General features: G+C 61.9%; 2 protein-coding genes across 2 annotated transcripts in view; both read right to left on the reverse strand.

The window, feature by feature from the left end:
- Positions 1 to 27,777: 27,777 nt before the first annotated feature.
- On the reverse strand, positions 27,778 to 40,884 carry YTHDF1 (YTH N6-methyladenosine RNA binding protein F1). The gene is made up of 5 exons (XM_065893037.1): positions 40,858 to 40,884; positions 40,572 to 40,596; positions 39,441 to 39,520; positions 30,882 to 32,402; positions 27,778 to 27,804 (listed from the first exon to the last, which is right to left on the reverse strand). Exons 1-5 carry the CDS (start codon positions 40,882 to 40,884, stop codon positions 27,778 to 27,780), a joined length of 1,680 nt encoding a protein of 559 aa, XP_065749109.1.
- Positions 40,885 to 56,206: 15,322 nt separating this feature from the next.
- The window catches only part of NKAIN4 (sodium/potassium transporting ATPase interacting 4), a 13,793-nt gene continuing 497 nt past the window's right edge, over positions 56,207 to 69,502 (reverse strand). The window contains 7 exon segments of the mRNA XM_065893326.1: positions 56,207 to 56,288; positions 57,422 to 57,506; positions 58,588 to 58,648; positions 62,549 to 62,743; positions 63,809 to 63,889; positions 64,850 to 64,878; positions 64,881 to 64,986. Coding sequence (XP_065749398.1) covers positions 56,207 to 56,288; positions 57,422 to 57,506; positions 58,588 to 58,648; positions 62,549 to 62,743; positions 63,809 to 63,889; positions 64,850 to 64,878; positions 64,881 to 64,986 — 639 coding nt within the window.

A 69,502-nucleotide genomic window follows, 5' to 3' on the forward strand; every position in this document is an offset into this window, starting at 1 on the left:
GCACTGCAGCTTCCTCCCAACACACCTCGTTTCCATGGTGACGCTTCTGGGTCTTCTCTGCCTCGTCCCTCAGTGTCCCAGCGTCACATGGTGAGGCCTGGCCAGGCACAGCAGGAAGAGTGTGTGAAGTGACCGCCAGCCACACCCTGAACATGTCGGCCATGTGTTCCCTCCCAGGCGCCACAACAAGCCACGCGGGTCCTGGGGTCACCGCTTCCTCCCTGGAGGCCTTTGGAGAACCGGACAGGCCGAGTGCCACGGCTGGCTCTACACAGCCTGTCTGGCCAGCTGCTGGCCTCCCTCCGTACTCTTGACCCTCCCAGGCCCCTCGTTCTCTCCTTAATCTCCAAACACCACAGAGGGTCTCCCCGGTGGAGCATACTAATCTCCATCCCCCACTTCCAGGAGAAGAGGTCTCCATGCAGACCGTCCACCCTGGTGTCCTGGGAGCGGCAGACTCTGGGACCCCCAGGGAGACGTGCATTTCACATCAGCCCCCGGCACCCCTGGCACGATGGGGTCCTCTTGATGACTCCAGCAATCCCGGGCCCTTCCTCTCTGCCTCTGCGCACACTGCTGTCTCTGGACACCCTGCCCCAGCCTCGCCGAATCTCCCGGGCTCTCCGGGACACCCGCCCACCCACACTCGCAGCTGCTGCTGAATCCAGCTGCGCCCACGACTGCGGGTCCCCAGCTTTTCAGTGGAGCCCAGCCCCCTTCTGTCCAGCCCTCCTTCCTCCCCGGGGCAAGCCCCTCAATACCAGTAACCTGGGCTGACACCGTCCCCAGCTGATGGAAAAGCCCACATCCCGTCACCCCAGGACCTGCTCAAATGCCCTCCACCTGCTGCCCTCGGCCACGGTCTGGACAAGAGCGCAGCCCCTGACGCTAGGATGGGGGTCTCAGGACACACGAGGGGGGTGGAGGGGGATTCCCAGGCCGAGCACCCAGCGGGAACTGATCTGGGCCCAACCCCGCCCCAAGAGGATCCCCACGTTAATCACACCTCCACTGAGTTCTCAGTCAGCGCAGAGGAAGTGGGCTGCATCGCTCCCCTCTGCTCCTGTCTGTACCCTGTGCACCTCCTGCCCGTGTCCCACGTCCGGAACAACTGCTACCGGCCACCCAGGCCCCGGGGAGCGGGTTTGGCTTCCTCTCCTCAGACGGGCTGAGATCAAGTCACCGTACAGCTTTCCACGGAGATGCTCTTTGCTGTGTGGAAGCCAGAGGGGGCTCAGCGCACGCACAAACGATTCCGCCTCCGCAGCTCACAGTGTGTCTGTATCAGCTGGGGCCACGGCCTCTGAGTGCACCCCAGAAGCACACATGGGTGTTCACGCACATGCATGCACACACGCTACTCGTGAGGAGACGGGTGTCAGATTCTATGTCTGCCCTGTGCACGCGTAGAGGTTTTCTCTACTCTTCTGCTTGGTGGTGCTGAGTAGGTGTTAGAGGTTGGCTTTGGGTCCGATGCCTTTGGTTTCTTTTTGTTTGTTTGTTTGTTTGTTTTTGCGATACGCGGGCCTCTCACTGTTGTGGCCTCTCCCGTTGCGGAGCACAGGCTCCGGACGCACAGGCTCAGTGGCCATGGCTCACGGGCCCAGCCGCTCGGCGGCATGTGGGATCTTCCCGGACCGGGGCACGAACCCGCATCCCCTGCATCGGCAGGCGGACTCTCAACCACTGCGTCACCAGGGAAGCCCCCCTTTGGTTTCTTGATCCTGACGGGACACTGACAGCAAAGAGTTAAATTCTCTGGTGTCCGGAAATAGCAGAGACTTAACAAACCTCCAGAACGTTGCTTGCAATTTCTCACCCACCTCCACCCACGAGGAAAAGAGTGACCTTCACCCATGTCTTTTTGGAAATTAGAACCAGCCTCCCACCCCCATCCCCTGTGGCCAGTGGGCCTGTTGAGTCTCCCTGGGCTGCCCGCTCCAGCCATGCTCTCCCAGCCTGTCCGGGGCAGGGCAAACAGGACCCCGGATCCCAGACGACCCCTGCCAGGCCCCCACATTGGTCCTCTCTGCCAAGACACGCTCGTCCAGGGACATAGCGTCTGGGGTGGGGAGGCAGTGCTGCTGGCTTGTCCCCAGACAAGCCCAGGACCCCTCTTGGTCTCAGATCTGGCCTCTGAAACTTATCTAGGTGCCACTGCCAAATTCTCCGGTTTGAAATTCTCCTTCAGTCTTTTAAAATGATGTATTGATTTATTTAGGCTGCTCCGGGTCTGAGTTGCAGCATGCATGCGGAATCTAGTTCCCCAACCAGGGATCGAACCCCAGTCCCCAGCGTCGGGAGCATGGAGTCTTACCCACTGGACCACCAGGGAAGTCCCTCCTTAAGTCTTTTTTAAGCAAAAATAAACACTGACACCAATCGGAGAGGGCCTTCCCACCACTTTCTTCCCGTGGAGGGGACTGGCCAGGCGCTGGCACAGCCTCAGCTCCCCACAGCCTGGCAGTGACACAAGACCCCTCACACCGCAGGTCCACCCCAGCGCCATGGGCCTTCCAGGCAGCCCACAACGTGGCAGAAGCCCGGCACCACCGCGCTGGACAAGCCTTGCCATTGACATCAAGTTTGCTTTACTGACCAAGAACCCAGGGGCTGAAGACAAGCCCTGAGCCCTGGTCCCTTGGGTCCACTGGGTTTTGGGACCCTGGCTGGTGGGTGATGCAGCGGGCATCAAGGACGTCCCAGCTGGGCTGCAGTCTGTGTCCCCACCATCGTCCCCCCGAGCAAGGGGCACTCCCAGCCTGGGCTCAGGCAGGCGAGCCAGGGCAGTTACGTGTGCCGGCCTAGCCCGGGTCTGGGGTCTGCTGCGGCGGCGGCGGGGGGGTGGGTGACAGCTCCTTCCAGTTCCCTGCTTGCACACACGCTCACAGATATTTGCACACCTGTATGCGCACACCTGGCACCAAGACATTTCCCCCCTTACCTTAGGGATCACCGGCTTGGGCCTGATGGAGAAAAGGGAAGAAGGGGTGACTTGGCAGGCAACCAGCCAGGGGTTGCCACGGCATCTCGGAGAGCGCCGCTGGGCGAATCGGGGTGGAGTGTGGGCTGGCATCTGTCAGCAGGCGGAAGAGGCGTGCGTGGCAAGCACCGCACACACGCACGCGTGCACAGGCGCACGAGGCTGAACGCTGAACGTAGACCGTGGGCCTGATGAGGACAGCGCACCTCATGAATATGCATTGGGCTGATGGATGCAAAGCCAATGAACCACTTGGCAGCTGGATTTTTCCCTGACACACCGTTGGCCGCCTTGGGGCGGGCTCCGAGGGCTCGCCACCCAGAGGGGAGAGGTCCACACGGTTAGACCCCTTCGCTCTTGCCAGACCTGGTGCTGACCCAGGGCATCCCAGCGGTCCTGCAGTCGGCCACCTGGTCCCCCCACAGGATTAAATTCCCACCCAGGAGCCAAGCACAGCACAGCGGGCTTCCCAAAAGACGCATCCAACTGTCCACCCCCTCCCTTACCCCACGATCCCGGATTGGGGCAGTGACAGAGCAGTGACCCCAGCCTTAGCCAGCCTCCCCAATGTCACCCCAGCCACTTCGCAGAGCCCCAGCTTCTGTCTCAGCCCAGGTCCCTAGAAAGCAGAGCCTGAGGCAAGGGTTACTACAAAGGAACTCTGTAGGGCAGGGTGGGGGTGTGTGTGACTGTGGGCCATCCCCTCAGGGTGTGCTGCCAGGCACCCCAGCTGCATGCCCAGAGGGCAAGGACTCCTCCAGAAAGTTGGCAGAGAGAAGCTGCCCCTTGAGCAGCCCACAGAGGAGGGTGGGTCTGTGTGCCTGGTTCCCTCCCGTCTCCCTTTCCCTCTGGTCCAAGTCCACCCTTCAGGAGCCCACCCCATGCATTCATTTGTGCCCTCTGGGGTCACTGGGGAAGCCAGGGCCCTCCCACTCCCAGAGTCTGGGCAAGCTGCCCCCTGAGCTCACCAGATGTATGGAGCCCTGAGTCCTGCCCACTGCCCCGTGGGCTTGAGCACGGAGGTGGCCCACCAGCCTGCACGCTCCTTGCCACCCTGCCCAGGCCCCAACCTGGGCCAGAGCAGAGGTGAGTGCCCAGCACGGAGGTGGGCAGGACCCCACCCACACTGGCTAAAGGGCAGCTCAAGGGCAAAGGTGGCACCCAGAGGAGCCAGGCGGAGGGGAGGCCAAATGTCCCCTCTGCCTGCCACCAAGATGGAGGAAGAGGCCTCTGTGGGCTCTCAGGACTGTCCACACCAGGGAGAGGACCTCAGGCTCACTGTGGACCTGAGTCCTGACCTCCCCAGACCAGCCACAGGCCCTGAGGGGTCACTGCAGCCTCTGAGCTTCAGTTTTCTCAGCAAGAGAAACTCACAGGCCCTTCCAATGTGGTCCTTACTGTGGCCGGTACAGAGAAGAGAAAACAGGCATGGCCTCCACAAATGCTCTACCTGAGCCCTACCTCGGCCTGACTCGAGCCCCTACCTGAGCCCTGCCTGAGCTGGGCACTCTGCTTGTCCCTCTCCCATCTGCTGTCCTGCTGCAGCCCGGAGGCTGACCACTTCTCTGCTCCTTGGCCGCTGGACCTCCAGCCGGGTCCAGGTGGGACGAGAGGCAGGGAGATGGTGGCCCCAAGCCCTCCCTGCCTGCCTGCTTCCTCCACCTCAGCCCCTCCCTTGGCAGCTGCCCACTCCCTGCCCTCCCTTGACCCTCAGGCCAGGGCTGGTTGCAGCTCGTGCAGCTCTGAGTCCCCTTGGAAATCAGCCCTCCACACCTGGTCCCATAGGGCCCGACCCCAAGGTGATGAGGCTCAGGTGGCCCCCTTTTGAGGAGCCCATCGCAGAGGACGAGGAAGGTGCTGGCAGGTAGACACAACCACAAACCTGCCTCGAACACCGGAGCAAGGGGGCCGAGGGCGGGCACCAGTCCTGCAGTCCTGGGGGCCAGCTGGGCAGGCAGGCCTCACCCTGGAGAGCAGCACAGGGAGCCGACTGCCAGCAGGTGGGGGGCTGTGGGGGTGGGGCCCCGGCACAGGGCGGCAGGGGGTGGGCGTGCTGGGGGGTCGCACTGCAGAGGAGGGTGGACAGGCTCAGCGATGGGGTGGGGCAGGGGATGTGGAGCCCTGTGCCGACCGGCACTGCAGGGGCAGAAGCCAGGCCGGGGGCGGGGGTGGGGAGGCGGCAGGAGACCTGGGCCCAGCAGCCCAGAGCAGAGCAGGGACTTCCCTGAAGCACAGGGCGGGCAGCAGGCCAGAACTACGCCGAAGCCCGCAGACACCATCACTGTGGACTGAGGTGGGCGAGGGTTACAGTCCTGGGGGACTTACCAGGTGCTTGGAAACCTGCCCCTCGCCAACGATCCCCTGAGTTCCCGTTCCCCAGAGTATGGGGTGTGAGGCCAGCGTTTTGGACAAGCCAGAAAGGTGCCTCTCACAAGCCCAGGGCTGGGGTCTGGAGGTCCTGGCGTGTGTCCCCACACCTCACGGCTGGCTGTGACTGTGTTTCTGCCCCTCTCACAGGAGGGTGGGCCAATGACCGGAGGGGTCCCCTTCACAAGAGACCTGGCGCTGTTGGGTGGGTGAAAGCTCCCTGGCGACCTGGGCAGCACCTCGGACAGCTCCCTGCCCTGTGAGGAGTCCCTGCCCACCAGAGCTAGGCGTACCTTCTGGGGGTCCCCTCTTCCCCTTCTGCCCCTGAGGGTCCATCAGGATCTCTGACGGAGGAGCCAGGTTAAGCCAGCATCCCTGGGGAGGGCCTGACCGGGGGAAGAAAGCCACCCCCACCACACCCTGGAGGCCATGTCTCGGGGTCCGAGGGCAGCGACCCCCTCGCCCCCAGGTGCTCCTGTCCTGAGGCTGCCAGGCCTCTGACAGTCCACGTTCTGGGGCCTCTCACAGGCCCATTTTTGGTCGCCTCCTTTCTCCACGTTCCTCGCCCAGTTCTAGTGGAAACCAGGTGCTCTTAGGTGAGGTGGGGTCTTCAAAATGGGAGGAAACGGGGTTCTGAGCCCAGCTTCCCAGGATCGTCTTCCTTCAGAAGTGTGTGCTGGGACTTCCCTGGTGGCGCAGTGGTTAATAATCCGCCTGCCAATGCAGGGGACACGGGTTAGAGCCCTGGTCCAAGAAGATCCCACATGCCGTGGAGCAACTAAGCCTGTGCACCACAACTACTGAGCCCGCGCACCACAACTACTGAGCCTGCACACCGCAACTACTGAAGCACGCATGCTTAGAGCCCGTGCTCCGCGGCAGAGAAGTCACCACAATGAGAAGCCTTCACGCTGCAACGAAAAGTAGCCCCCACTTGCAGCAACCAGAGAAAGGCTGCGCACAGCAACAAAGACCCAACGCAGCCAAGAAAAGAAGAAGTGTGTGCTGTCGTTAACATGTTACTTTACTAATGAAACATCTGCCGCACTCTCACCCGCCCTGAACTCTCTCACACGGCCCCGGGGGCAGGGCCGTCCCTGTCCCCATTTCTCAGCTGAGGACGGTGAGGCTCAGAGCAGCTCAGGAGCCCTTGGAGAGGAGGCCCCAGGGGGGCTCACTGAGGCCTGTCGATTTCGGAACCCACTCTCCAGCCATGAGGCCAGGGCCTGCCTGTGTGTGGACACCAGCAGAGATGACCGACTGTCCCCAGAAGAACTCAGCCAGGTCCTGACCCAGTCGTGGAGGCTATGTCCCACCCAAGGGCCCAAATTCTAGTGGGGTTGGGTAAGGAGCACTTAGGGGGCTGCACTGGGGGCAAGGCCAGGCCCATGCAGGAAGGACCCGGAAGGCAAATAGGTACCAGGAGAAGCAAACGCAGGGGTGGAGAGGAGGAAGAGGGGCAGGGAGGCAGGGTGGGTCTGGGAGCCCCTGGCAGCAGACTCTGCCCAGGTGACCTGAAACAGGGGGCAGGCCCGGCGTCCTCACCTACCAGCACAGTCTCTCGCCCATTATGCCCAGGTAGGATTCCACTTTCAAGAACGATTTACAATGGCTTCCCTGGTGGCGCAGTGGTTAAGAACCCTCCTGCCAATGCAGGGGACACGAGTTCAAGCCCTGGTCTGGGAAGATCCCACATGCCGCAGAGCAACTAAGCCTGTGCGCCACAACTACTGAGCCTGAGCTCTAGAGCCCGCGAGCCACAGCTACTGAGCCCACATGCCACAACTACTGAAGCCTGCGTGCCTAGAGCCTGTGCTCCGCAACAATAGAAGCCACCGCAATGAGAAGCCCACGCACCGCAACGATGAGTAGCCCCTGCTCACCACAACTAGAGAAAAGCCCGTGCACAGCAACAAAGACCCAACGCAGCCAAAAGTAAATAAATGTAAAAAAAAAAAAAGAACGACTTACAAGAAAATATTTTTGAAAAAGCAAGTTCAGTGCGCCCTCATTCTCTCCACGCTGGCAGTGGTTTGGACTGTTCTCATTAACGTTAGCCTGGCCCTGTCAGCAGGACGGGCCAGGGCCACCTCCGAGGGCAGAATCCACCCAGCTGAGGTGTGTACCAGGGAGGGCCCATTCTCCCCGAGAGCGTTAGCCCCCCAGAGGCGGGGGTCCGGGTACAGTGCAGGAAGGAGGCCTGGGGTACAGCCCACTCTGCCAGACGGGCAGCCACGCAGGCCCCAGGCACACCCCTCCATCTGTGTGGAGAACAGAGCACAGCTCCCCTCCCTGCCCTCTCCTCTCCACCTCTGACCTATTTTCAGGCACGCAGGGATCTTCCGAATTCCTCCTTCCCACAGCCAGTGGGGTAAAACCTCCGGGCCGGCCTTGGGGTGGGGGCGGGGCAGCTCCAAGGGGCAAGCGAAAATGGTCTTCCAGGTTGGGGCAGGATGAGGGCCACCGGGGCCTCTTCTCTCTTTAGGCAAAGCACAGGAGTCTAAGTCAAAAGCCAACTGGAAGCCATAGGCACAGAGCCCACCGATGCAGCACCCAGGCAGCCGCCCCGAACACAGAGCCCAGAGAAGGGGATGGGTGCATGCTGGAGGAGAAACAGCAAATCTTAGCAGTCATTCACACCTTAGTGAGAATTACTGTCTAAGAAATTCCAAAGGAAGGTATAGGGAGAAAGAAAGCTTGGAAAGACAATGAAAAACAGAGCTGCACAAAGTGGTCCAAGCCTGTGCCACTCCACCCCTGCTCACCACCAGACCTCCCTCTCTCCAAGCAAGATCTGGGTAGAAACAACCACAAGTTAGGAAGCCAAACCCAATACTTGATGTGAGCCTCTCATGCAGAAACCAGGAAAACCCGGTGTGGAGGCCCCCGTGGCCGCCAGTCCACAAGCCTCAATGTCCCTGCACCACTGGGCCACCGAGACCCACCTGCTGCTCTTCCTGGCCTCGTTATCACCCCACCCACTCTTCTTATTTAAGTAACTGTGTTTTAGAAAGAGCTTTAGAACTGCACTATTAGTGGAAAATCACTATCACTTGCCTCAAATAAACATCCACCCTGAAACGCACACAGCGCCAAAGAGCCTCCTGGACTCAGCGCCTGCCCGCGGCAGGCTGGAGGCTCTGAGGGACGTGATGATGGGTGACCAGCACCAGCGGCCCCTCCTCCCTCACCCCCGGATGCCAGGGCACCCCTACCGAGTCAAGCCCAGGTCCCTTAGTGTGGGTCCCTGGCCTCCCAGTCCAGGCAGCCCTGTCCACCTGGCCCCCTGTTCCCCACCCCCCCCCCCGCATGCTCTGCCCTCCTCCCCAGGCACACGGCCCAGGCTCAGGGTCTGTCCCCTGCCAGCAGCCCCTGCAGCACATGCCCTCCCCCAACCTCCATCACCCCTGTGAACCCTGGGCTCTCGTGTGCCACCCCCGCCCCGCCCAGGGTAAGCACTGGTCGGACAGGAGGTCCATTTTCCTGGGGACCATGGCTTGTCCCCTCCTCCCTCCCCTCCTCCCCCTCCCCTCCCAAGGCCTGGCAGGAGGTTCCACCTGTTTCTCCCAGCAGGGGACACTCCCTGTGCCGCTGCCTCTCCAAGGTGGCAGGCAGCCCTGAAGAGGACGGAGGGAGATGCTCCTGTCGTAAGCGCCCCTCTGAGGACCCCTTTCCTGCTGGGATCGCTCAGGAGGAGGAGATGGGGGGCGGGGGCGGGAGGGAAAGGGAGCCGGAGGCGCTCAGAGGTGGAGGGAGGCGGCGGGAACAGAGGCAGTGGGAGCAGGAGGGAGGAGGCAGGGAAGGAAGAGAGATGGGGGGAGTGGGGGAGACGGTGCTGAGAGGGCTGGAGACACACAGACTGTGGACCAAAGGGGAAGAATTCACCCGGAGGCCAAGGTACAGCGACTAGAAAGACATAGACGAGGGCAGAGACCTGAGCCCAAGGCAGCAGTGCCCACCAGGAGGCCACCCTGGTCCCTCCCGTGGCCGAGGCTGCCAGAGGCCTAGCTCTGGCCCTGCGGCCAGCCGAGGAGTGTCCTGCGGCTCCCGTCCGAGTCAAGCCATTGCAGTCTTCTGGAATCCTGGTCTGGGCCGGCTCTGGCTCCGTGCTGCCGGGGTGGACCCCGTGCTGGGGCCTCTCGGAGCCGAGGGACAAGGGGGCACACGGGGGGCCTTGGTGGGGGCAGGGCTGCTCCTCCCCCCGGCTGTAAGCGGAAGAGGCAGGGGTACAGCAAAGCCCCACCAGTGCAGACTTGGGATAAAGAGCCTTGGCCCTGGGCCGGGCGGACCTCACCCCACCTCTACCCTGCCTGGCTGAGGAGACAGCCAGGTGTGGCAGGGATCCCATGGAGCGACACCCCAGGGCTAAAGGGGTCCCTGCCCCCAGCTCTGCAAAGCCCAGGTTCCAGGAGGAAAGTTCCTCTAAGTGGGCATCCTAGCCCAGGGGGTCCTGCGTGCCTGGGTGGGCTGGGCCCCTGCAGCTGGGCAGGAGGGGCTCAGGGCTGTTAAGGGGGACTCTGCAGGCCCTGGAGGAACTCCAGGGAGACCGGCCCCCAGGCCTGCCCCTGGCCCGGCCTCCTCTGTGCTTTCTGGAGGGCAGCAGTGGGGGCGAGCCCTCGCCTTCTCCTTCCCAGGGGTAATTCGCTGGCACTAGACCCCTAGGCAGGGCAAGTGGGGAGCCAGCCAGCCTGGGTCCCCTCCCCACAACACGCCCTCTGGGACCGGGCTGGGCCTGGGGGCAACGGGGGCTGCTCCACTGCCAGGATGTGGGCGTGGGGAGCATGGGGGGCAGCCAGCCCAGGGGAGGGTGACTGGGTGGCTGAGGAGGCTCCTGGAACCTCAGGGAAGTCAGGCAGGGGTGCGTGGGGAACAAAAGGCCTGTGCCCGCCCCTGGCCAGGCATTGGGCGGAGCCCCTCACGTCAGGCCCTGCCTGGGACTCTGCGCTGGCCTCTGCGCTCCCTGACTGCCCAGGTGCGCCACTTACCTTGCCTCCTGGTGAACACCTGGCAGCATCCAAGGCCCGATGACCCAGCAGGAGAGCTGCACCTCTGGGCCTGTTAGGTCCTTGCCCACCAGTCCTTCTTTGCCGGGCTGGGCTAGCTGGGGCCAGGGAGGAGGGAGAAGGGGGTGGGAACTTGGGAGAGGGGCTGCAGCCTCATTTCCATGCCGGCCCCTGAGCGCCCCCGCCCATTGTGCGCCTGGCCAGCTCACAATCACAGCCTTTGTGGTGGCCTTGCTCCCGCCCTGGCCCTCGCCCTCGCCCCCGCACTCAGGCACGGCGGGTGTCCCAACCCCCCACCTACTTCAAAGGGTGAGGGGAGGAACTCCTCCCGTCAGGCGCCCTGCAAATCTAAGCTAAGAGACAGGAACAGAGACCTGAGCCTCTGCGCTTGTGGGGGTCTTGCCGTGTTTGCACCCCGGCCTCCCTCCACCCAGTCATACGGGGAGAAGCCATAGGTTGGTGTCCTTGGAGCACGTGGAGCGGAAGAGGCCCCAGAAGGGTCCCAGCTGGGTGGGGTGGAGCCCCTCTTCCCATGGTATCAGGCACCTGCTCTGTCAGTCTCTGAGCTGTGGGAGGAATGGAGGGAATGGGCAGGACCCGGGTGCTTTCCTCGGGGGATGTTGGGGGGACCTGGGCCTCACTGCAGGAGCATGTCTGAGGTCCCTGGACCACCCAAGCTGGAGCTTGGAAGCTGTGGACCTTTCTGAGGGTACAGGGGGCCCAGAGCAGGGCTTGCCTTGGAGCTCTGTGCCCACGTCAGCGGACTGCTCCCCGTCCCTCGGGCTGAAGCTCCCGGCTCCCCCACTCCCAGGCTACATCTGCCCTGAAGGCCCCTGCCACTGGCCTCCAGCCTCTCCCCACTCCCTTCAGGTCCCAAGACCCCGTCCTCCATTCCTCCCCCACCTTGGAGCGAGGACAGGGTCAAGGGTCAAGAGGCCGAGAGCCAGCGGTTCCCAGATGTGCCGCGGCCCCTCCCCTTTCTAGAGGAATGACAGGCCTAGCACCCAGGAGGCCGGGCAGTGTGAAGAGGAAGCAGGAGCGGAAAGGGCGGGGGTTCTCCCCTGGCTCCTGTGGATTTGCTTAATCCCACGCGATACTCGCAGGCTTTCACAGTGGCGGAGAGGAGGGGAGAGGAGAAGGAAGGGGGTCTCGTCCGCATCCCTCCCTCCCTCCTCCCCGCCCCCGCCCCTCGGAGCCACCTAACCCATCTCCAAGTTGCAGGCCCAGGCTCGCGAGGCCTTTGTGCGTGCGTGCGGAGGCAGCCGCCCAGAACCCGGAGCCCTGAGCCAACGGCCGAGCCACCTCCCTGCGCCCTTCGCTGGGAGCCGGGGAGCCCCCGCCCCCATCCGTGGAGCTGGCAAATAAATGAATCCACAAACACAAACTCTCGGTGCGCTGGGTGGGAGCGACGGCGTGGGCAGCGGCGGAGAGAAGGTTCGGGTGCAACTGGGCTGGGATTTGGTGAGGCTGGGCCGGGACCCGAGGAGCCGAAGGGAGCACACACCCAAGTGGGGGCCTGGCAGCAGCAGGTTGACTCTTAGGAAAACTTCAAAGGATTCGGGGCCACCAAGAAGGTCCCCACCGGGCTGGCACAGAAGGGCAGGCAGGGCAGAGGCTGCAGCTGGTCTCTCTTTCCCACCCAGCACCCACCCCCATGCCCAGGGAGGCCCTTCCTCCCGAGGGCCGGAGCTCGCTGGGAATGGAGGGAGGGGCGAGCCTCGGGCCCGCGGGGGCTCAGGATCCCAAGAGCAAATGCCGCAGGCTGTCCTGGGGATGCGCAAAAAGCCGGTCTGATCCAAGGCGAGGGAGGCAACCCCCCACCTGACCCGCCTGGGGAGAGATCTGCTCAGCAGGGAGGGGAGCAGGCCTGCAAGGAGCGGGATCCTCCCCTGGCCCTGGGTGGGGCCAGCCCGGTACGAAAGGGGATCTGAAGAAAGATTTGGAGTCTGCAAACCTGAGAAGCCCTCCCCCATAGAATGCAGACAAGCTCCAGAGAGCTGGATGCCAGAGCCGTCCTGGACCTGTCGACGAAGCCAAGGGTGGGGGGCAGGCGTGGGCCGAACCCTTCGAGGGTGAGGACAGGAGCGGGGCCAGAAAAGTCCAGAGGCGACGCGGGAGGAGAGAGACTGGGGTTCAGGGGTCGGGTTCAACACCATGGACAGCAGCCCCCGCCTCGGTGGGGACCAGCCCCAATCGCGCGAGAGGCTGCGGGCGAACTGCCAGGGGCCCGCCTGCCCCGCCCTCACCCCACCAGCCGGCGTCAGGCCTGGGCCCGGCTGTGGCTGTGAACCCGCCAGGCTGGGGATCGTACTGGGCGCTGGGCTGGGGGAGGTGAAGTTCAGCTTTCCTGTAGACAAGCAGGGATTTTTCACACCCCATGCAAGGGAGAAGGGCCACTCCTGACACCAGCAAAGGGCAAGGAACTGCAGCTGGCAAGCTTCCTAGGGAGGGCGGTCCTGGTGGGTTGAGGACCCACAGGGGTTGAGGGCAGAGCCTCTCCGAGTGCCACCCCCTTCCCAGTCGGCTTTGCTTCCCCAGGGCTCCCGCAGTGCTGGAGCAGGCCCAGAGGGAGGAACAGGACTGTATTCGCAAGGTTGGGAGGGTCAGCGGGGTCTGATCTGAGGGCAGATGGCGCAGGGGTTGGGTGGGCCTGGAGGGAAGGAGAGGGGACGGAGGCCTGCTGGCCTGGCCTGGGCCTGCGGCTCCCTCAACGTCTACACCAGAACAAAGGCCCGTGGGGGAGGCCTGAGGTGGTCTGGCTTAGAGAAGCCACTAGTCCTTGGCCCTAGTGGGACGAATCCGTCTCAGCCCTCAGAAGGACTCCAAGGAGAGGGCCGAGCTCCGAGTCGGGCCGTGGGCCGGGATCGAGAACACCCACCTCAGTCAGGACACAGTGAGAAGAGCGCTCTTCGGTGGGGGTGGCTACCTCCGTCCTCCAGATAACCGCCCAGTGGGCCGCGGCAAGTCCCTTTCCTTCCTCTGGGGGCTGGAGGGGCTGGGAGAGTGACGGTGCAGAGCGTGTGCCGGGGAGACAACTGCGGGCTCGAACCTGTGGCGCAGGCCGAGGGCGGGGGTGCGTCTGCGGGTGAAATTAGTTTGCGTGGAGCTGAGGCGTGGCTGGTGGGTGTCAGGGTGCGCTCAGAGGGACTGCGGCCGGTAGGCTGCAGAAGGAGCCTTTGCGTGGGTGCAGGAGGGGCGCGGGAGGGGCTGGTGTGTGTGTGTCAGAGAGGCGTTCCCGGGGGCAAACGCGTGGCCTTGGGGCGCCAGGGACGGTCGAGGGCGCTCGAGGGCGGCGTCCGTGTGAGCGGAGGAGCGCGCGGGGCGCGACGCGGCGAGTGTCCGCGGGAGGCACCGGGCGCGCAGTGCGTGTGTGCGCGTGTGCGCGGCGCGCGTGCCCCCGCAGTTCTCAAGGACACCTCGCGGAGGCGGCGGCGGAGCCGGTGTCCGGGTGACGTCACCGCGCGCCCCAGTGATAATCGCCCGGTGCCCGAGCCGGGCGCGGATACGCGCGGAGGCGGCGGCGGCGGCGGCGGCGGCGGGCGGGGGACAGTCGTTCCCGGGCCGGCGCCAGCGAGCAGGAGCTGGGCGCCCGCCGCGCTGAGCCCGCGGACAGTCGGCTTCCAACCGGCCCGCGGCGTTCGGGGACTTACTCGGCTCCTTCTGCGGCGTCCCCGCGCCCTCCTCCGCCCCGGACAGCGGCGCGCGGGGGCCCGAGGAGGAGGCGGAGGCGACGGCTGCAGCTCCCGCCCTGGACGGGTAACTGTGCTCGGGGCCGGGCGGGGAGGTCCCGCGAGCGGCTTCTCCGGGTCTCCCCGGCTTTCTCTCCACCAACAGCTCTCGCGGTTCCCGGCGCGTGGGCAGGGTGAGCTCACTGGGCTGTAAAAAGAGACTGGCTTTCATTTCTGAGCATCGAGATTCTTTTTTATAACCGCTTTCGTAGCGCGCTCGCGGGTCGGGCCGGGGAGGGAGGTACAGCGGGGGAGGCAGCTGCGGAGAAGCTCGCGCTGCGCTGTCGGAGCGGGCTCCGCGCCTCTCGGCAGCCCGCGGCAGGCGGCCGGGCGCGCACACGCTCGCTCACCACTCGCCTCCAGCGCCTCCTTGCCGCGATTCCTCGGTGTGCCAGGTTCCGCCCGAGGGGCTTGCTTGGGCCCCCTCCCCGCTGCGGAAGGGGAAGAAGAGTGGGCTCTTCAGAGTTGGGGGCGGATCCGGGCTGGAGTCCGAGGAGAAACCGTCGGCGTGGCGCAGCGCCCCCGCCCCGCGCGCCCCGTGGCGAAGACGCCGGAGCGTTCGCGCCCTTCGGGCGAGGATCCCACGCGAGCCGGAGCCGCTGCCCCGACCCCGGCCCGGCAGCTCGCCGCCCGCCGCAGCCCTGAGGGCCCCTCTGCGTGTTCACAGCGGACCTTGATTTAATGTCTATACAATTAAGGCACGCGGTGAATGCCAAGAGAGGCGCCTCTGCCGCTCCTTTCTCATGGAAATGGCCCGTGAGATCGGCCGGCGCGGTGCCCCTCCCGCGGGAGGAAGGCGAGCCGGCCCCCGGCGGCCCCTCGCGCCGCGGACAAATCCGGCGAACAATGCGCCCGCCCAGAGGGCGGCCCAGCTGCCGGGCCGGGGACCTGGCCGCGGGACACAAAGGGACCCGCACGCCGCGGGCGTCGCGGGGCGGGTGGGGGCGACCGCGGGGGAAGCCTGCGGCCCGGACGAGGCTGCGGCCACGTGTGTCCACAGCACGGAGCGCCCAGAGGGCGGCGGGGACCGGGAGACAAAGGGAGGGTCCGCGGGGGGCGGCAGAATGGGAGGTGGGCGCCGGCGGCGGTGGTGGGGGACGCCTTGCGCCGGGGAGTTGGCCGCGCGCGAGCTGGGTTTAGGGAAGTCGGGCCACCCGGCGGGCAGGTCGGAGCGCTGTCCGCGGTGCTGGCGGTGGGTGGCCCCACGGGACAGGAGCTCCGCGAGCGCGGGGCCAACAATGTCCCGAGGGCCACTCGCCCCAACCGCGGTGCGCTGGGCAGTTGCCATGGCTACGACGGAGGGGGTGGGATAAGACCTGAGGTCACTGCAAAGTCTGTCCTTCCTCAGTCCGCTGGGCCGCGGGGTGGGGGTGGCCCTCTCTGAGCTCCTGGAACTGCCCCTGTGCCTCGAGGACAAGGGTCAAAATGGGGAAGGGGGACGCGTTTACACCCAGGGCTAGGGTCCAAACAAGGGCAGGTAGATGTGCCTGACCACATCGTGCCCCAATTCTCCTCTAGACTATGCAGGACTGAGGCACGTGAGGCTCCGCAGCCCGGGGGAGAAGGCAAATCCCTCCCCCACCATCTGCAGCCGCAGTGACACCCACTCAGGTTTGCTGCAGGCATTTTTTTTCTGTCCTCGGAGCCAGCGCCACCTGCTGGCACCCTGGCCGGCACTCCCCCCGGGCTCCTTCTGTCCCCCACTCACCCACCAGGCTCCATCCCCCCCCCATCCCGACAGCATCTTGGGTCACCCTTGGGGCAGTCGGGCCTCTCTGACCAGGTCAGTGTGCCCTGCTTCCCCTCCAGCAAGCCCCCAGCCCTGACTCTGCAGCTGCATCCTTTCCTCTTAACTGGGATGAGGGTGAGGCCCTCTGGCCAGGCTCCAAGCCTGGGCAGGGGCCTTGCTCTCCCTTATTCTCCCAGCCTCCGGGCCCCAGGCAGGGAGCAGAAAATCAGCACAAAAGGAACCACTTGGGTTTCCGGCTGTGGACCCTCCATGCCCACCCCCTCCTGCAGCTGCAGGGCAAGGGCACCTGCCTCCCCCTCCCCCTCAGCTCAGCCCTCCAACCCCTCCCTGAGACGTGGCCTGCAGGCACAAGCAGAAGCCAAGGGCCTCCATCTGCCACCCCACCCCACATCGGGGTCACTGCAGATCCCGAGGACAGAGTCCTCCAGTCTCCTGCCCCCTGGAGGACAGGAAGGCCAGAGAGCCACAGCCCGACCATGGCGCAGCAAGGCTGGCCCCTTCTCCTTCCTTCCCCTGTAAGGGGGTGCAAACAGCACCCCCAGGGGCACCTCTGGTCAAGGGGGCAGGAGGAGCCCGGCACGGGCCCCACGGTCACTCTGGGCAGCCCTGGGTCTGGGTGTCCCCGTTGGGTGTGGAAGGAGGGTGGCCCTTGTCCCGTCTGAGCTTTCTCCAGGGTCTGGACCAGCAGCACGGACCCTCTCTTTGAGGGCAGGGGGCCTCTGCACCCTGGTCTCTGGACCAGGAATGGGGTGGGCTCTGTGTTTGTCCACTTCCCTTCCTGGGGACTTGGCTCCTGACTGGAATGGACCTTCCAAGCGGATAGCCGGGGGGACTGGGGGACACCTAGGGTGGAGCAACAGCCCTCAGCATGTTTCCCAGGCTGGTCAGTCTCTGGTGGGAGTCCCTGGGAAGAAGTCCCCCAAAGGAGGCCTGAGGTCACAGCCCACCTAAGCCCCAGTCCCATCCAGCAGGTCTACTGTGCTGCGGGGTTCTCAGGGGCTCCACTGGGCTGGCGCTGCTGGGCCTGGGCTACAGCTGGATGGCAGCCGCAGTGCGGCCACGTGCCGCAGGACAGAGTCCAGACCTCAGGGCTGAGCCCAAACCTGCACCCTGCATCCACCAGAGCCCTGCATGTCCGCGCTCAACCTCCCTCCTCACATGCCCACACACGGACCCCCGACCCCACTCCCAGGGAAGGGCTGGGCCCCCACAGGTCCTGGCCCACAGGACACTCCCTATGGAGGTGCCAGGGAGTCATCCTGGGGATGACAAGCTCGGGTGAGCACTCAGCACATGCCCTGAGATGGGGCTGGGTACCAAGCTGGGGTCCAGCCCAGGCCTCTCCAGCAGGGAGCACCCCCAGTGTGGGGCCAGAGTGGGGTACAGCAGCAGACGGCAAGGGACCCCCCCCTGCCCTGGGCCTGCCCAAGGATCCAGCCCTGCGGAGAGAACTTCTCTGCTCTGAGTAAAACCGAATAAACAGCAAGGCTGGTGCCACCTGTCTACAACCTCCTCCAAACACCCCCGGAGCCCCCAGCACTGCCCAATCCATCTGATGCGGCAGAAGAGGGAGGCACTGCAGGGCCGGGCAGTGGTCAGCTCAGGACAGTCCCCCACCTTGGCAGCCCAGCCTTCACCCCTGGGACCCTGGCAGCCGAGTCGGGTGCAGGATAATGACAGCTGGGGGGCAGTAGAAGTCAAGAACTGGAAGTGGTAAAGTACGGCCCCCCTATTGCCAGTGGGGAGAGGGGATGGTGAGGGCTCTGCCGCTGTGTCGGGTCCCCATTCCAGTGGGACTAAGAAGGTGGTGGGGTCTTCTCACGCACACCCCCAGCCTCATCCCCTCCACACCCCGCAGGGCTGCAGAGGTCGCAGAATGGGGGAGCCAGAGCCCCTGCACTCGGCCCACCTCCCTCCTCAGCTTCACGTCCCGTTTCTCCGCACAAAGAGCACGCACGGAACACGCGCATCTCCCAGGGGTAAACGAGACAGGCAGCCTTGGGGAAACCTAGGCTTGGCCCAGCCCAGAGCTGGGGCCATGTTTCGGGGGGAGTATAGCCAGGTGCCTCCCATCCCACCAACATTCCTACAGCCGTCCTTGTGCCCACACCAGGACACGTGCAGACTGCCTGGCTCCCTCATGGGCACCAGCAGCCCAGACAAGAATGGTCACAGAGATGGGCACACACCCGCCCTCCCCAACTCCACTCCCCACCCCAGCTGGCCGGCTGGTCCCCAAACGCTCACCACCCAGGGAGCTTGCAGCAGGAAGGCCGGGGCAGGAATCACCCCTGTGCTGGGGAACAGAAGCCAGAAATCATTCTGATGAGGCCCCTCTACAAGCCATTTCTGCAGAGACTCTGACGGGTGTGAGGAGAGCTGAGCCCTGTCCCCACGGCCAGGGGTGGGAAATTGAGGGAGGTGGAAACGCACAGCCCCTCTACAGATGACAGGACTCTGCTTACAGGGGCTCCCGGCCCCATCTCAGGTCCTCAGCCCCATTCAGCAGGTCCTTTCAGGCCTCCCCCAAATGTCTGTGGGCTCCCTGATTTCCCACCCCAGGGTCACCACCTGGTGCGGGACAACACTCTGGCCCCAGAGTCCAGCAGGCTTGGCATTCCAGCCTCGCCAGGAGCCCCAGATACTCAGGGAGGGCACCTGGGCTGTCCCGGGGTGTGACCACCCTGGACCCTCCTGTTGAGAGCCCCAAGCTGGGACCAAGACCCGTGACCAGCCCCGGGGAAGTCCGGTCCTGTGAGCAGTGTGCACCCCACAGGAATGATGACCAGCAAGACCAGGCTTTGGACACTCCCAGCCCCAGGCCGTGCCCAGCTGCAGCTCAGAGAGCACAGAGGGCCAACGCTCCACAGTGGGCATTGTCTGTTCCACACAGCCCACACAGAGTTCTCCAATTTTACACCAGTGTAGACCTGGGTCTGCTCCTGGCCCCCTGCAGGTGCTGTCACTCACCACATGAGGGCACCTCAGAGCCACCGCAGGGTTCTGCTTTGGGGGCAGTGGGGGGAACCTGAATGCTCTTCATTCATTGAACAAACATTTCTGAGCCCCTTGTAGGGACCAGGCCACAAGTGCCGCCAAGGTCTGGGGTGGGACCCTGATGGGCAGAGAGGGAACCTGGCTGGAACTGAGTCTGGAACAGAGCAGGAGCCTCTTGTAAACAGCAGGCAGGAATGTGGGCCCCCTCCGCCATCGGTCATGACCAGTCTCAGGCCTCACCCAATTCTTTCACCTCTCTGTGCCTCGGTTTCCTCATCTGTGGTTGAAGAGTGAGCTCAGACACATTCACTCAGTAAATGTTATGATCATCAACATCACCTCCATCATCACCATCGTCACCACCATCATCACTGTCATCACCATCACCACCATCACCACCATCACCATCATCACCACCATCACCACCATCACCGTCACCATCACCATCACCATCACCACCATCATCACCACCATCACCATCACCACCATCACCATCACCATCACCACCGTCACCATCACCATCACCATCATCACCACCATCACCACCATCACCATCACCACCATCATCACCACCATCACCATCACCATCATCACCACCATCACCATCACCACCATCACCATCATCACTACCATCACCGTCACCATCACCATCATCACCATCATAATCATCATCACCATCATCACCATCACCATCACCATCATCACCACCATCACCATCATCACCATCACCATCACCATCATCACCATCACCACCATCACCATCACCATCATCACCATCATCACCGTCATCACCATCATCACCATCACCACCACCATCACCATCATCACCATCACCACCATCACCGTCACCACCACCATCATCACCATCATAATCATCATCACCATCATCACCATCACCATCACCACCATCACCATCACCATCACCATCATCACCACCATCACCATCACCACCATCACCACCAACACCGCCACCATCACCACCATCACCATCACCATCATCACCACCATCACCGTCACCACCACCATCATCACCATCATAATCATCACCATCATCACCATCACCATCACCACCATCATCACCACCATCACCATCACCACCATCACCATCACCACCGTCACCATCACCATCACCATCATCACCACCATCACCACCATCACCATCACCACCATCATCACCACCATCACCATCACCATCATCACCACCATCACCATCACCACCATCACCATCATCACCACCATCACCGTCACCATCACCATCATCACCATCATAATCATCATCACCATCATCACCATCACCATCATCACCACCATCACCATCATCACCATCACCATCACCATCATCACCATCACCACCATCACCATCACCATCATCACCATCATCACCGTCATCACCATCATCACCATCACCACCACCATCACCATCATCACCATCACCACCATCACCGTCACCACCACCATCATCACCATCATAATCATCATCACCATCATCACCATCACCATCACCACCATCACCATCACCATCACCATCATCACCACCATCACCACCATCACCATCACCACCATCACCATCATCACCACCATCACCGCCACCATCACCACCATCACCATCACCATCATCACCACCATCACCGTCACCACCACCATCATCACCATCATAATCATCACCATCATCACCATCACCATCACCACCATCACCATCACCACCATCACCATCATCGCCACCATCACCGCCACCATCATCACCATCACCACCATCACCATCATCACCACCATCACCGCCACCATCACCATCACCATCACCATCATCACCACCATCACCATCACCACCATCACCATCACCACCATCACCACCATCACCACCATCACCATCACCACCATCACCATCACCACCATCACCATCACCACCACCATCACCACCGTCACCACCACTGTCATCTCCACTACCATCATCAGTATCAGCAATGGCAGCACCATCACCACCATCATGGACCTCACAGGATGAGGTCACTAAACTCCCTCTGGCTTGTCCTGTTTTCAGTCCTTTGCAGCAGTGGGGGTGGGCAAGCAGAATGAAGAGGATGCAGACCCACTGAACCTGTGGCCACCCACAGATCACTCAAAAGACCCATGTGCTCCTAGGAGGGTGGCCACATACTGAGCACTCAGGAAAGGCGTTGATGGGGTGAGGTGAACAGCTGAGAGTTGAGTGGTGAAGTGTGGGGCTCTCAGTGCCAGCTGGGTGTGATGCTCAGGTCTCCGACCCCACATACGACAGCTCTCACCAGGCCACTGAGGCCTCCGCCATCACTGCCCAGTCAGCCCTAGACCCAGCTGACCCTTGAAGGGGACTTCCCTGATGGTTCAGTGGTAAAGAATCCGCCTTCCAATGTAGGAGACGCGGGTTTGATCCCTGGTCAGGGAACTAAGATCCCACAAGCCACGGGGCAACTAAGCCCACGCGCCACAAGTAGAGAACCCACGTGCCCTGGAGCCTGCGTGGCACAACTAGAGAGAGGAAAAAAAAACCCTCATGCCACAACTAGAGAGAAGCCCACACGCTACAACTAAGACCCAATGCAGCCAAAAAAATAAAGAAAAAAAATGTCAGGGGAGACCCCTGTCCTGGCTCCCGAATCGCATCACCCACCCACACTGCAACCAGAGAAGCACAGACCCCCCAGAGGCACGCAGTCTTGCCTCCTGGTTTACAAGGCACCATGGCCATCCCTCTCAGAGCCCACTTGTACAAAGTCTGGAGATGATGCCCCAAGAGCCCACAGAAGGCCCATTCCCAGATAAACCCCACTTTCCCCACATGCAGAGCACCTACGCCCAGACGGAGGGTCAGGTAGGATTCCTCCCAAGGGGCCCTTGCTCGTCTTGAGCCATCATCACCTTTACAACCAACCGTCAGTGTCACGGGGCCCATGTGTGACTGCAGGTATGTGGATTGTTACGTGTTCGTGGATGTTTGTGTGTGATGGCTTACATATGTGCACACCATCGGGCAGGTATGTTTGCTCGCGCGCACATCTGTGTTTTATGTATGTTACTGTGCACGTGTGTCCTCGTGTGTGCGCGCGCAGAGCACAGAGGGCAGCTTGAGGGTTGGGAAGAAGCAGGGCCCTTTGGACTCCCCGCTGCTCTAACTGTAAAACCCTCCCCCCCCTCCCCAGATAGCCCTTCAGGCCTCAGCTCCATCCTGACCGCCCCAAGGGCAGGCGTCCCAGGGCACAGGCACTTCTGGTGGTCATTTCCTTACTCCCCCCACCCCCTGGAGCTGGGGGTCCCTCACCAGCAGCCAGAGAAGCTGGGACCAGGACCCATCCCATGGTCCAGGGCTGCCAAAGGTCTGTCCACCTTCCTCTCCAGCCACGCCCCACTCCATCCTGGCGTCCACCAGGCCACGCCCCTCCACAGCCAGTGGCGGAAAAACTGTGACCCAAGGCGAGAGCGAAGCCAGCTCCGTGCCATCCCCTCCTGGGACCCCCGGCCGCCAGGTACGGGGTGAATCGGGCCAGCCCTGAGCTTCGCTTCCGTCACACTGCCCAAGAGTAAGGCACCGGTGGGGACTGTCCCAGGAAGGCCGGGTGGGGCAGTGTGTGTTCTGGCAGCACCCACATTTACCCCCCACCAGCCCACCAGCGCCCCCGCCTCCTGTGCAGCTGGGACCCCTCATTTGGTCCACACCAGCCTCTTCCTTCTGCCAGCCTGCTCGCCCTCTGAATGTGCTCTGTGACCCCCGGGGGCCTCATCCCCCCGCGGGCCCAGGGGCCCACCGTGGCAGGGACTGTGTCAACAAGCCCTGTCCCTTTGAAAGAGGCCAGTGACCAGAGCTCCAGAGGCTGACCGAGTTCCAGGTTCCAGTGACTGCAGGGCTTGGGGACGGTGGGAGGCCCTGGGGACCTGCACGAAGGGACACGTCCACTCATGTGGTGACGGGCTTCAGGTGCCTGCACCAGGCCTGCACTTGGGCAGGAAGGAACACTGACATCGCTAGGGGGAGGTGACTGGGGCAAAGGGTGCCATTCGGCAAAAAAAAAAGGGGGGCAAACCATAGGCCCCGGCCACTCCCTGGAAACTGTCCTCTACTGGGACTGTCCCAGGGCTCAGGCATGAAGCACGGACCCTGCCCTACCTGGGCCACGTCAGAACCTTTGCCAGCAGCTGTCTTCACACTGCGGGTGGGGAGCGGCTGTCCAGCCCCTGCCACCGCAGTGGGGCGCAGAGGGCAGTCGTTACTCAGGACCACTCGGATGCCAGGCCTCCCGCGGAGCTGGCAGCCCGTCTCACGTGAGCAAGGAGACACCGCAGTTCATCCCACCAGCGGGCCAGGCCCTGCTGAACGCCTGCTGGCCCAGCCCTGGACCCCTGCCCCTGCCTCTGCCGGAGGGCGTCCCACCACCTGCAGCGGCCCAGGGACTAAACCCACTTCCGCTCCCCTGGGCTACTGCCCTGAGCTTCCTGGCCACCAAGCACCTGGCCCCGGCGCTCCCGGCGCACCGGCCCTGGACAGCAATCGCCAGAGGCGGCCACCCAGGGGCCTCGGCGGAACGAGCTGGAGGGGTAAGATCGACCCCGAGGCCTCCCCACCAGGTCGGCGAGGAGCCGCGGCTCCTGGTCCAGAGCAGGGAGCGGGGTGGGGGCTGAGCATGACCTTGAGGCCTCCTCCACAGGGAGGCTTGGCCAGGAAGCAGCGCCCCCAGGATGCTCTCAGGCACACTGTTGCGTTGGTTACCAAACTGGGCGCAGCCGCGTCCACTCACTGGAGCCTGACGACGCGCTGCAGCCCAACACGTGTGACCACCTGCTGCGAGCTCCGTACAGACCTCACACGGGGCAGAGCACACGCACGCAACACATGCACTCAGCACACACCTACCTGTACATACACACGCGTGCATATACCGCACATGTGCACACACACACCTGCACACGCCCAGGCACGCATGTACCCCACACACACACATCTACACACATACATAACGCATGCACACACCTATATATACACACACATACACACACAAGACAATGGCACGCCTACACACCCACGCGCGCACACGCACGCACACACACCCACGCACACACAGCCAGCAAATGCTCGAGGAAATGGGGCGAAACGCCGGCGACAAGCAGCTCTGGGTGAAAGGTATTCTCTGTTCTATTCCTCTTCTCACAGCTTTCCTGTAAATCTGACATTATTTCCAAATTAAAAGTTTGAAAACAAAGAATGTGGCTTCCTCACCAGCCCTCACCCCCATCCTAGCCCCCTGGAATATGCCTCTGTGAGCAGCTTTCCCCGACCTGGGACCAGGGTCCCCTTTCGCGGCACCCGGTACCCTCTCCATCTCCAGGTGCCTAAGCCCTGTACCAAGGGGGTGGCAGGCCCCCCAAAATAGCAAAGGGGAGTGAGGCCTTCCCCAGCCCATGGAGCAGCTCCGCCCAGGGACCTGGACCTTCTGGGGGCTCATCAAGCCCACCGTCCTGACCTCTCGACGTAGACTGAGAAATGGTACTTGCTCCCCCCCTCAGTCTCTCCCACCAAGACAGGAGCGAGGCAGGCCACCCTGCCGACACTTCCCATAGGCCCTGGGGACGCCAAGGCCACCACTAACCCAACCCAAGCAAACTGTCCCGAGACAGAGGGACGGCTCGGGGTCTCCTCCCGCCGGATGGAGGTGGTGGCAGAACTGACACCTGGGAGGTGGGAGGGGTGCTTCCGGGGCTGGACGCCGCCTCCGGCCACTACTCGTCCAGAGCACCGCGCCCTGGGTCCCCGGCCTGGCTGGGCCCCTGCCGGGGAGAGCCCCTTCCCCTCAACCTATGGAAGCCCCTAATTTCCGAGCCAGTTAAGCAGGGCTGAGGTGACATGGCCCTCCCCATGTCACCTCACCCTGTCACCATGTCAAGCAGGGGTCGGCCACCAGCCCCTCATCTCTCTTCCCCTCCCAGACTCCAGCGGGGCAGAGCGCAGCCTGGTCACATGAGAAACCACAACCCGCACTGCCACCCTGCAAGAGCCCAGAGCCGCCCTGTACCTGGAGGGGTATTCCTGCGCCTCCCGGCTCTGCATCCGCTGGGACCCTCGACGGGAGCCTCGCCCTGTGTCACCACGGGGGCCAGCAGGTCGGGCACCCGTCTGGTCGCTCCCAGAGCTGCCCTCAGGAAGGCTGCCGTCAGGGGTGAAGCCAGGGCCCCCGGGTGGGTGCTGAGGCTGCGTCCAGGTGGCACCTACCCTAGACCCGCTGCCTGGTGAGGAGGGGTCCAAGTTACTACCTGGCACATGGCTGTTCCCATCCCCCTTCCCCTGCACCCTCCTCTGGGGGCCTTTCCAGTACAGGAAGACGTGGTCCACCGGGTGATCGCTCAGCTCAAAAAGGTTCCCCGTGTGACTCATCCCGTCACTGGAGTAAAGACACGGTGCAGGACAACTGCTCAAATTCCTTTTACAACACACTGGTTTCGAAAAAAGTTGAGCGTGCAAAGCTCAAAAGCGGCTCCAGGATGCGGGAGAAACCAGCGCAGGGGCCGTGCAGGGGAGGCTGGGGAGGGGGCAGGAGCGGTTTGCACACAAGGCTGAGTAGCCCACACGAGGACTCCGCTGGCGGCCACGGCGTTCGCTGGTGGGACACGAGGACCCCGCGCCCTGACAGGAACCTGCTCGTGGGCCTGGGCTCAGGCTGTCGTCGTGCCCGATGAGCCTCCCCCACCCCCCGTTTCCTGGATGGCAAGGGACCCGAGGCACAGGGCCCACTGAGGGAGAAGCCACAGGCCACCAGCAGGCCAAGCCCGCCTCTGTCCGGGCCTCCCTGTCACTGGACAGTTTAACACCCAGTGCGCAAGAGCCGCCCATGGGCCAGCCTGTGAGGACGCGGTCTGCGGTCAGACCCTCCGAGGAAACCTCTGGAGCCGGAGGGATGTGTGGAGCACACTGGGCGGACAGAAGCCACCGCAGAGCTAAGACTCCCCGCGGGTGGGCTTCTGGGTGGGCTGACCGGCTGGGTTTGGGGGGAGGGCAGACAAGCAGCAGCCCTTTGTAAGCGAGACGTGACGCGAGGTCCCCGCTGACCCTTCCACACCGCGACCTGCGTAGCTTTCCCTCCTCGGGAACGTTCAGGCCCGAGTGCCCCCAAAGCCAGCAGGGCAGCCGCCCTCTGATCCAGGGCTGGTGCGAGCCGGCAGCGTTGGGGGTCACCTTCAGAGCCTGTGCCATTTAAGGAACAGGTGCACAGGCCGGTTGGTAGCTGATTCTGTCACGGCTTCTGCCGCTGACTCGCAGGAAGAGGCAGGGCACCGTGTCACAGCACTGCCATCAGCGCATCGCCCACCGACCACTTGACGAGCCGGGAGCCACCTGCTCTTTGAGGCCACCCGACGGCCAAGCACACGTGAGAAACGGCTGGCAGACGTGGGAGACGCACACGGACCTCTCGAAGTGACCCTTTTAACCAGCTCTGCAAGTAAAACATTAACCAGTGGGCTTCCCTGGTGGCGCAGTGGTTGAGAGTCCGCCTGCCGATGCAGGGGACGCGGGTTTGTGCCCCGGTCCGGAAGATCCCGCATGCCGCGGAGCGGCTGGGCCCGTGAGCCATGGCCGCTGAGCCTGCGCATCTGGAGCCTGTGCTCCGCCACGGGAGAGGCCACAACAGTGAGGGGCCCGCGTACCGCAAAAAACAAACAAAAACATCAACCGGTAAAACGGGGTGAAGAATGAAGTGACCGCAGACTTGCTAAATAGGTATTGTTTATTAAGGCTTGTATTCTCCTAGAGGAAGTTATCCGATGTCGTCTGTGACTCCGTACAGGCAATAACAGTTCAGAGAAAGTGACACGTTCTAAATACAAGTCTAGATAAAACGGCTTAAACTGTAACTCGGAGGGCCTGACAGCTTTCAGAGAGCACCTGCGCTCCGCACGGGAGGCTCTGCCCGGCTCGTGCGCGGGGCGCCAGGCAGGCGTGCACACCGCTTTCATGCTCAAACTCCCGTGGCGAGCGCTTCGGAGGCCCCTCGTTCCACAAGACACGACAGCAAATTCAGTTTCTAAAAGGTTTTCTGTTTGTTTGCTTTTTTGTACCCATTCAACAGGAAAAAAACTAGACACGCACGCTGAAATTTACAATCGGTGGCATCATCCATCACACCGTCTGGACTACCAGATCCCAGGTTTAAAGCTCAGCATTATTGGCATAAAAACGTGAAACGGCATTAGGACTCTCCAGTGAAGAAAAGGGGGAGCGAACGGCCTGCACACGAGGAAGGCCTCCGCACGCGGGCCTGTGGTCACCGCCTGAGTAGGAGCAGAGCAGCCGCCGGGCGCGCACGGCTGTGCAAGACCCGTGTTCCCAGGAAACAGCAGGTTCACCAAACTGGGGAGACTGGAATTTATCCTTCTGGCCAGTCAGATCAGCATTCAGACGACAGGTAACGGACGAAATGGCAAAGTGGCTGACGAGGTGGTCATCAGCCTGTGACTTCGGCATATCCTGAAGGGAAGCCCTTGAACAGAACACGCTAAATGCCGGATGACGCCCGGGTTCTTACGCTCGCTATTAAAGCAAAAGGGGTGAGAGACAAGAAGTCTCATGTAAAGATATTAAATGACCGTGAACATAAGAACGTAAGTTTCACCAATAATAATAATAATAAATCTTTGGGATGGATTAGGTTTTTGTTTTTAAGGATACTTATATTTCACATTAGGTCAGTGGGACTGATAAGCTGACGGAAACATAGTCCTTTATTAGTGAGTTCTACAATACTGTAACACACAGAAAAAATACAAACAAGTGCGGATCATCTGGGCGAAAATAAACTACAAAGAACGTAAAGATGCGAGCAGTCGAGCCCTGCACGAGGCCGGCCAGAGCCGACGCCAAGAGACAGCACCGAGCACACACTCTCCAACCGCGCCAGCCCCACGTCTGACGGTACAGAACCTGCTTCGTCCTCACTGCTTGTTTCGATTCTGCCGCTCCTGTAAAAAGAGAAAAGCAGCTTAACACAGCGAGCGAACATGCCGTGCAGACAAATTCCCTCCAGGTCGAGGTGCTGTGGCCAGATCTGGACCCGGCTCCCTGCAGGGGCCACCGCCCAAGACAGTTCCAAGCTTCGGGGTCCTGGCCACACGGAATGGGCGCCTAATAACCGCCTGACGTGGTGGCCACCCGCGCAGGGAAGACTCCCCTGGCCAGTTTATTTCCTCCCACCAAGAGGATCACCTTTCCCAAAGTGTGTGACAAGCCTGTGACCCGCAGCTCAGTCCCTCCCCACGGCTGCCTGCCTGCCGGAAGCCATCTAGGCCTCTACTTACGGTTCAGCTGAGACATGGAACAGTCCCCCTCCTGCTGCTCCCCCCAAGCAGGATGAAGCTGGTAATGGACACTGCTGGACAGGGGCTGGTCGATGACGCAATGCCCAAACATTCGGGATCACTACACGTGTAATGTACAACACAAGCAAAACCCTCTCTTTTGCTAGAAACAGACCGCGTGTGTCTTCAGGTTCATAAGACGCCGACTCCCCCACATCCTCCGTGCCGTCACCAGGGCAGGGCACCTGCGGTGCTTTTCAAACCGTCTCACCGTCCTGAAAAGCCCCAGAGCATGTGGGTGAGCCGGGCTGGGTGGGTGGATGGCCGCAGCTCCAAGAATTAACACTGCCTCCCGACCCTGAACTCTGAACTGGAAGGATCAGGAACTCTGTGTTCTGCATCCTCCGAGGAAGAGCACAGCTACCGCCCCTCCTGGAGAGCAATGCAAGCCTCTTTGGAGTTCAAAGTGGCTGCGGCTGGAGTGGTGCCGACAAGGGTGGGCACCTCCCAAAGCCCCGACTCCCTTCAACCACTACAAGGACCACCACCCCTGAGACTGTGAACAGCCTCTCCTCACAGCAAACCCAACAGAGGAGGCGCACTCCTAACCCTGTCTCTGCCCGGTTTTCCACTGAGTTGCCGTGCCTGTGCAGAGCTGACCCTGGACCGTGGCCAGGCCAGTCGTATGAGGGACTCTTCAGCTTGACTCTGTCATTTAAAACCTACACTATTTTAAGTGCCCTAAGCAGTGGCTGTTTCTACATTTAACACCCAGAGGCCTGCAGGGCTGGGTCTGACCCAGCTGCCACAAGACTTGGTGCTTCCCTAAGGAGCCAGCTGGCTTTCAGATGGACGGCTGAGGTGCAGGACCGCCAGCACTCCTGCGGAAGGGCAAGTGCATCCTACCTTCAACACAACGCGTTTCTAAGCATCAGGATCATTTCAAAGCAATGGAGTCAAACTCCAGCTGATCAACAAAAGGACTTCTTGAAAGTCTCCAGGGCGGCCTTCTTGGTGACGGTGGCCTCGCCAGCAAGCTCAGGGTTTTAAGGGAGCGGCTCCCAACCTCATCTCAGTACCCGTCTTTCTTAAGGACACACCCAACTCCTGCATGGAAAGCAGCGCCAGCTGCCGACTCCAGAATGAACCCTGAAGACAAGCGTCCTGGTGGAAGTTTCTGGGGCAAAGTTGAGACCCACCTCCACTCCTCTACAGTCCAGCGAGCTCGAGAGAGGCCACCAGGACAGCAAGAGGTCGGGCTTCCAGACATGGATTAATGGAACGCTGACCCCTGTGGACAAAGGCTTTCAGCCCAGCTGGCCCGCGCACCTTTCCTCGCAGGCGCTCACCTGCTTCTGGAGCATTCGCTGCCCCAGGGGGAGGGGGGAGCAGCCCAGGGAAGCCTCACAGCGTAGCCCAGTGGCAGAGGACATCAGGCGACAGAGGACACCGGGCGACAGAGGACACCGGGCCGAGCCCACTACAGTAACACCTGGAAGCCTCGGGCCCCGAGGGTCTGAGGGAGGGCTGCTCCTTCCTCCGCCCGTTCCCGACGTGCCAGCTCCATCACGAGGCAAGTTCTAGGTCACCAGCACCTTCAAACACCCACCAGGGCGGGGCAGAAGTTTACCCCTCAGCTCATCACAACCAGCAGGACCCAGGGCCACAGCACCTAAGACGCCACACACGCAGAGCCGGCGCCCAGTCACCAGGGGATCTCCGTCCTGTCCCTGCAAATCCAGCAATTTGGTGTTTCATTTTATACCCAATTTCGCAGTAACTGGAAATAAGCCCTTCTCCTTTCCGCCCAAGAGTGAGAGTGGGACCAACCTGCTTTCAAAGTTTTGCAAACTGTGAGCTGTTAGTTTTGTACAACTTTAAAACCGCTACCGGCACTGGGTTCTCTGTACATCCCATTTACAAGCCTTTCTGCCGGAAAACACTCAGGACACTGAACTTCCCAGATGGGTAACGCTTTTTTTTTTTTTTGGTACTACAGAGGACCAAACAGGGGTTGAAAACCCACCTATTATCAACTGACATTTCATGAAAGAAAGAACATTTTAACACCAAAAAAGCAGGAAGAATCTCAGGACGAACTCTCTTGAACGAAGTGCTTTGCCAAGTGTGTCACAATGTCCTTATTTTTCCCATTTCTGGGCCAACTGACAGGCCTCTGAGCCCTGATCTCCTACAGAGCAGACTCATTCCGTGGGCTGTCACAGGAGGTTGGGACTCACTCAGAGACCCACCCAAGGGTTTTCGCTGTGACTCTAGATGCACACATTTCAGTTATGAACTGCCTGCATTCCAACCTCCCCCTCCCCTGCCCTTCTACTCTCTAGACGAGCAAACTCAGGTTTCCAAAAACTGCAGGATGTTGGGTTTTCGAGAGAGAAGCAAGCAGCGACCCCTAGACCAGAGCGTCCCCACTGCTGAGGGCAACGCCCAGCGAGGCCCTCGGTGGGGTATCCGCCCCAGCGGCCCCGCCTGTCCACCCCGGGGCCACAGAACAGTATTTCTAAGTGTTCCTGGCTGGACAGAGACTAGGAAGCACTGTTCTAGAAAACACCATAATTCACAAAGAGAAAAGGAGCAAGTCACCCGCAGGCCCTTTACAAGAGTGTGTGCACCAGTGTTTCTTAACAACTGGAAAAGGACCCCGGGTTCCGGGGTGGCGACCACTCAGACGTCCCCCGCCCCTGCCAGCGACCCACCGCACCCCCGGGACCCAGACTCACCTTGCGCACCACCTCCTCCTCCTCCTGGCGCTTCTCGTAGTGCGAGAAGTCGTCGAAGATGGAGGTGGTGTGCTTGTACGAGGCGATGATCTTCAGCACTTGCTTCGCCTTCTCCAGGGGCACCTCCTGGGTGTCACGGGAGTTGGTGACCGGCTTGTTGTCATTGTTCTCCAGCCGGATGTGCCGGAGCTGGTTGTTGGGCACGTCCTTGACGAAGATCCACTTCACGTCGAACTTGCCCTTCCACTTGTCCTGGGACCAGACCCCGGCGCTGGTGCCGTAGTCCACGGGTGACTTCATCTCAGCCACCCCGCAGAAGTGGCCGCTGCCATTGACGCTGAAGAGCAGGTAGACGGGCCCCTTGCTGCCGAGGGCGCGGAAGGCGCTGTCCAGGCGCCGGTTGCCGTGCTCCGTGCTGCACCAGAGGGAGTACTTGATGGAGCGGTGCACGTCATCCTCCGAGTAGCTCTTGATGATGAACACGCGGCCGCTCTTCAGGTTCCAGTCAAACTCCTTGGGGTTGTAGCTGTGGGCGGCTTTCAGTTTTTCTAGGACGGGGTGGGACTCCGGGCTCGGGGTGGCGCTGGGCTGGGCGCTCCCGGGAGAGTTACTGTCGCCGCTGGTCCCCCCGCTCTGCCCGAACGCCGTGCTTCTGTTGCGAGGGGCGACCCAGCGGGTCTGGGGCGGCTGCTGGGGGCCCGGATGCTGTGGTGGGGCCGGAGGGGGGGGCTGGGTGGGAAGGGGCTGCACGGCCGGCTGGGGCTGGGGGGCCGCCTGGGGGGCCGGCTGGGGCTGCGGAGCCGGGGCCTTGGGCACGGGCCCCTTGTTGTCCCAGGTGCCAATGTCCATGTTATGCTTTATGGGCGGAGGGGGCAGCGCGCCCCCGACGGCGGGCCCGCTCTTCGCCTTCATCTTCGGCTGCAGTTTGGCGGGCTTGCTGGCGATGGCTGCCCACGAGGTCGGCTTCGACACCGGCATGGTCACGTTCGTCCCGCCGCTGCCGGAAAGGATGCCCGTCATCGCCACGCTGCTGACGACCGATCCCACCGTCTTGACTGCAGAGGTGGTGACATCCCCGATCTTGAGGCCCACCATGCCCTGCTCCAGGCTATTCATTCCAGGGGCCTTGTTGAGGGTGTCGCTGTGAAAGCCCGTCTGTCCGTCCACGATCGTGCCGCCCAGGGAGCTCGGCGGGTAGGTGTAGCTGTTCCCGTAAGCTGAACTCTGAGCCTGCTGCCCCTGAGACCCACTCGCCCCCCAGGCCGAGAAGGCGGGGTTTTCGGGGAAAAAGTTAAACCTGTGCTGATAGATGTTGTTCCCCAGGCCCCCAGGCTGCCCGAAAACAGCATCGTGCATAAAATGATGGTCTCCGTTACTGAGCTGTCCGTAGGTGGTGAGGTATGGGATTGGAGGATCCCCTCCGGTAGACCATGGCGCTTCATTGAGGGAATAGGGAAATCCGATGGATGGTGGGTAATAGCTGGACAGGTAGGGGTCGGCCATGGAGGGGTAACTGTTACTCTGCGAAAACAAGCACGTGATGAGTTAGACGTGTCCCGACACGGAGGAAGCGCTGCCACGTCAAGCGCACCCACTTCAGCGCAGGCTGGTGGGGAATAGGCCTGTGCAGCACCAGCTCCCCTCCCAGCGGGCCCAGCCAGGACAGAGACGGCGATGCCCAGACGACCCAGGGGCCACTCCAAACAAAAGGACCACTTGCAACTGATCTGGATTCAAGTTAGGTGACAGCAATCTTCTCAGCAACCCCTCCACTGCACCTTGAAGAGTGGCCCACTTCAAGGCACTCAGCCTGAGGAACAGGTCCCTGTCCCACTGGCAATAATGCTTACACAGGACACTGACAGCACGGACAGCACAGCGCCAAGTGAGCAAGCTTTAAGAGGCAGCAGCCACGAGCTCAGGGCTACAGGCGTGCTGATGACCCACCTGGATGACCCCCAGGACTCCCGCCCTGCCCCTACCCCTGAGCCCAAAGGGGTCTGGCCCCCTCAGTCCCCACCGTTTCCTGGGGCTCTCAGAGGGGAGCTGGCTACAGCGGGGAGACCCTTACTGAAAACGTGCCTCCGTGTGATGGCCGGAACCCCTGGGAGGAGTTTAAGTAGCAGCAGGGCCTCCCCTTGGGGGGGGCGGGGTTCAGGAAAGCTGCCCAGGGCCGGGTTTAGACCTGGGGTCAGCAGTTCTGGGAAGACGTCTCCTTGCAGAGAGACTCACCCAGGGGTTCTAGTCAGAACTGGGCCCGAGAGCGGAAAGGCTGTGAAGGAAAGCAAGAGCGGGGGCAAACGTGGAGTTCTCTGGTCCGATTTCTGCATAGTTCTCCCAAGTAACCAGAAAGTTCTACAAGCAGAGCGGCGGCTGGAGCCCTCCTCCCCGACCCCGCACCTGTCGTCCAGTCAGAGGACCCGCTGCCCTGGCCGGCAGAGGGTGGCTGGTGTCCCAGGTGACTGGAGGAGGCTCTGCTTCACTGGAATGAGAACAGGGAGTAGCTCTCCGGAGCCCCCAGAAGTCCCGTGGAGGACAGGCCAGCTCCTCGGCACATCCCGGCCCAGCACGGGATGTGCTGACCCAGGCACCCGCCGCCGGTCCCCACTGACACCTCCTCCCCCCTGCCCCATCCTAGGATTCCTGGGGCTTTGGGAATCACGCCTCCTTCCTGCTGGCTGCTCCACTTGATGGCAGACTATTCCAGAAGCACTTTTAAAATGGAGTAATGACTATTTGCTTGTTAACACGAATCCTTGAGATTCTCAGGGGGTAGAAAAAGCCAGACAAGTGGCCGTCATCAGTGCTCTGAATGCAGGGGAGCCGTATGAGCCACTGCCCTTGAAAGGATCTCAGTGACTCTGGCCCCCGCACCGTGGCCCCCCCAGCCCCGCCTCCCTGCTTGCCTCCACCCACCCTGTGCCCGCAGGAGGGGCTGCTCTGAGGAGAGTCAGTCCCTGGGAGGCCAGGGTGGCGGACTTGCCCTGTGAGGTGCGGCAGCCCCAGGGGTGGAAGCCTCCAGCCTCTGACCTTGGCGCCCACTGGTGTCTCAACAGCACAATGGGGACAAGCCTTCTGAAGGGAGGCCAGCACTCCCCTCCCCCGTCAGCTGGGCACCCACCTCAGCAGTGGCGGGGCCACATCAACGCGTCCTCCCTCGCACACAAGGAATGCACTCGGGAGAAGAGAGGACCCAAGGGCTGCGTGGCATCCTAACCACACAGCCACGCATCCAACCAGAGCCACAGAAGCACGGCCACGGAACACTGAGCCCACGGGGCCAGCACCTCCCTTCTGACCCGCGCTTCAGCCTTAAGCACAACAGGACTTCACTTAGAACGTGAGCCCACACGTACTGTGTTAACCTTGGCACGTCCCGCAAGTCCACCCCAACCTCACTATTAATGCAGAAGCCCAACACCCTGGTCACACAGACCCCATCGTGCAGATGGGCAGCTCTCAGCCACCTCCAGCCAGGACTGTCCAGGGAAAGAGGAGGCGAGCCAGCCGGCACCCCCGAATCCTCCACCCAGCCACAGGCAGGACCAAGGCGGAGGCAGCCCTGGGAGGACTCCAACCTCTCCTCCCACAACGTGTCAATGCAGGTAGGTCACTACGAGGAGAGCACCAGTGAGGCTGCAGCTCTTTACTGCAAAATCGTGAAATAACCTGGACTGCAGCTCTCCCCTGAACACTTAAATTCATACAACAAAAGGAACGAAGACGCCTCACTTCAAGTTCACAGGGTAAGAAGCTGTGGTTTACTAAGAAGATGCCGCGTGCCACCCGCACCGCCATCCCCAGGGCTCCGAGCTGGCCCTGGCCGAGCCCTCCCGACATCGTCTGTCCCCACCAGGCCGCATGCAGTGACCTCCGGTGCTGGGAACTGAATCCATTTTCATCCGCTTACTGGCAGCCCATCTTCTACCATATCTGCTGGGTCTCCTTCCAAACTCCAGGAGTGAAGCAGCGGAGTAACAGGCAAAGCTGCCAGGAACAGCAGGAGAACCCGGGGGGCCTTCCCTGCTGCGGTCCGCATCCCCCCGCCACCAGGGCTCGGGGCCACTGTCCGCAGTGCTCGGGCTGACTGTCCCAGCCCCGAGTCACAGCGAAACTGAACCGTGCCACTCGGAGAGCTGCGACACAAGGCCGCCAGGGGCACCGCAGGGTTCGGGCACTGCTAGAGCTCACACCCAGCCCCTCAGAAGCCCGCCCAGCCGCGGCCTCGGGCTCTTCAGAGCCACGCTCCCCAGCTGGGCTCCTGCGACAGCAAACACGCCATCTACTTAGTCAGCTGTGCAGCCCAGGTCAAGAGGCCCAAGTTCACCTGCCAGGGACGTGGGTGCAGAAACCAAAGGGATGACGACAAATCGCACCCTTTCTCTTAGTGCATTAATACTTCTGTGCAGAGGTATCGCGGGGCTACTCAAAGGAGCAGCATGGAACAAACTCTTTTAAGGACGACACAGGTAAAACCGCGCCCCCCCCGAAGACCACTTTCACGTGTGACACGTCTAACTGTAGCCTTTGTATAACTTAGGGACTCAAGAAAGGGAGGCTGACAGGTCTCCAAGGCAGCATTAGTCTAGTGACAGTAGAAAAGGCACCCCCAAGCGTTGGACTTTCAGGGTGCCTCCTTGTCACCGAGTCAAAAGCGATAAACAAAATGGGCACTCCAAACAAAATAAACTCCAATAGTCTTGACAGTTACCCCTAGATGACTTTCTTTGAAAAACCAGACAGTAAAACACGATAAACCCATAAACCTATTCTATAATTAAGTTTTTTATACTTAAAACAAAACTTAACCAGTTTTATAAAAAACCCTCATGCTCAATGACCAAAACCACCTGCCTGAAAGTTGGAACGTTTGATTTCTAGATCCATTTTTCTGAGACGTTCTGAAATTACTCAAATGCTTTACGGTTCACAAACAATAAAGTGACTCAGCCATTACAGTGACCAAGAAGAGGGATTGGAGGGAGAAACAGAAAGCCCAAGGCTTCAGACGCCCAAGGCACATGGAACACCTCGTACGCTGAGAAGCATTTACGTGGGGGATGCAGGGGGCTGGAATAAACTATGCAAGAGGGGAGGTACCAAGGGCAATTGTGAAAGCAGTGACGAAGTGACCCAGGGCTGAGAGCAGGCCCCCCACGCCCACAGCTCCTGGGGAAAATCCTGGGGTGCGGCTGGCCGCTCGCTTTTCCCGGGCTTCAGGCTGCAGGTCAGGTCAGAGGAGACCATGGCTTCCGACACCCACACAATTTCTGCGCTTGTCTCCCGCCTTGAGGTGCGCGGCTCTGAGCAGCTTCACAGCGGTGAGCGGTGTGTCCCGATGCCACTCGGCGGTACCATCGCCGCGTCTGAAGGATGCCCCCGGCTCCCAGACGCAGCCACAGGCAACCAGTGCCCATGAGCAAGCGCTCCCCCTGACCCCCGCCCAGGCCCCCGGAGCCACTGTGGAGCAGCAGGAAAGCGCGGGCTGAGCTCCTCCAGGCTCTCTGCACGGGGCAGGCGCTGCGAGAAGGCATCGGTGCGTCCAGCTTTGTGCCGCTGGGGGAAACGCCCCCAACCCTGACAGAAACGCTGGGTGACAGCTGAGCACCATTTCCAAGGAAGGAGCCTTCAGGGGGCCAGACAGGAGCTTCTTGCCAAGAGAGCAGAGAGGCGTAAGTGTCAGCTCGACCACGGAGGACAGACGGCACGTGAGAGACAGTGGACACGAGGTCTCGAAGAGATGCCACACTGACCCTCAAGTGGCGGACACCCCACAGCACTCCGGGCAGCTCTACCCACATCTCATCAGAGGACTCAATCAACAGCACGGCTTAAACCAACTACAAATGATCAGCCCTAGAACCTGAAACGAGTAAATTTATACAACATTCCTAAAAGGTGAATGCTTCTCATTACACTTAGAACACAGCTGAATTATTAAAGAGGAAAAACGAAAAAGTTGACTTTTCTCCTTTCTGTCTACGTCAGACGCGACCGGGCACACTGACAAGGCTGCCGACAACTGAGTGCTGGAGTGCAGACGCAGAATCCCTGGTAACCCCTCCGTCCACATGCTCGGCCTGGCATTTGGCCAGCAGCACCTACGCCAAACTCAGAGGCACTGTCTCCAAAACTCTGAGCAGGAACTTTCTGGGTCCTTGCAGTCTTTCCTTACCTTTCAGAGAAAAAAACAGAGAACGAGAAAGCAGGCCGGCCCTTAGGAGGGCGAAGTCAGGACAAGCCAGCAGCGTCAGAGCCCCACCCAGAGCCCCAACCCCTCGCCCCTGGGCCCCCCCGCCCCCCACCCCGTGCATCCTCTCCCCGCAACGTGTCCAAACAGCTGACTGAAGCGTAGTTCAAGTCTGCTACGTAAGGATGCTCCAGGGTGCCACTAGGAAGGAAAACACACACCGAGGGCAGGGTCCCCAGGCCTTTCTGAGGGAAGCGCACCCACCCCGAGCGTGGTACAAGTCAGCTAACGGAAAGGCACGCTTTCAAATGCTTTCCAAGTCTTCCGAAGCACTAAGGTGTCACAAATCAGAACACCAGAGTGTCTCCAACCGGCTACTACAAACCACAGCTGGGTTAAGAAAAGGTAAGAAAGCAGCCCAGGGCTGACGGATACGCCCACGACCTCCACCGCGGTGACGGCTCCACAGGTGCGCATGCGTACCAGGGAAAGGCCACATATAAAACCGTCCTCTTTAAACACGGGCAGTTCATCTCACGTCAACACCACCTCAGTAAAGGCTAAGTGGACAGACAGGAAGTGTGCGCTCACTGCTTCCTGCCACACCAATCTCCGCTCCGGCTTCCTCACTAGCAGTCTGGGCTGGACGTCACGGCAGAGGCCACATCTAGAGGCAGTGACAATCCCAAGCGACCCCTGACTGCATCACAGCCCACGTGAAGAAATGAGTGGCGAACACAGGACCGAAGGACCCCGCTGCACACGTGGGTGAGAGGTACCGACCCTCAGTCCACAGCCTGGCTCTGCCACCAGGCACAGCAGAGCCTCTCTGGCCTTCAGGTTCCTCATCCGCACGACGAAAAGGCCAGGAAAACTAGGATCTAAGAGCCCTCCCGCGTTGCACGCTTCCCACGCTCTGCAACAATTGGGCATTTCTGGAAGGTCTGCTCTCAATTAAGAGTTTTCTCAATAAATTCACTCCTAAGTGGCGTGCGGATTAATCGTCTTGCTGACAAGTACACATTTTAACACACGAGATGAAGAGGGTGTTTGAAGGCTGTCCACCGATAGCACCAACCCACCACAGTCCTTCCACGCGGCTTCTCCAGCGTGAGCCAGCTGGGACTACTCCCCTGACATCAGAAAGTCATCTGCTCCACTCCTACCTTATAAAAAAAGATTCCAAGCGAAGCAACCCCCTCCCTTGAATTTTTGGTTAAAATCAACACACAACACTGCTAGAACAAACCATGTAAGAGAAATAAATAAGTCCACTTAACTTCCTGCCATCACCTCTGGCTGAAAGCCCATCACCGAGCAGCCCCTTGTCCTGCCCAGAGGAGGGGTGGGCCCTCAGGGGACCCCCTGAACAGGGTCTCTCAGGCTCCTCAGCTGCTGACTTGCCAAGTGCAGCAGGAGGAGAAGAATGGAGAAAAGTTCTAAGACGTTCTACAGAAGGGCAGACTAGCTTCGTTCCGCAGGGAAGAGGCAGAGCCTGACTTTGCTCTAAAGCAAACATACACTGTGCATTTTAAAAGCGGCAGATCTTCTGCTTAAACCTCAACTCCAACTAGCCCAGGGGTTTTAACCAGGACAGTTTAGCCCCCCAGCAGATGTTTGCTGAGGCGTTTTTGGTTGTTACGCGGAGGGTGGTACGCAAATACTAATGACATCTCACAGACGGAGGCCAGGGAGGCTGCTAGACATCCTACAATGCCCCCCAAACAGCGAGTGTTTCTGTCCACAACCCCCTTAGTGCCAAGGCTGAGAAAGCCTGCAACACCTGAGAGAACAGGTGGCTACATCTCACTCAGGTGCCGCCTTGAGCTCTTTGGGCACCATCTAGTCTCACCCTCCCCACAACTCTATCAGGAGCCACCTCTTCCAACTGTCCTAAGAAAAGGAAGCAAGCACAGAGGGGGCAAGCCATCGAAGAAGCGTCACAGTCAGCAGTGGTGTGAAGAACCCAAGGCCGGAGTCTCACTCCAGAGTCCTGCTCTAGCTGCTCCGAGACCAAACGTCCAATCATCCAAAGCTAAAAACAGTCACCGGAAAACTTCAGAGAACCACGCACACCCCCGCTCTGTCTAACGCAGTGCATCACTCACCCACCAGTGCTGAGGCCCTGCCAGGCGCGTGGGACGCCATTTCCTCCAGAGAGAAAACCAGCTTCCCCACACTCATGCCCCACCTGCAACGTGAAGCTGCCCTTCAATATAAGCCTTTGTCAGCCTCTTCCTTTATTTCTAGTACTTTATAGTCTGCTTCTCTGTTGTTTAGGATAATAAAGTCAGAAATACGCTAATAAAGGTTTATTACAAACCTCAGTCCAAATAAATGTAAAAATGTTAAAAAATAAAAAAACTCACCTGGTTTGACTGTCCAGAAAGGTAGGGCTCAAAGTCATTGTCATGAACTGTATCCTTCTGATGCAAAGAACCATTTTGTACTAGAATGAGAAGTTGCAAAATATTACCTTTGAATTTTTTTAAGGTTGCTTTTAATCACAGAAATTAAAGATAGTCAAGTTTCTACCCATCAGCTTCTACTATAAATCACTTTTACTTAAAAATGGGCACAGACATTACAGAACTGATACTTACACAACTAATTAGAAAGCTGATACAAAGCTTTCAATAACTTAGGTTACGCTTCTGATAAAAATTAATCGTACTTTGGTAGATGCTGACAAAATATAGGTGCAGACAAAATACTGCAAGGAACTCGTAACCAGGTTTGGGTAAAGATGATGTGGGCTGAGACCTACGTCTCCAGACAGAGAACGGTGCTTCCTAAAGCCTGGCTATGTGGGCAGCAAAGCTGGGAAGCTGCAACTGAGCGACGCTTCTTAACTGTTATCTGGCTGTGCTCTTATTTTCCACTGTCACCACGCTCAGCCAGGAAAAGAAGGGAAAGGTAAATAAGTGCTGGGCCTTCTCCAATCTCAAAACATGATAACCGTATTTGGTTACACCCGAGTAACACACACACTGGTTCAAAACAGTCTTTGGAGTAAACATGAAGCGTCACCAGTTCTCCCAAGACGGAGTTTTGGGGTTGGACCCCAAGCCAGAGTATCCCAAGAGGCTCAAAAGACAGGGGCTTTACGACTGGGGTAAGGCGCCAGCGTACAGGGCCAAAGGCCAGCAGCCGCCCCAGGGCCAGCCCCACACCTGGGGCCCGCAGACAGGCAGGTCGCTCGGCCCCCGGCCTCCTTCCCTTCCCCCACCCCAATCAACCAGCCTGCCGTGGGAGGGAGAGATGGAGTGACTCTCACCACCGATTTGCTTGCTTCTCCTTGAAAACTCCCTGTTTCCGACCTGTTACGTCTCCCCCAATATCACAGCCTAAGGTTTCGTCTCCCCGAAGAGGAGGGAGAAACACTCCGCGGTTCTGGCTGCCGCTTGCAAGACCTCTCCTCCCCCAACACGCGCGCCGAGCTCTAGGCGAGCGCCGCCCCCTCCGCTCCCGGCCCGCACCGCCATCCGGACTCCGCTCACCTTTATTATCTTGCCCTTTTGTTCTCTGCTTCGCCGCAGGCCCAGACGCGCGAGCGGACAGCACCAGGGGAGAAGGGAACACAAAATTACCCATGAGAACCCCTCCGGGCGGGCGGCGCGCTCCGGCCCCAACGGGCCCGCGGTCCCGGGCGACGTCGGCCCAGCCCCGCGACGCCGACGCCGCGACCCCGACCTGGGCCCCGCGACCCCGGCCCCCATGTTCCCGCTCCGCGAGCGGACCCCGCGACCCCGGCGCCCGGCCCCGCGACCCCGGCCCCACCGCTACCTGGGGGTCCACGCTGGTGGCCGACATGCTTCATGAACAGCCGGCGCGGTGCGGGGCCGGGGCGCCCGCCGGCTCGGGCCTCCCCGCGAGGCCGGGCCTGTCACCCGCGCTCTCGCGGCCCCGGGCCCGCCGCCTCCTCCCCGGGCGCCGTCCGGGCGGCGGCGGCGGTGGCTGGGCGCGCGGGCCGCTCGCGGGCGAGCGCGGGACGAGACGCACTGACGAGGCGCAGACTTCAATGGCGGCAACGGCGGCAGCGGCAGCTACAGCGGCAGCTACAGCGGCGGCGACAGCAGCGGCGACTACGGTGGCGGCGGCGGCAGCGAGGACGAGGCTGCGCGACGTCAGCGAACGCGGGGCAGGCCGGGAGGTCGACGAGCCGCCACGCGCCGCGCCTGCGCGTCGCCGCCCGGCGGGATGAATCTCACACCCGGGTCCCAGTCTCGCGCGGCAGGGCGGGGCGAGCCTGGGCAGTCACATGGGCGTGTCCAGTGGCGTCGCGGGGACCGCCCAGCAGGTGTGCATGTGTCGGCCCTCTCGCCCGCAGCCGCAGCGGGGGCGATGATGCTGCTGCCGCGTGGCGCGTGCAGGCGCAGACTGGTGCAGGTTGTGAGCCTGGTGGCACCACCGCGCTGGTTCTTCAGATGTGAAGAAACTCGAGCCAGCGAGTGCGGCCACCCACCGAAAGCCACTTTTAGCCAGGCTGCAGTCCACTCTACCCCACAGCTCTCCCCCAAACGCCCCTCCAAAAGCCCCTGGAGGGGCGCCCAGGCTCTGAGCTTTGCGGTCCTCGGGGCAGCTCCTCCTGGGCTTCTGCAGCCTCTGTCCTCGCGGAGCCTTCGACTAGAGGTTCCCTGAGGGTGCTGCTGTGTGAGCGCTCTCTTGGGTCTCCAAGGGGCTCCCCAGTTTATAATCATAGTTGCATGTGAGATTCTTGACCACAGGGAGGAAAAGAGTTCATCCCTGCACTTTGTCCCAGTCCAGGACCTGCTAGGGGCCTTTTGGTCTCTCCTCAGAGATGGACAGCCCCTTCCTGGCTCCACCTTCCTGCAGGGAGACCACTTCTCTCTCCCCACTCACTCCCAACCCACCCCACACCAGGCCCCCGGCCTGGCTGCTCCTCGGGGCTCCCGCGCCCCTTCGGCCACTCCCCAACATGGCTTCCAGGTGGGTCTCTTTTCTTCTTTTCTGGCTCTGGCAGGTGTAACATCTTCGCAAGGCCCAGACCTGCTGAAGGTTGAAGGCCTGGAATGCCGGCTCTGCCTCTGTCAACACATGGCCTTCTCCCTGTGTTCTGCCTCTGAGTCTTCCTCCGCTTGTAAGGACACCATCATCGGATTTAGGGCCGCCCTAGTCAAGTATGACCTCATCTTAACTTCATTCTATCTACAGAGACCCTATTTTCAAATAAGGTCACATTCACAGGTATCCTTTGGACAGGAATCTGGGGGGACACTATTCAACCAGTACAGGGATCACAAATAATGTCAACTGAAAAATTTGGAGGCGAGTTACAGGGGCTGAGCGGTGGAAGGAGTAGCCCCGGAAACCAGAGGCCTGCAGAGGTATGGCCACACAGGCCTGCTGGCCAGGGAAGGGGCAGGCAGGATCTGATAGCCACCACCTGGGCCCACCCCGGGCTGCCACCCTGCCAGCTGGGAAATCTGGCAGTGGTCCTCACTGATCTCAGGGAGAGGGGGGTGTGAGGGCCGCTCAGAGCAGGGAGCATAGGCCCCCAGAGGCCCAAGGTGGGGACTCTGTGGGCCCAGCGCAAGGGGCTGAGGCTCCCATACCAGCCCCGGGGAAGCCTTTCCTCTGCCAGGCCTGAGGACACAGGAAGGGTGGAGTCACGGAGTGTGGAGCTGAGCTTCCTTTTACTGCAGAGGGTCAGTGCCACGGTCTGCCCCGGCTCCTGGCACAGGGAGGGGGTGTGGGGGACTCATGTGACACCGACCAGCTCAGGCTTTGCAGCAGCACGGGGACCTCTGAGGCAAGGGCTGCCCGGCCCCGGGTCTGTGCTGGGACCAACGGGCTCTCCCCACTGCCCAGAACACTCTGCTCCTGCCCTCCCCCACCTGACCCCTGGTCACCCTTCAGCTTTGGGGAGGAGCCGAGTCCATGCAGGCACGTAGCTCAGGGATCTCCTGCCAGGTGTGTCCAGTGACAGAGGGAGCCCACCCCATCCGGGGCCTTCCACCCTCAGGCACCCCCTCCCTGCTGTACGCAGCTGGGGTGGGATTGTCTAAACATTTCCAACATTGATTTAAAGAGGTCTGATTTTCTATTTGTTTCACAGGCACATAAGCACGTGGTGAAAAACCTCATCTAGGACTTCCCCAGTAGTCCAGTGGTTGGGACTCAGCACTTTCACTGCCTTGGCCCCGGGTTTTATCCCTGGTCGGGGAACTAAGATCCCAGGAGCCACGTGGCACGGCCAAAAGACAAAGAAACAAACCAAGAACACCTCATCTATGTACTGAAACGTACAAGGTGGGAGGCAGAAGGTCCTTCCCAGGCTGTTCCAGCCTCGCAGCCCCTGATGCACGTGCACACCTGGGCAGGGACACCTAGAGGGAGGCTCCTGCAGGCAGGTCACTGGGTCAGAGAGCACACACATTGGCCACCTGCGTGATGTTAGATCTGGCAGGTGACCCCCAAGAGAGGCCTCTGGATTCAGCGGCAGGGAGACCTTCTGCCGAGCTGGGAGTGGGGCCTAAAGGGTGCGGGCCCTGAGTTCAGGTGACCACCTGGCTGGAGCAAACTGCCCCCTGGGGGTTGGACAGGGCTCACCCAACGGCTGGCCTCCGGGGGCCTGCAAACAAAGACACCTGGCCACCCGAGGGGTGATAGAGGTGCTCGTGCTGGCGTCAGCCCCTCCCCGGTCCCTTTCTCACCTAAACTCTCGGGGCTTATCCTTAATCAATGGCCTCCTTCCAGAAAGCACCCCCTCTGCACTTTCTCTGGAGCTGCTTCATACGCCACAAACCTGCTCACTTTCTCGGGCTACCCTGCTCCCCAGCTCAGGAGTAACCTTGACGTGCCTCCTGTAATTTACAGCACTTTACGGTTTTGAAACTGCCCCTCCGTAAGTGTCTCATTGGGTCACTAATTCCGTAAGTGTTAATTGAGCACTTCTGTGTGCTCTGCATGTGTGGGGTTCTGGGGGTACAGGCGGTCCCTACCCCACAGAGCCCCTGAGGTGGGGGGATGCTTCACAGCCTGCTTGATCGTCCGTCGAGGGGAAGAGGCTCAAGGGCAGAGGAAGCGCCTCACGCTGCCCCACGACCCAGAGCGGAGAGAGATGGGGGGAAACAGGGCACCTTGGATCAGAGCTCAGATGGAGCCAGGAGGGGTGCCAGCCTGACCTGTGGGGCCCATCCCAGAACGGAGGCTCAGGACAGGCAGAGCCTCGCCAGCTAGGCCCGGGAGCCAGGGCGCAGAGCTGACTGCCTACCCACTGGGAGAGGAGCTCCCGCAGCCCGGGCCATGCCCGTGTCCACTGCTGAGTGCTGGGAAGACAGCTCGGTGTAGGGGAGGTGAACCATCTAACAGGTAGAGAGCAAACTGGTGAGATAGAAACAGCTCTGGGTTCCTGGAGCTGGTAAGCCTCCCAGAAGAGAAAGCTTGCCCAGACCGCACAGCTAGTCTGGGGCCGGCTGGAGGCACCCCTGGGCCCTGCTGCTTCCCCGGGGGCCCTGCAGCACCCCTGGCCCGTGCCGGTCATGCCTGTCAGCTCCCACCCTGCTTTTCCAGGAGCTGCACTTGTGGTGTCTGAGCTCCACTTGGTCAAGGGCACCTTCGGCCTCAGCAGCAAACCACCATCTGTCCCCAGAGACAGTGCCAGGTGGTTTGGGGCCCGGATGTCTCACAGCTGTGGGAGCGGGACGCACCCTGCCGGGTGGTTGATACAACAGCAGGGATTGAGTTGCTCTGCAGCTTCGTTCAACTCAAGGGACATCGACCTTGGCAGTGAGAGGATGCAGGTGAGCTCCAGGCACAGCGGGGCCACCACAGTGCAGGCTGAAAACCTGGGACCTTGTTCCAGAAGCAGGAAGAGGCCTTGCCTCCCTTCCCTCCGCATCTCTCTCGGACCTGTGGTGGAAGTTATTATTTATTATTTGCTGTTTAATGTCAGGGGCTCTCACAGAGGAACACAGACTGTCGTAGACACCTGGGGCCCATCCCTGTCAATCAGTGTTCCTCTGTGTTCACCCCTAGACCCCCGCTGGGCCAAGGGTCAGTGATGGTCACTGGCTGGGGGACAGGGAAGTGGGCGGCCAAGAATCGGTCCTAGGGGAAGGGATGTTGGGAGGCCCCAAGTCCCTGCCACGTGCCCCTTTGTCCCACTGGATGGTACTTTACAAAACGTACATTCAAAGACGAAGTATTAAGAATGTCGAGATGGTGACCACAGAGCTTTAACCCCCAAGCACCAGCTCACCTCAGTGCGGGTCGGATGCCGTGAGGCCCCAGGACGCCACAGGGGCTCTCCGCTAGAGGTCCACGAAGATCGGGGGCCCCAGCAGCCAGCGTGGCAGCACTAGGAGAAGGGGCAGAGGGGCCAGGGTGACAAGACCGTGCAAGATGTATCAAGGGCTGCATGTGGCCTGGAAAGGGAGGGGCCTCGATGGCTGGGCCAGGTGCCTGGGGAGGGTAGGTGGGTGGGGCGGGAATGAGGGCGAGCAGGGCCAGCCCTGGAGAGGGGACCGGCACCGGGAGGGGTCCTGGGGGCAGGTAAGGAGAATGGCGCCGGACAGCACAGCCCTCCTATGGGAGGAGGGGAGCCCAGGGCCTGCAGCGACTGTCCTGGGATGGGCAAGGCTCTCCGCACGGCTCGCCCGCTGTCTCTGCATGCCAGCATCATCCCCCTCTGTCTGGCGACACGTCCCGCTAAACTCTGGCTGGGGTGGGCGCCTCACCTGGCCCGCTCAGAGCCTGTGAGCCCCAGCCCAGGACCGCAGCTGGGTCCCCAGGGATGCGATGCTTCCCGGCTGCTGAGCTGTGAGTACAGGAGCTGTCGGTGGCCACTCAGTGGGCATTCTGGACTTTGCGGGACTGAGACCAGAAGGCCACTGCTCAGCCTTCCCTCCTTTCCCTTCCCCGGGCCATAATTCCAGTCTGAGGTCCCCCGAGCCTCCCAGCTCAGCTTCAAGAGGTACCTGGGCTTGGGGAAGGGGCAAGAAGGAGTCAGGCTAGCTGTGCCGAATCCTCTTCAGGGACCAGCCAATCATCCTGCCGGGCCTGGGGCCATGCATGCCCAGGAAATCATCTGATCTAACAAGCCCAGGTGACGCAGACTGGGGTGCCTAGCCCCGAAGCTGTGGTCCAGGCGACAACTGCACGCAGGCGGGTCCAGCCTCAGCCAGCCGGGAGATGCCCAGGAGGGGGCCGGCCGCTCTGGTGCTCGCTCTCCCCACGCGCCCCCTTCTGGCCTCTTGCGGCTCTGCCCTCGGCTCTGGTCACAAGTCTGGAGCCAGAGCCTGGCCCAGCTGCTGGGGGTCCGCAGGCTCCAAGGCCCCCAGCAGGGGTGCCTGCAGCAAGGACCCTCAGGAGCACCCCCAACATCGGCGCCTCGCCCACCCCATCTGGCTGTTTCCTGCAGTGACCCCCAAATAAAGCTCTACCACTCCAGTCTTGGTTTCAGGGTCGGCTCTGGGGGCCCCACTCCAGCCTCAGGGGTGGAGGTGGCGTAGTATAGAACATCCTTCTCTAAGGGTGAATTTTAAAAGCCATCCTTTCCCTCTCCCTCCGCCCCTCTCGCTCTCCTTTCCACAGATCTTTATGATACTCTGGCCCAGGCACCGTTCTAGGCTCTAAGGACCCCACCCCCAGAACCGCAGCAGACATGGCTCCCCCCAGCCCACGCGACCGCCTTGGTCTGTCTGTGCCGACCCAGCCCAAAAGCAGTGCCGGTCGCACCCAGCCTGTACTTCGTCTGACTCCCGCTCGTAGCTGGAAGGACGGGTCCTCGTCATCGTCAGCAAGTGGGGTCCCAGGTGGAGCTCGGGCCACCAGGCAGGGTCTGTCTGCAGAGGCTCTGAGGGGGATGTCTCTGTGGACACGGCAGGGAGCCGGTGCTGAGGGTAGGGTTGGGGTGTGGATCCCAGCCCCAGGTGCTCTGCCCCGCCCTCCCCAGGCCCTCAGCCCGTGCCTGCTCTGCTGTGCTCACCTGGTGCCCTGTGGTCACCTGGAATCCTTGCTCTGCGGACACAGGTCGGGGTGTCCCTGTGCCAGCCAGGTTCCCAGACCCCTGGGTGGGTGCTTGTGGAGTTCTTTTCTCAGCCAGAAGAGAGGTGGGGGTGTGGGAGGGAGGGGGACCCTACTCCCCCATCTCAGAGGAGTCTGTGGTGCCCCCAGGCCTGGGCAGCAGGCCCAGCGGCTGAGCACTGAGCCTCCTGGAAACTCAAGAGCCCGCAGGGAGCCCTGAGGCCCAGACCGGACCAGAGCTCGGTGAGCACCCCTCCCCCGCTGTATGTGGACTCAGTCTGGGCCTCAGAAGCCTCGTTCCAGGGGAATAAGTCCAGCAGGTCTAGCCACCTGCCCAGGTGGCCCTGGCCCCGCCATCCTGAAGGAAAGCCAGAGCTCGATGGAATGGCTGCCTCCGGGGGTTGTGGCTCTGGGGGAGGCGGGACCTGTGATCATGCTGGTCCGGCTCCCCACTGCTCTTGTCATGCCTTCTTGGGCCAGGCCCCATCCTGGGGTGGTAGGGGAGGGAGCCCTCAATTTGAGGATATTCCTGTCCAACCCCAGCTGGTTCTGAACCTTTTCGGGAGAGTGGGGATCTGGTCCGAATCCAGGAGCAAATTGTATGGGGTCCTGGGTCGTCTTTGGGCTCCTGTCTTTAAATGGATTGGGGTGACCTGGAGGCCTCTACCTGCCATCTCCCATCTGGCATCGTCTTACCTGGAGAGATTTCATTGTAAAGACTCACAGCAAAGGTGGTCAGGGTGAGCCGTCGGAGGCATCGACAGATATTCGTTCATGTTTAAAAACTGACATACAAACAACAGCAACAAAAACCTGGTATGTGCCCATTTAAAAAAAAAACAACTGGCACATAACATTAAGTGAGGCGGGCAAACACACAGGGCGCGTTTGGAAGGAAACAGTGAAATGTAAGAGCCGTGCTCCCAGTGGAGGGGAGGCTGATGGCTGTTTTCAGTTGCTTCTTTTGAAGTAATTATAGATTTACAGAGAGTTGCAAAGAAATCTGTGAGGCTCCAGTGAGCTCCATGCCCAAGCAGCTGTCGGGCAAGGTCGGTTCTGGAAAACTGGCCCTGGTGGTGCCAGAGCTGTTCAGATGGTGACTTTTACTTTCTTTATGTTTTCAGTATTCTTGAAGTTTCTGGAATAAGCATATGATAGTTATTTTTAGCTCCTGATTTCTTTTTATGTAACTGTATAAGTAAGGCACGAATAATTCCTTGTGTCAAGAATTTCAGCCATGGCCACAGACAAGCACAGAGGCCGAGGCTGTTCCTCCTCCGAGATGCCCACGGCTCTGTGGGCGATCCTCCCAGCCCCTCCTCTGTGCAGCCACACGCTTGGATGTGCTCGCAGAAATACCTGCTTCCAGGCGGGGTGGGTGGGGGGCAGGAGGCGGGGCTCCCTCAGCTCAGGCCCTCCTTCACGGGGAGACTCCACCACAGGGACGGGTGGTGCCTGGAGGATGCGTGTTTGGAATTTCCAGAAGTGAGGGAGGCTGTTTCTCCCCTCCCCACCCCCAAATTTCAGGATCCGAGGGAATAGACCTCAGGTGTGCACCCAGGGGACACCGCCCCTGCTGCCAGGGCCACCTCAGAGGGTCCTCCGAGCCAGCCAGTCCCCAGGTCCAGAGAATTCAGAGCAAACCTGGGGGCTGCGGTTTCCCTCCTGAGATAGGAGCAGCTGGAGACCCAGTACCCGGGGACCCTTGTCCTCGTCCCGGCCACCAAAGGGTGTGGGTAGGGCGGGGCAGAGGGCCATCCCTGGAGAGACCCACTGAAAGGGCCCCAGGACAGGCACACCTGCGGTTTGTTGGAGTGGCAGAGGTCACGGTGTTTCTGCACAGGTTGGGAGAAGAGAGGGCAAGGGCCGGGGGTCCCAAGGCGGCTCACTGGGAGGTCCCAGCTGGGGCCCATCCGTCTCCACCTGCCCCCAGGACCCTCTCCTGGGAGACCCGGCCTTCCAGTTGCCCAAGCGCCCCTCGCCCAGTGGCCCCCCCCACCAGCCCGGGATAGGCAGCTCGGACTCAGGAGCCTGGGAGGGGCACAGACATCCGGCCACACCCTTTACCAGGCTTTCCTGCAGGGAACTAGATGGCTCCAGGCCTCTGCCGGGGAGAGGACTCCAGGGACTCCATGGGACCCTGGCCACGTGGGGCTGAGGGCCAGTGCAGCCAGGATGTCAAAGGTGTCTCCCTGGGGGCAAGAGTGCACCCCACTCCCAGGACTGGGGTACGGGCCTGGGCTCCAGGCTCCTCGCTCTGTGCCGGGCTCGTGCAGCTCCACGGGGGGTGGGGGGAGGGCCGCCGAGGGGACATGGGCGCTCCAGGCCCGGGTGGGGCCCCCCTCCGCCCACCCCCCTTTGTGGCCCTCACTGGGCCTGCCTGGCCCTGGGGTCCAGGCAGGGTCCCCACTGAGCCTGTTCTTTGCTCTGCTCTTGGGAGCAGCAAGGACCTTTGCACTCCGGGGAGGGGCTGTGGGGGCAGGCCACCCGTCCGGTCTTCCTCTTCGTCCCTTCCACCCCAGAGCCCTCTGTCTTAGGGACCCTGCTCTGCCCACTGGGGTTACAGCCCTCCACCTCCTTCCCTAACTGTTGGGTTTGGGGGCGCTGGGGCCCCTGGGCTTGGGCTGATTGGCAGACCTGTGGCTGTGACCAGGCTTGAGGGCAGCCTGTCCAGGGAAGGGGGTACCCACATGGCCAGGGACTCGGGCTGGGGCCTGGAGCAGCCCCGGGACCCCCAGACCAGGAGCCAGGGCACCCTGGGCTGGTTGGGCTACACACCTAGCAAGGAGGGGGTGGCAGGGGGTCCAGACCTGGGGAGGGGGGCCAGCTCTAGGCACCTGATGGAGCGTCAGGTACAGGGAGCTGGAATTGTGGACGTGCCCCAAAAGTCCCTGGCGTCTGGGTTACAGCACCTCAGGGAGTCTAGTTCAAGTGGGAAGATCGACCTCACCACATGTGGCTCCACCTTCTGGGCCCCTGGGACGCTGAGGCCGAGGGAGGGGACAGAATCTTCAAGGCCGGAGGGCAGGAGCTGCTCCAGGGCCCGCTGAGGGCCTGCTACTCCCGCCCAGCTGGACGCAGGGATGACTCAAGCCCCTTTCAGCTCCAGGGTTCGGAGCGTGAGAACATCCAGGGGAACCAGTCCAGGGCATAGGCCCAGCCCTTCACTACGCACCCCTGCATCCTCGGCGGACCCACGTCATCCCTGTAGAGGGAGCTGCCCTCCCACCGCCGGGCAGCACTGCCTGTGTAGTTCAGATCACCTGGAACCTTCTGCTTTCAGAGGCCCCCCTGGCACGCCGCCCAGGAGCTTGGAGCTGACGGAGAGCATCACCCACCCCTCCTCCCCTCCCCCTCCCCTCCCCCCATCAAGGTCCCAGAGCCAGTACCAGCCCTCTGCTGCCTTGGGTGGGTCTCCATGCTCCGGCCCCTCCCCTCGTGCCAAGGGACCCCGCCTTCCCCGGTAGAGCAGAGTGAGAGCCGCAGCCCTCAGTGGCCCCAGAGCCCTGTGACACTCCATCTGCAGTGAGCATGTGACACAGGCTGCCACGCTGGCCCTTCCAGAAAGTGGTGGGCCCCAGCGGCCCCCACCCCCAGTCCCCTGGCTGCTCCCCCACCCGGGGCATCTAGGGGGCAGGACCATGCCTGCCCAGCCACTGTTGTCCCCAGGCAGGGCCCAGGGGTCAGGAGCCCTGGGGAGGCTGGCTGAGCACATTCCAGAACCAGCTGCCCAGGGGCCCATCCCTGCCACAGAACTTGTCACGGCTGCTGTCTTCTCTATGGGGTCCGAGGACGGGACCAAGTGCTGGTGCTGTGGCCTGGAGCCCAGCCGCCGTGCAGCTGGCAGCCGCCCTGCTTGGGGGCACCTCCGACCCCACTCTCCGTGCGGCCACCTTCAGGGCCAGCGCCGTGACAGTGCCCTGTCCTGGGGAGGCCAGGACCACACGGACGGGCAGATCCTGGGCCAGCTGCGCCCCCTGGCAGAGGAGGAGGAGGAATACGGGGCCGGGGATGCCCCATCCGCCAGGCCCGCCTTCCCGGGGATGGGCTCCGAGGAGCTGCGGCTGGCCTCCTTCTGTGACTGGCCACTGAGCGCCGTGGTGCCGCCGGAGCTGCTGGCCGCCGCCGGCTTCTTCCACACCGGTGAGTCCCAGGGGCCTGGGCGCCACTGCAGATCCTTCTGGACTGGGCTCTACCTTCTCCACGGCCTCTGCCCCCGGGACAGGGAGGGTCCCCACAGCCCTTCCATGCCTGCCCCCCGCCCTGCAGTCTCTCCTGTGCTTCCGACCTACACGCGCACCTGGGGAGAGGCCAGACCAGCACGGGACAGTTGGACCCTGGGCTGGGGGGACAGTGATGGGACGGGGGAGCCAGGAGGAGGAGAAGGGGGTATGCGGGCACCGGCAGGGCTCCCGGGAGTCCAGGGATAGGCTGTTGGAGGGCTGGTAGTGGGATGTGCCTGTAGCAGCCCCTGATCTGTGGTCTGTGCACCAAATCTGTTGATCGTAGGGGGTGAGGCAGGGGTGAGGGTCTCGGAGGTACAGAGATGAGGGTCCACATCCCCCGGTGGAGTCGTGAGCCCCGAAGACCAAGCCTGGCAGCAGACAGCTCCCCTTCTTTCCATCGCTGGGAATCCATCCTGAGGAGGGGGCACCTGGGGCAGAGGTGCGGGGTGCGAGGCAACAGGGCTCTGCCCCCACCTTTCCATACATACTGTGGACACCCCCTGCATCCCTTTCCCCAACGTGCACCTCGATCCTGGCAAGTACCCAGACATCATTACCCCTATTCCACTGTCGAGAAAATGGGGTACACGTGAATTCTGAGGAGAACGCTGGGCAAAGGGGTGGCAGAGGCCAGTGGGAGCCTGCAAGGCTCACGAGCAACCCCAGAGAGCCCCTGCCTCAGAGGGAAAGGCCACCTGGGAGCGCCCAGCCCTGGCCTTGGGGGACACACAGGCTGTGCAAGGGGCCAGGTGAGGTCAGGACCAGTGTCTTGACTCCATCCAGGCCAGCAGGACAAGGTGAGGTGTTTCTTCTGCTACGGGGGTCTGCAGAGCTGGGAGCAAGGCGACGACCCCTGGACCGAGCATGCCAGGTGGTTCCCCAGGTACGGGCTCTGCGGGCCAGCCTCCCTTCCCCAGTGCCGGGGGTGTCGAGTCTCAGGGACCGGGGTCGGGGGGACTCTGTGGGGACGGCGCTTCTGCTATTTCTCCCTTGATGTTCAAGGGTCTGTCTCCAAAACAGCTTCCCAGCAAGCGCCCACCACCCCGGAGCCCCAGCTGCCCCCACAGGGGTGGGGTAGGTGGGGGCAAAAGGTGGGACCCTGGCCCAAGGGGTCCACGGGGCCAGACCTGGCCGGTGCGGGGGGTCCTCTGACAGCCCCAGTCCACTGCCCACTGCCCACGGGGCTTCCGAACTCGCTTTCCTCAGGTGTGAGTTCCTGCTCCGGACAAAAGGAAGGGACTTTGTCTGCAGGGTCCAGGAGTCTTGTTGCCGCATGCCGGGCTCCTGGGTGAGTTCTGCCTGCCCTAGGGCTCTGGGGGGGTGGTGGTGAGGGTCCCCCCAACCCCTGCTCCTCCGCCTACTTGGGGCACAGGTATTCTCTGGCTCCTTCCAGGACCGTTCAGAGGAACCAGAAGACGCAGGTCCCACCACTCCCTCAGGTGAGCCGGGACACGCAGCCTGAGCTTGGCTCCCTGGGGCACCTCCCTCCTGCACTGTGGCCGAGCCGTTGGGTATCCCCCCTACAGAACATTAGGGAGAGTGAAGGGTGCTGCCTGGGCTTGCTTCACGGGGGGCTTCACACAGGCACTGCGTGTGTGTCCGGGGCTCCAGGGAGGCCAAAGGCATCCCCTGCTACCCCTGAGCTGGCCGCTGTGTGCACAGCCAACCCCGAGGCTGGCACGGGGGCGTGGGCGGGAGAGGCTGCCGTGCACTGGGCGGCCTCTGCCGGGGCGGCAGCCAACCACACGCGAGAGCCGACCGGCCTCCATCCCCAGCACAGAGGGGCCGGCGGCACGGAGCTCTGCTCTCCATCGTGCCGGGCGGGGGGGGGTGGGCGGGGACAGGGTCTGAGGGGCTCCAGGGTTCAGGTCCCGACTGTGCTCTCTGAGCCTCAGTGCCCTGAGCTGTGAAATGGGGCTGGTGCCAGCCTCGACTGGGATGAAACAGGGGTCTGTGTGTCGCCCCGGGAGCAGCGCCTGGCACGTAGTCGGGTTCTGTCCATGGCTGCTTTGGTGATCAGGTTTCCATCTTCCCGGTGTGGCGGCACCTCTGACACAGGCCCTGGGAACAGAGCCCTGACTCGGACATGGATGGAGTGGCTGTGATGGCCACAGGGCCCCTTGTGTTGAGGTGGCCCTGGTGACATGCCACAGTGGCGGGCCGCTGCCTCTCTGCTGGGACCCCGAGGCCCTGGCCCCTGACTGCCCTCGGTCCAGCACCCCTCGCCCTGCCTTGCAGATGCCGGGGGCGACCAGCAGCGGCCCGCCTGGAGCCAGTGCCCAGCAGTGCAGGCCGTGCTCCGGATGGGCTTCGGGCGGGGCCAGGTGCAAGGGCTGCTGCAGCGTAAGTACCGCCAAGGGGTGCCGACCGGCGTGTCCACGTCGCAGCTGGTGGCCGACCTGCTCCAGGAAGAGGACGGGGGCCGGGCAGCAGGGGCCAGAGGTACCTCCACCTCTCTGGACCCCGCCCACCTCTCCTCTGGACCCCGCCCACTTCTCCCTGCTCACTGCCTCTGGGCACAGCCTTCCCTTGCCGTCCCCCCCAACCCTGGGGCCCGGCCCGCAGCGTCCAGGGCCACGGCGCGAGGGGCTGCATGGGCCGAGCGTCCTGGTGGAGAGTGGGCTCTGGGATCCTGGCGCACCGTGGGTGGGGGAGCAGGCTGGTACTAGGGCTCACCTGTGGCCTGCTGTCTCTGGCCAGGCCTCGTGTCCCCTGGGGACCTGGGCCTCACCCCTGTTCTACCTGCCCACAGCTCCTGTCCACCCAGGGCCGGAGCTGCCCACGTCCAGCAGAGAGGCCCAGTCGTCAGGCACCAGGGAGGCAGGTGAGGGTGAGGGCCCACCTGGGGTGGGGGCCAGGCCGGCCCTCCTGCATCCCGCGGTGGGGGGCGGGCACTCCCAGTCTGGCCCGCCTCCCCATCGGCCAGTACAGAGGGTGGAGGTCAGGGTGTGGGGCGATGTCACATGTCCCCGCTGTGGAGACCCAGGTGGAGCCCAGGCCGAGGGGGTGCCGGTGGCTCTCGAGGCCCCAGGAGCCCGGGATGCCGGCGTGGAGAAGCAGCTGCAGCGCCTGCGGGAGGAGCGGACGTGCAGGGTGTGCTTGGACCGCGCTGTGGCCATCGTCTTCGTGCCCTGCGGCCACCTGGCCTGTGCCGAGTGCGCCCCCAGCCTGCAGCTGTGCCCCATCTGCAGGGCCCCCATCCGCAGCTGCGTGCGCACCTTCCTGTCCTAGGCCAGGTGAGCGCTCAGCCTGGACAGTGACCTCAAGCGCCGGCTCCTGAGATCCTGCTGCAGGGCCGATCCTGACAGACATTGCTAATCAACCCCATACCTTCCCCTGACGCTCAGATATTTGCTCTGAATCCTTCTCAGCACAGCACCCTGGGGGGCCACTACCACTCCGCTTAAGCGCGTTTCTGCCTTGGTTTTCCTAGCGGTCAAGGGGGATAATTCCTCCTGTCCAGCTGGGCATACATGGCAGCAGCCAGGCCAAGGGGAGGACGTCTTCGGAGGCATGTGAAGAAATGCACGATGCCCTTGTTAGGAGAAAGCGCTGGGGTCTGCCTGAGCATAAGACCGCGATGGGGATCTCAGCCTGGGATCTAAGGCCCGATGGAAATGCGTGGTGGGTGGGGGAGGGGTGCGTGACGCTCCAATGCTCATGTGGGGGCAGGAGCCGTGGCCTTCTCAGGGTTCCCAAAGGCTCTGAGCCCCAAGGTCCCTCCAAGAATCCTCCGGGGGGAGAAGTGGCAGGGAAGGGAACTCCCTGGAGGCTGAGGGTCCCCAGCCGGGGGGAGAAGCCAACTGGAGCTGCCGCTTCGGCCCTCCTCCCCACCAGGAGCTGTGAGCCCCGGCCCCATGTGGGCACCCACTCGGTGGCTTGCTGAGCACGGCTGAGCTCGCGTCCAGCACTGACCAGTCCAGCACGGAAGATGGAGCTGCAGGCGGCTTGGCGTGTGGGGTGGGGGCCACTTTCCTGTGTGTGGGTGCTTTGGAAGAGTCAAAATAAAGTGTGGGTTTTCCCTGGATGGTGCGCAGCAGCCTCTGTTTCAGAACCACCAGCCCCCTCTCCACCACCTTGCCCCAGGCACCTGTCCCACCCCCTCCCCCCCAGCCTCACCAGTAGGGCAGGTGAGGCCAGGCCCATTCCAGGCCATTCCCACCACCCCTTACCCTTCCCCCTTTCCCTTGTTCTTATCTTTTCAGCATTTTAAGGACTTTTAGAATGGACTAGCCTTGGGCTGCTTCTGAAACTGAACTTGTAATTGTTCCCCAAGGTCCTGCATGGTAGGGAAGGTAGTCTGGAGGGCAGGTTCCTTTCTATCCTCTACTTGTGGGCACCTTGGGATACACTAGGACTGTTGCATCCCAGGGGCTCGAACAGTGCCCTCTGCTTGTCACCAGGAAGCCCTTGCCTTGTGGGCTCCTGGGCAAGCCCAGCCCTCACCCCGGGGGTCCCACCGGCCGCAGCACCTGGGGCCCTAACCCTAACTCCCACCGCGCTCAGGTGGAGGTCACCATGGGCTCACTGGACCCTCGTGGTAGGGTCACTCTTTCCCCGTCTCGCAGGGCCCTTGGCCAGCCCCCCGCCTCCCGCCCCAGCATGGGTGTGTGCAGCCCCCGGGGGTCTGGCTGCCCTGGGGAGGGCATCTGAGGGACGGGGCTCCTTGGCCAGCAGCCCCAGGCCTGCTGTAGATGGAGTGCATTCCCAGTGCTACGGGAGGCCAGGGATGAGGGTTTTTCTCATGTCTTTTTTTTTTTTTTTTTTTAGAAAAAGGAAACAACAAACTCTTTAGAAGTTGCAGCCGTCCCGGCCTGGTGCTGGCCCTGCCACCCTAGCTCACGTCCAGTCACCAGACCCTGGGGGTGCCTGCAAGGCCACGGGGGCAGGAAGGTCCACTGCCTGGAGGCTCCTCACCGTCAGCATGGGTCACCGAAGCTGGAGGTCGCGGGGGCGGGTGGGGGGCGGGATGGGTGCTCTTCACCTACGCCACCGGCCGGCCTGTGGGGCAAGGTGGGGGGTGAGCAGGGGCAGAGAAGCGGAGGGAAGGCGCGGTCAGCGGTCAGGGGGGCTGCTGTGCCCTCGTCCGTTGGAGAGCAAATGGGACAAAATCCAAGAAGGGGAGGGCTTCCTGGCCTTTGGGAAAGGGCGCGGGGAGGGGCCGGGCTTCTGCGAGGCCCGGCCAGGACTGGGGCTCCCCACGCAGGCAGCTGGGGGCCTTGTCCCTGCAGAGCTGACTCTGGCCGCAGACATCTCGTTGGGGGCTGGGAGCGGAGTGAGGGGCTCACCCTAGGTCCTTCTGGCTGCCCAGCTCCACGGCCAGGAGGCAAGCCCAGAGGCATGTCCAGCCTGGCCAGTTCTCCCAGCTTGTGTGCCCGGGTCATCAACTCCCATATATCCTGCCCTGGCTCAGGGATCTGAGCGAGGCCTCTCCTCCATCACGGGAGTTGGATGCCTGCTACCTCTGATGGCCCTTAGCTGACGTGGGGCCTCACTTATAGGGTAGAAGGGCTGGGGGGCTACCAAGAGGGCCAGGGTCCCCAGGGATGGCCGCAGGTGTGGCCCTGAAGGGCAGGCTTGACTCTGAGGGCCTGGGTGAGACGGAGGAAGCACAGCTCTACCAGGAGAAGGACCACAGCCACCTCTGCTGACCCCGACTTTCAGGAATCCATGTGGGCCAGGACCCATGGCAAAGGCCGCTTCGGAGGAGGGGGGCCAGTGGCCCAGGCACCCCCACTGAGGCCTGGGGTGGTCAGGGCCATGGACACTGCTTTTCAAGAGGGAAGAAATCTGATCCTCCAAAAGTAGGAAACCAACTCCTCAAATATCCTGCCACCGTGAGACCCAGGAAAATTGCTCTATCGCTCTCCTGGGTGGTGGCCTCTCAGCGTCCCCTCAGCCCCGACTCCCACAGACTCTGCTGGGCACGGGGGCCGAGCCCCAGAGCCTCTGCACCCCACACCCAGCCCAGAGCCGGCACGGAGCAAGTGGGAAAGTGGGGGATGGACAGACAGATGGATGATGGATGGACAGGCAGACAGACGCCTGGTGAGGTTTCCCCAAGGAGAGGAGCCTGGTGGCTATGCTACCTGGATTGGCCAGACCAGCGGGGCAGGCTCTGCGGCCATGCTTACAGGCACGCCTGCTCCAACGAGAGGCTGGAGGGCTTTTCACTGACATGGCAGAGAGGAAATGGGTCAAATCCACCAATGAAATCAACTGAAAGAAACCAAGACCCAAATAAAACAAACCCAAACAATGGACGGGACGGCAGAGTGGAGAATATTCCCAAGTGCAAACACTCAGGAGGTGACGCAGAGGTGGGAGGGGCCGTGGGCTGCCCAGACTGGAGAGCAGAGGGTGAATTCCCGCTGGGTGCAAAGCTTCAAAGGACGCTGGCGCTCTCAGCGGGGGGCTGCCCCGTGCCCTGCTGGGCTGTCCCAATCACAGCGCCTCAAAGCTGTGTCTGCACAGCACACAGGCGGCCGGGGCTTGCTGGGCAAAGCTAACACTTTTCTGAACCCCAGTGCTGGCTCCCGTCCTAAAACGTTTTAATGTAACCAATACAGGAAGCCCCTTCTGTTTCCTCCCAGCCGGCTGTGGGCTGAGTGATGGTTTGGGGCCACCCAGCACCAGGACCGAGGGTAGCTGGGGGCTGGTCCAGGACTGAGTCTGGTCTCTGAAGGACACGTGGACCGCCTACCCCACGGCCACCTGACCTCTGGGAATAGAGGCTCCGAATTCTATTCAGATCCCAAGGAAGGCTCTGCCCACAGGAGCTGTGGGCCCCCTGGATGCGCCCAGCCCCGGGCTCACCCCGGCGAGACCCCGTCTGAGCCTGGGGTGGTCAGGGCTGGCGAGGGCACCCGAGTGTTGATGCTGCAAATCAGAGGAAACGTCAACAGGGTTCACGGGAGGGGGATGTGCGAACTCCCCTCAGATGCATCCCCGCTAGCACTGGGCCTGAAGGTGCAAGGGGGCACGGGGCAGGGGGACTTTCCTCTGTAGGTCAGAGCTCAGCCTTCCGCCTGTGACATCTGTGGGGATCGTGGGGGGCAGCTCCGCAGCACAGGAGCCCTCAGACTGGAGGAGCTGGGGGCACTGACCCCTGGTGCCCGCAGCCCAGGGCCTCCCCTGCCTCTGCTCAGGCCAGGACCTCCATGGCACGGGGACCCATTTAAGAGGCCAGGTCGCAGGCCTCTGTGGCCAGCCCTCAGCTTCTCTTTCCCTCCCCCACTGCCTGATGGGGCCAGCAGGTCACTAACAGCATTCTGCAGGAGGCTGGTGGCCGCACACTTACAGCCGTCCTCCTCCTCGGTGACAACGCTGGCCACGTGGCAGGCACAGATGAAGCCCACAAGCTGAAAGACATGGAGACGTCACTCAGGGTGAGGCCCCGGGAGCCACAGAAGCATCATCGTGGGACGTGGGCCCCAGCGCATCCTGACCACGCAGCCACTGCCCCTCCTGGCCTCGGTGTCCTTGTCCATAACACTGATCGAGGGGAGTGATCTGCCAGCCTCCTTAGCTCTGGAGTTCCAGGCGGCGTCCACTCCCCAGTGGGGCTGACCAAGCCCTTGCTTGAACGGGGGGATGAGATGCGGAGAGAAGCCCTGGGAGACACATGACTGCAGCCTGAAGGTCCCCCAGGCTGACCGTGCCCCCACAGGCTGACACCCCTGTGACAGCCAAGCCATCCTCCCCAGCGCCTCTCGCCGTAAGCAGACCACTGTCAGGTTTCTCCTCCTTGGAAGCCATGGTAGAGAAGCTTCGAGCCAGCCAAGCTCACGGTGTGCACAGCAGTGCAGGGGAGACAGACCGAGGGCTTGGTGCAGCGGGCAGCTCGGGGCAGAGTGGACGGGGCTGGCTGGAGCTGAGGGCTTGGCCTGGCAGGTGTTCACTAGCCAGGCTCCTCAGAGCAGACTAGCCAGAGTCCTCCTCGGACTTCAGGGCAAAGAGGACAGGCCTGCATTAAACCCCACAGAGGCCCGGGCACCAGGGCCACTGCAGCAGAAAGGGCTCCAGCTGAGAGGGGGCAAGGCCGGCACTGCCCACAGCCCGGGTGATGGTAAGCATGGGGGAAGGGGGAGTTATTCCATGCATGGTGTTTACTGCATCCTCTCTGATGAGAACGAGGGGCCCAGCCCTGACCCTCTGCTGGGGCTGACAGACAATGCACAGGGCGGCCCGGAGTGGGCGGCAAAATGCATCTTGAAGCCACAGGGTCTCGTGGAAGGCCCACAGCCCCGTGTGCTCGCAGAACCCCTGGAGGGGCAGCCCCGCCCCAGCTCATCCTGGAGGGGAGCCTCTTCCACAGAAGCTGGAAACCTGATAGGTGGCCCAGGACGGCAAAGTCATGCCCTCTGGCCTCTCTCTGCCTTGTAGGTCAGCCCAGCATCCTCTGGGGCATCACCTATTGTCTTTGGTCACCCCCATAGCAAGCAGTGGTCTCGACCCCGAGGACATAGCACATAGTGAGGTTCCAGTAGTGGTGGGTCAGAGGTGCCCCACCTGCCCCTGCAGGCGCTCCCTCCACATTCCCCACCCTGCATGGTGTGGCCAGTGTCCACCAGCGCCCTCCAGCTTGGGTTGGCCCATGCGGAGCCCAGCAGGAAACTGGGGGGGGGGGGAGGGGGAGAAGAAGGGCTCGTATCCCCCAGCCCCTTCTCTGCCAGCACAACTCCTGCCCACCTCCCTTCAGGCTGGGGTGGCAACAGCTCAGCCACGAGCCCCAGGGGAGGGGGATATCCCGTGGGGTCCCCGACACGGCACCTAATGCTTAGAACAGCCCCTTCACCTGCCCCCGGGAATTAACCTAAGCCGAGTGCCTCATCACTGTCTTGCTGGGACCCTGACTGATCAGGGGAATAAGCAGAAAAGATGTTTCGTGGGGGGTACCTGCCATGGAGGAGCTGCAGCAGGTCTTCTGAGAGAGGGTGGTGGGGTCTGTCTGTGGGGCAACCACAGCCGGGGCGGGGGGCAGGGGACAGGAAGCCAGCCAGTGGTGCAGCTTTAGGGGCAAAGGGCCACGGGAAGGAGAGACTGGCCTCCCATCAGCAGTGGCAAGACCTCAGGGGGGTTACTCTCACCGAAGAACAAGCCCAACAGCCTCCCTTGACGCCCCACATGCCTTGAAGGAGGAGACGGAGCTGGAAGGGCTCGGAAGCCCGTCCTTCCAGGCGGCAGGTCGGGGGCCTCCTCTGTGCCTGTCTCCCTGCCCTTGCAAGGCAGACCTGAGCCGCCTCCCGACGCCCGAGAGCTGGCCGAGGTGCTGAAAACGCCTCCGCAGCCCCGCGCGGTGGGCGGGGCGCTGGGGGAGGCCGCCCCACCTGCCGCACCTCTGCCCGCCTACCGCCCCTCCCAGGCGCCCTCAGGATCCGGCCCAGCTCCTCCTTGAGGCTCTCAGACCTGCCCGTCCCGCCCCAGCTGTGCAGCCAAGGGTCTGCTGCTCCTGGACCCTCAAAAGCAAGCAGCAGAGGGCTGCCTGGTATTTAGAAGCCGGCATTTCACTGAAGACCTACCGTATAGCACAGGGAACTCTACTCGCTATTGTGTAATAACCCCTACTGGAAAAGAATCTGAAAAAGAATGGATATATGTATACGTATAACTGAACCACTTTGCTGTACATCTGAAACTGACACAGTGTTGTAAGTCAAATATACCCCAATATAAAATAAAAATATTAAAAAAAAGAGGGCTTCCCTGGTGGCGCAGTGGTCGAGAGTCCGCCTGCCGATGCAGGGGATACGGGTTCGTGCCCCGGTCCGGGAAGATCCCACATGCCGTGAAGCGGCTGGGCCCGTGAGCCGTGGCCGCTGGGCCTGCGCGTCTGGAGCCTGTGCTCTGCAACAGGAGAGGCCACAGCAGTGAGAGGACCGCGTACCCCCCCCCCAAAAAAAAGAAACCCCCATCCCTGGGGATGAAGGATCAAAGTGAGGAGTCTCTGTCTCTGCCATCACGTGCAGTCAGAAACACCCAGGAGAATCCTCCTTTGTTCTTTTCCGCTTGCTTCCTGTTACCTTTTCACAGATTCTGTACGTGATTTCAGAAGCTCTGACCTGTATCCTTGGCAAGCGGTTCTTTCTCCTTTCGAGGAATGCACCCAGGTTCCCAAGTATTTTGGGAAAACCAGAGCCCTCTTTTGGCCTCAGTGAATGAGTCATGGTGGGAGAGAGAATGTCCCAGCATCCGAGGGACCGGCAGCACCCAGAATGCCCCAAAGTCTGGATTTCTGCAGGTCCTGTAAGAGCAGGAGGGGAGGGAGCCCTGGGAGCTCGAGAGGCACCCAAACTGTCACGTGTTTTCTGCCAGGGAAGGCCCTAGACCTGGCATTCAGCTTCCAACGTCAGCTGTTGGCACAGAGCATCCGTGCTATAAACCCAGCATCCAGCCGGACACGGTGCTGTTGGCCTGCGAGCACCCAAGCAGTCAGGAGCCTCCAGGTCTGACCAGCGCCCTCCAGTGGCCGCACCCGTCCTGCCCGAGCCCTGGAGTCAGCCGGGGCTGCCAGCCACTGGTCCAGCCCGCTCCGGCCCTTCCCGTCTGACCACTTCTCTGGAGCTGCAGACAAAACACCCCATGCTCGACTAAGTTTGAATTTCAGATACGGAATGAAACCATTTTTAGTATAAGTAGCTCCCAAACGTGGCATGGAACACGCTTACACTAAAACTTGCTGTTTATCTGAAATTCAAATTTCACTGGGCATCCTGTATTTTTACTTGCGGAATCTACACCCCTACTCTCTATGCCGCGGGAGCAGAAGAGGCCAGCGTGCAGGCCAGGCTGTGTCTCCCCCGCCCCTGGCCCCCACGGTCGGATTGTCGGGTATGGAAACAGACGCTCTGACTTGGAGGAGGCTGTGGAGAAGCTCCCAGGGCTCCTCCCCTGCCACGCTGCCTCCAGGGTGGGGGGTGGGGCTGCAGGAGCCTTCACCTTGATCCCCCTCACGGAGGGTCCTACCTGCCTGCCCGACCCCACTGCATCATCAGAAGTTTCAGGTTCTGTCCCCTCGGTTCATCCTCACGCCAGCCCTGGGGTTGGAATTGGTTCTCAGCCCACTTTGCGGAGTGGGTGGCCCAGGCCACACAGGTGGGGGTGGTGGTGCGGTTCCTTAACCTCTGGGCAGGGACGGTGTGAAGAGGGGCTCCCCGCCGCCTGCAGAGGACCTCCTCTGCCTCCACAGGAAAGGCTGAGACGGGGCCCACAGCAGGATGAGCCCCTCCGCCCGCCCCACCTCCCCTCCCCCCCGCACTCACCGCCACCAGGATCTGCAGAGCGCTGTGCAGGGCCTCCACGTAGCCATGCTCCAGGGTGCAGCCAATGCCTGGCACCAGGGCCTGGCTGTCCGGGGGACCCAGGCTGGCCGCCGGCTCCTTGTGCACACAGCCCGGGCCATGCTCTTGCCACCAGGAGTGGTGCCGGGAGAGGCTGAAGGTCAGGAGCCCGCTGTCCTGGGGGAGGGGGGAGGGGTGGGGGTGGGGGGTGGGACCAGGTCAGCACCAGGGACAGAGCCAAACCCCACCCACTGCGGCCCAGATGGGCTCCCTGAGAAGCGCAAGGGGTACTCTGCCCTCCCGCCTCCCCTGCCCCAGCCCCTTGGGCTCCAGCCGTCGGGAGCAGGGGGCACTAAGGCCCTCCCAGTCGTTCCCATGTAGGGAAGGCCTCCCTGTGCTTGCCATGGGCCCTGGCTCACACCCCGTCCTCCAGGAAGGCCTCCCTGCCCAGGACAGACACCCAGGACACACTCTAACGGTGCCCTGGGCCCCTCCTTTGCATCTCAGGCCAACGCTGCCATTTCAGGTACATCTGAACTAACCTCTGTTTCCCCCACTGCTGCCCAGGTGTAGTCCCAGGAAGCAGGGGCCATCTGCTCCACTGCCCACCCGCGCCACCCCACTCCTGGCTCTTAGACTCCCCTCTGAGCTTGGGGCAAAGATGAAATACAGTGCTTTGTGTGAAGTGCCTGAACCAGCTGCACAGGCAGGCTTTGCTCACACTGATGCTCCCAGAACACGGCTTGGATGAGGTGTCCCCTCCCCTGCAGGGGGGACCCGGGGACTTTATCAGCATTTGAAGGAGTAGCCCAGAGGGTGGGCAGTGGGACGACATCCCCTCTGCCTGGCTGCCCCGGCGGTGTTCCCGCCTGCGCCCTTCTGCAAAGGCTGGTCTCTCTGCTCCTGCTCCGCAGCCCTGACTCTCCTTCCAGGTGCTGCCCAGGTTTCAGGCCCCCTCCTCCAGGAAGCCTTCCCTGTGCATCTACTACCAGCTGGAGACCACCTGCCAACCAATGCCCACAGCCCCTCATCCATCCATCAGATCACTGATCTTTCCCCAAAACTTTACTGAGTCGCTGCTATGGGCCGGGACTGTTCAGGGTGCGAGGGAGAGAACCATGAAGAGACCCGGCCTCTGCCACCATCGGGGAGCCGCGCGATAAACAAGCGAACACATCCAGTGCCCCCGGGCCCTCGCCAAGATCCCTTCCGTTTGCATGAGTTTCCCATGACTTAACTCACCTTTGAGAGGCCCCCCACTTCCAAGTAGAAGCAGATAATGAAGATGTTCCAGGTGACCCAGGCGGCCGCCCACACTGCGTACTGTGGAGACAAGAGAGGGCGGGGGAGGGGGTGGGGGGGAGGGAATGTGACTTTGCACCTCCCCCTTGGAGGACAAGGCCTCTGCAGGGTGGGGGGGCTCTGCTCCCCAAGTCTGGAGCCCAGGATGCTCCGTTTGGCGGAGGGTGTCCCTGAGCCCACCGGGAAGAGGTCCCACACTGTGCCAAAAGGGCAACAAGGATCCGGCCCCAGCAGGGCCGGGGAACACCTAGGAGATGGGGAACGGCGGGCTGGAGGGGGCCAGCACAGAGCATACTTCCCGAGCTTGGTGTCCTGTCCCAGAGGTGTCCGTGGCCCATGCCACATGAATCAATGACAAGCAAGGGCAGAGCACCCCCAAAACCCACCCCAAAGATTGCCCCCAAGAGCTGCCTGCAGCGGGGAGGGCTGCCAGCTGGTACCTGCTTTCGTCACGTTTTACTGAGACGCAGCCCCGCCCATTGTGCGGCACTGCTCAGGCTGTGTCTGGGCCATGACAGGGCTGAGTACCTTCCACGAGACTGTGCGGCCTTTACAGGAGGGTTTGCTGCAAACCCTGATCCAGACCAATTATTCTGACCTGTACTGAACGAAAATGCTACTCTGCTCGGAGCAAAACTTTCTCTACATCGTCTGAGCTTCTCCAGAGGCAGGACGGTTGGGGGCATGGGACCACGGGCAGGGAGGGGGTGCTGAGACATGCTGGGTTCCAGTTCCGCCTTGGGCCCCTGGCAGGTGCTCTGCAGCTGTTTCCCAGAAGCAACCCGGAAGCCACAATGTCCAGGTCAGAACTCAGACGTCCAGGCTGTGGGAAGGTCCGAGCCTGGGGGTCTGTGGGGCTGAAATCCGGGCCTTTCCAGGTTTTCTCATGGCTTCCAGGAAAATACTGCCACTGAAGCCCTCCATGTCGGTCATCCCGGCCCCCCTGCCCACAGGAGAAGGGCCGGAGCAGAGCGGACTCACCACCACGATGTAGCGAGGCCGGTACTGGATGTGCCAAAGAGCCCCAGGATGACCACGACAATGTGGGTGAAGGTGGCCAGGATGGGTGCCCACTGGTAGCCCAGGAAGTCGAACACCTGCCGCTCCAGGGCGGTGACCTAGGAGCAGGGCAGGCGTGTGAGGGGCGGCGGACCCCTGGGAGCCCCAGGTCCCGCTCCTGCCTGATCGCCACCATCCAGCGCCCACTGTGGTCTCGGCCATGCAACAAAAATCTCCAAACAAGTCGATGGGCCTAGAAGCATCACCACTGGGGTGTCCCTCTTGGAACAAGCCCCCGCCCTCAGCTTCCTCACCTGCAGAACGGGAACACGGCGGCTGCTCTAAATTCGGGGGCTGCAGGGCCAAACAGCAAACGTGGGGCAGGATGGTCGAGTGGGACACTGGGCTCCTTGGGCCCCCAGATCAGCACCCTCCCCGTCCGCGGGGCTCTCTCACCGCTTTGGGGCCTCTCTTTCCAGGACGTTCCCACCGCTCCCCTGCTCTGTGGATGCCAACCCTGCAGGCTCGGCCGACAGAGGACCGACGCCAGGGGATCAGATATGCCTAAGAAACCTGCCGTTTTATACGCAGGGGAGATGGACCAGATCTGAACTTGGTCGTGACTTCAGAAAGCATTCCCTCATTCATTCATTCATTCACTCATCATGTTTGTGGGGCCGAGCTTATCACCAGGAGAAAGTACGACCGAAGCCACTGCACCCCAGATGCCATCCCATCTGTATTCACGGCAAGGAAGGTGCGGCGAACAAGGGCAGAGAGGACCAGCACATCCCAGAGGACGGTGGCAGAGAAAGGACAGCAGAGCAGCACGGCCCGTGGCTGCCCCGCACAATGTCCCCGTGGGCCACCGTGTGTCCAGCACTCATTGTCACTGCAGAGGCGAGAGAGCCATCTGGACCCAGAGCAGGTGGGCTCGGGGGCCATCCACTGAACCCGGGGGTGGGGGGGACCCTGCAGGGCGGAGGAGGGAGGGGCGCCCCTCCCAGCAGGCAGCCTCAGGCAGGCATTGGAGAAGCCAGACTTCTCACAGCCGGGCGGGGGAGGCCACCGCATGCCCCTCCTCAGGACTGGATGGGCTGAGGCCAGCACAGCAGGGCTGGGACAGAGGGCAGTGGGCGGGACGGGGCTGCGAGGGGTAGTCTCCCTCCCACGTGGCCCCCGGCACTGAAGGACAGAGCCCAGCCAGGTGAGCCTTTGTGGACCGGCCCTGTGGTCACCAGGCCTGCTGGCCACAGAAGCCCCTACTGCAGCCCGGGTGCTCGGCCCTCCCCTGACCACCCTCCTCTCCTCTGCTCCAGGCCTGTGTCCTGGAGCCCTCACGGGACCCCCGCCAGCCCCCAGGAAACAGCTGCTGTGGTGCGTCCTGGGCATTGCCCAGCCACTGCGGTTGGCCTGGACCAGGTAATAGCTATTTCTAAGAGGTCTCGGGGAGGCGGCATTCCAAGCGTGTCCTGTGGCGGGGCTGGGGTCTGCCCTAGAAGACAGCTGGAGTGGGGAGTGGGGAGGCGGGAGCAGACCCACAACGGGGCATCCCATCAGGCAATTTCCAGCGGGATGGCGTCCCGCAGCAGGGTGGCCAGACAGGACCCCCAGGGAGAGGCGCCAGAATGCTCTTCCCCGATGGGAGGAAGCACACAGTAGGTACAGAGCCACGGCGCAGAGTGGAGACCTTGGCAGTGAGCTGGGCCAGCTTCAGGGCACGAGGATGAGCAGTCATTGAGCCCCCTCCCCAGTCCGCTGGACTGTGTCCAGGGAAGCCTGTTCCCTGGCGGGTGGGCGCCAGCAGCACCTCCAGGCCTTCAGGGACGCCCCACTTCAGGGATGCCCACGCCCTTTAGACAAAGTCTGAGCTCCCCGCGTGGGCTCGGGCCCTACCACCTGCCCCTCCGCCCGCCACAGACCCTCACTGCCACGTCCCCGAGACCCTGCATCTCTCAACTCCCGGAGCCACACTCCTGCCTCACCTGGGTCCTCCGCATGCAGTTGTCTCTGCGGGAGCCCCGCCACACGCACTTCTCCCCAGGTGCATTCTCACAAGCCTGCGACTCAGTCCACTCCGTGTCAATGTCAGCAGCGCTGACCCAGGACAGCAGGAGGGTCTGTCTGTCCGTCTGTCTACAGATGTCGCCTGGGCTAGGCCACTGCCTAGCCCCGAACGAGCCTCCTCGCCCATGAGGGCTCAGCTGCCCCATCTTGGCGTGGCCCCCGGTGCCCAGAGGAGGCCTGCGCATTGAAACTCCTCAATTACAGACTTTGGGCAAGGAGACAAGCATCTGAGGGCAGAGGGCCTGCCTCTGCCGCCTCACGAGAGCCCGGCCCCGCCTGACGGGGCAGTCGTGGGCTGGTGGACTCGACCCCACGCGGGCAGTCTCCACGGAGGACAGCCACGTGGGCCCTTGGCCGCAGATGAGGGCAGGGAGGGTGGATGGGCCAAGGTCCGAGGTGGTGCAAAAGGAGGTGGTGCAAAAGGAGGGGGAGGGGCCCCACGTGAAAGGCCTACACTGTGGTGGGAAGCTCCGTGGGGCAGGGAAGAAGAGATGCACATCCACACGCACACACATGCGCACACACGTGCACCCACACGCACACACGAGCACACATGTGCACGCACACAGCCCTCGGGGCAGAGCTGGCCGACAGCACCTGTTCTAGACACAGAATGAAATTTCAGTCTTAGCCCCAGGCCTCCCCTTGGTGCCCAGAAGCCCCTGACCAATGGGCAGGGACGCCTGCCCTGCTTGAAGTCGCCCGGGGTGCCATGCACGGGGCGGGGAGGCGGAGTGAGGGTGCCCCAGGTCCCCTTCCTACCCCACCCCGACCCATCACCGGCCGCCGGCACTGCCCTGGGAGGCCCAGACTCAGGGCCAGCCTGGCTGTGCCTCCCTGCTGACGTCTAAGTCTGAGGGGCGGCCCCCAGGGTCTGCTTGCCAGAGAGACCCCACAGCTGGCAGGGTGGGGCTGGTGGGGGTGTCTTTTTCGTTTCTAAGCCAAGGTACTGGAAGGCTCAGCTCTCTGCAGTGCCCCAGTGGCCTGCTCACTGGTCCCAAACCCCTCGCTGGGCCCTGGCTCCCATCAGAGCCAGGGCCCAGCCTGGGAAAGGGCCTCAGGGTGCTGCAGCTGGCTCAGAGTGGACAAACGTCACGCTGTTCTTCAGGGAGAGGGCTCTGAGATGTTCAGGCCTTTGTCCCATAGCTGGGTAACAGGAAAACTCTCACGCTTGTCAAAAAGAGAAAAGAAAGCAGAGGACTCCCCACAGGGCTTCCCCCTCGGCTCCCCCCCGCCCCGCCCCCCACAGTGACCAGAGCAGTGGGCGGCGTCAAACCTCTTCCTGCTCCGCTGCCCCCTGCGCCCGGCGGAGGAGGGACAGGTGCACGGCCGGGACAGAGGGCCGTTTGCAGCTGTCCGCTGCTCTTAGCTGTGGCCACTGGCCGCATGGGGACATAGCTCCGTCCCGGCCCTGAGGCTCGCCTGGCTGAGACTAAAGAGTCTGCAGGAAGCCCCCATCCAGGGAAACCCTGCTGCCCTCAAGCCTAGATAGCCCTTCCCCCACAGCTGCGGCCAGATCTCCAGAGGCCTGTGGTAGGCTCATCTGTGTACCGTCCGCCACAAGACAGTGAGTGACGCCGCTGCTCCAAGGCCCGGGGTGGCTCCCTATTGCCAGTGGAGCAGCCCCTGGGCCTTCATGCCTTCTGCAGGCCCGGGCTCTCTCTCAGCCTTATCTGTCCAGCAAAACCCCCCACACCGCCCACCTCCCTCCTCACTCCCCACCACCCCTGCCCGTCGCCTGCTCCACAGGGAAGCTCCAGCAGCTCCTTCCTTCCTCCAGGCAGGCCTGTGTACCTCTGCCCCCTGCCAGCCTGGACAGAAGCCCTGCCCCCAGGCAAAGGACAGAACCCGCATCCGTGCATGGCCGTGGGTGCAGGAGGACTTCCTACTCACAGCCTCTTTGAAGCAAGCCCCTTCCTCCTCCGTGGCCCTCTAGCTCCAGAGAAAGTACCCTGCCCGCTGAGTTAGGAGCACACCCAGGGATCTTGGACAAAGCAGCATTTCCCTTTTAAGACCAGGGACCCAGGGGCTCACCAGCATCTCCTCCCCAGCCCAGGAGCCTCCACCTTTGTTTAGCCCCCACCCCCTAGGCAGCAGGAGCTCCTGAAGCTCCAAAGGCAGAACTGACACTTGGCAGAGGGATGCCCAGTCCTCCAACAAAGCTCTGCATCCAGAGGGCCCAGCTCTGCATGCAGGCCTGGACACAAAAGACAGGGAAGTACAGCCCTGAGCACGGGCTCAACCTCTTCTCCGCTCACGGACTCTCCAGGCCGGGGCAAAGGGGAGGGGCCTCCTCCTCCAGCCTGGGGCGTCAGGGGTGGGCACGGCGGGGTTCACACACCCCTACACAGACACACCGGCAGACATGCAGACAGACACACACTCCCAAATTCACAAGCACCCTGGCCACCAGGGGCTGTCAGGTCTCAGAAACTGGACTCCGCCGCTCACTCATTGCCTAGTGCTGGCTTCGGAAAGGGAACGCACACAAACACACACACACACACACGCACACACCCTCGCAACGCTCCTTGCGCGCAAACCCGGGGCCACACATACCTTCCGACA

The sequence above is a fragment of the Phocoena phocoena genome, chromosome 15, assembly GCF_963924675.1.
Source record: "Phocoena phocoena chromosome 15, mPhoPho1.1, whole genome shotgun sequence".
NCBI classification, from domain to species: domain Eukaryota; kingdom Metazoa; phylum Chordata; class Mammalia; order Artiodactyla; family Phocoenidae; genus Phocoena; species Phocoena phocoena.

Bases quoted from the DNA above. Each gene is read 5' to 3' on its own strand.
- YTHDF1 (XM_065893037.1), bottom strand. From the start codon at position 40,884: ATGTCGGCCACCAGCGTGGACCCCCAG. The intron at 40,597-40,857 runs GTAGCGGTGGGG...GCGGCGAAGCAG, and splicing joins CCACCAGCGTGGACCCCCAG to AGAACAAAAGGGCAAGATAA. The intron at 27,805-30,881 runs GTGAGTCTGGGT...CTCTTTTTACAG, and splicing joins AGGAGGAGGTGGTGCGCAAG to GAGCGGCAGAATCGAAACAA.